This window comes from Falco rusticolus, chromosome 16 (genome assembly GCF_015220075.1).
Source record: "Falco rusticolus isolate bFalRus1 chromosome 16, bFalRus1.pri, whole genome shotgun sequence".
Taxonomy (NCBI): domain Eukaryota; kingdom Metazoa; phylum Chordata; class Aves; order Falconiformes; family Falconidae; genus Falco; species Falco rusticolus.
The window spans coordinates 290,619-358,760 of NC_051202.1; the positions used below are offsets into that span (position 1 = coordinate 290,619).

Genomic DNA, 68,142 nt, shown 5'->3' on the forward strand with positions numbered 1-68,142 from the left:
GAAGCTTTGTGCTTCCCATTTATCACTATTGTTTTCTGCATCCAGCCTATGTGAAAGGGTGGGGTTCTAGAAACAGGCATCCTATCTGCGATGCAGGGAGACTGAGAATTTCTTTCTGTCTATAGGAAGGCTATAGACCTGTGCTGTATAACTAAGCATATCTGCCCTGCAAAGCACAGGGTCCCTCTTCCCTCCCCTCAATATGTCAAGCTTAAACCTTTGAAACATACTATTTTCATGCTCTGCAGGGACTTTTACAGGAGGATTAAGGTACTTCTTCAGTGTATTACAGAGAAAGAAACATTATTCCCTTTAAAATAAAAGTATTGGGGGAAAAAATGCTTACAAGTGCACTACAACTAAGTATCATGTTTCCTAGCATAGTATAAGTGCTCTTGCTGGCAGGCTCCTGTTCTTTATAGTGCTCTTGAACCTGTGCTAAGTCCTGCTGAATTCAGTCTGAATTGGATATTCAGTTGAAGATAGTGTCCGGCTGATGATACATCTTCTGGTAAGGCAGCAAACACTGCAAAACAGGTGAACTTTGGTCTCCTTTTTACACTCACGTGAAAAACTAAGTGGGGAATATCTGGCACTGGGAAGTATAGCAGAGCTCACGGCATACTTTTTATGATGTACTGGGTGTAGCCTTGGGATCACAACTGTGATGGTCCTTAGACATCTTTCCAAACTCTTTTCTACATTAGGGTCTTGCAGGTTAAGTTCTAGTTACCCAGAGCAATGCAGAGCTCTCTGGTCTTCCCTCTGTCAGGAGGCTCATCCTGTGCCTCAATCTGCCAGGCAGGGTGATGAGGAAGGAAGCTTCTGACATTCTCTAAGGGACTTGGAGACTATGAGAAAGCAAAGTGGAATTTATTATTACAGTATATTAGATCTTCGCAAACCTGTAAAACAGGGTGGGGGGTTCAGCTTAATAGAACGCTTCTTGTGGCCAAAATAGAATTGCTAATGATTCTGAGATTAAAATAAATAAATAAAAAATTCTTATCAAATACGAGCTGTAAATGGTTTCCCATACCCAGAATCCATTTGCTCCGGTAGCTGTCTGACTGTAGGCCATACAGCGTAAGGATGTCCAAAGTAGCTCTGCTCTTTGAAATATAGATATTTTACCTAATGTTGGCTTTTTTCTGCTTTTTCCATTACCTCTAGATACTTGCATGAAGAAAATGTGGTTTGCTGTTTTAGGAACTCAAATATTAGAAATGTCACACTCCTAAAAAAATAAAGAAAAATCCCTTCAACATTTCGTCTTTAGACTTTCTAACCTCTTGGCCACCTATCCTCTTTCTCCTTGCTTGACTTTGTCCTAGTTAATATTCCAACAGGTGTTTCCATTTTCAGTGGAATTTTTTTAGGCCGATGTCTCAAGAGGCCTTCTGCATAATAATGCTGTATTCATTATGTGGCAGCATTACTGGGAGAGAACTTTATTTTCTTAACCCCACCATTTCCCCTTCTTCAGTGAGTTCAGGGGGTGGAGGAGGGAGCGAGTTGTGATTTTCACCATCTTCTGCTACTTTGTCTTTCGGTAAGACCGCCGCATGGTACCATTTCACATAAACCCTGTCCGGAGGGTGATGAGGATTAGGGGAGGGAGAAGTGAGGCAAAAAGTCTCTTCTCTTCCACAGTTTGCAAGGCATCTCAGCTTCTCATTCATATTTTGCTTTCCTGTTGAGAGACCAATGGGAATGACAGAGTTAAAGATAATGAAATTAAAGCTTGTAGGCAAAAAAAAAAAAAGATTCATCCCTTTGTGCCCCCTGGTGCGTTCTGATATCGCTAGAAATTTACTGTGGTGACATTTTGGTTTGAGGGTTAACAGGAGCTGCTCGTTAATTCCTACAGCAATCTGAAAGATGTGTTGAGGTGACTTCTCTGCCTCTTGTGAAATTCACCCCTTTCTACCTCTGGATGATGCTGAGCCATCACTGCCGGAGTGCGATGACGTTATATGTGAACGTAAAGCTAAAGAGCAAATATTTTTTTTCAAGGTTTTACCAAGTTTGATACTTTTTAAAATGAAGGATAGAAGGGTTTAAGAACTATGTGCCAAAGCTTCTCCTCAGTCGGGTTTCACACTGCATGAAATGCTGGTCTGTACTACCGTTGCACTCTCTGTAGCAGTAACTATGAGTTTGGTTCATTTCCAATCAAAAAAAAAAATGAACCAGGAGGGAAATAGAAGACTAACAATACAACAGTGTAAGATTCTCACGTTATTCAAGGATTAGTTGGTTATGATTTGTCCCAAACTGACCAAAGTAAATGGCATTCCCACCAATGCAAATCAGTGAAATTCGTTGCCATGGGACATCACCAAATCCAAGGGCTTAGATGGTTTCAAGAGAAAAATGTGGCATTTGGAGGAATATCCAGAGATGCAACAGTATATGTATATGCAGATTTGGAGACTGATGCATACCTTCATGTTACGGTACGTGAACCTGACCTAGGAAGTTTCCAAGTTGCTTATTTCATAACTGCGTTAGTAACTGACGGACCAGCCTGTAGAGCTTCATGTCCAGAATACAGAGGAGGAATAATTCTCTCAGCCCTGTAGATTTCGAGTTTATACATGTATAATAAGTAAATACTTGTCTGTAGAATAGTAACCAATCTGCACCCATCAAGAATATGGGAAAAAGGAGAAGACCTGCAAATTAAATTTTAAGGTTAGCTTGAAACCATCTTGTTTGCCCTGGGTTCACTTCCATTACCCACTCAATTTTGAGACCCTTAAGGTGCATGTCACTTGCCTTTCTTTCTCTGCTACCTCTGATAACTATCTGTAAGACCGAGTGAGCAGCTTTTTTATTTTTCTACCCCTTTACTGATACTTTGATAGTAAACTTTGGAGCAGAGGCTGAATTTAGCTGTGCGTATACCCACCAGAACAGAACACTACTCTTGTAACCGCGACTGGTGATGCTCTGCTATTATCTGCTGTTCTGCATGCTGTGGGTGGATGGATTGCACAAAGGCAAGCTGAATTTCTTCTCCTTTGGTAGCAGTGATCACGCTCCTTTTGTGGAACAAAGGGGTGTCCCCTAATGGGTGCCCTCACCTCAATATGTTAGTCTTGATGGAGATGCACAATTCCCTGTCTGACAGGTGAGATAATACCTGCTAGGGGTTAGGAGATCTTGAAGGAAGAAAACTGAGTTTTGCTGCTGTCTGCAAAGATTTTTTTCATTTATTTATTTTTCTTGGTAAAGTGGCCAACAAGGAAGTCCTGGCATTCTGGGTGTTGAGCATTGATTATTGGGAAAAGATGCTTAGATAACCCTTCCAACCTGAGTACCTAAATCAGGACCATATGTGCCAATACTTTCTTGTATACTATAGATGTAAAATATCACATAATTATATATTATGCCTGGCAGAGAGCATAAGGAAAGAGGGATGTGAGTGCTGAAGCAATATAGGTTCTTCTCTTATAAGTCCATTAAAAATTGAGTGCACAGTAATGTTGTGCTATTCTTAGTACAGATAACTTTTAAAAAGGTTAAGACCAATAAATTTGCTTGCTGTTGCAGAGCTGCTAATTCTAGCATGGAATGGGGTAGGTGACCTCAATATGATGCTACAAATTATTGGAAATAAGACAATTGCAATTCTTGGAACCTCTAATATTGATTGTGTAAGTAAATCATCTATTAAATGGCAATCTAATTTGAAAGGCATACATTGAACTGAACAAATAAGTGAACTGATCATATTCAGATGTTTTTTAAAAAATGCAACCCTTCAGCTTGGTTGATTGGGTTCTTATAAACAAATGTGGAAGTGGAAGATGAGATTACCATATGTACTTAAGGCTTTTTTCTTATATACTGTGTTAGCCAGACATTAAAGACGGGGTCCTCCGAGAGACTGTAGCAATTATTGTTGCTATAATTTTTCCAACACAGTCAAAACTATCTTTACAGTGGAACTTCCTTTTCCAGGTTACTAATACATTAAATTATTAAATAAATAAAAAACAAACCAAAAATAATTCAAACAGATTAGATTTATTCTAGTTGTTTACTTGAGCAATGGCAGTTATAATTGACGTTCTTACCAAGCTCATAGTAAAATCCTAGTTTACTGGTACATTATTTTGGTGTTTGACTCTCTGTCTCTTTAGAAAGATACTTCTTGTTTGGTCATCCCTGTAAATACATGTCAAGTACCCTTTTAAATTTGATGGGCTCACTGAAGTATGTTTTGGGAGCATCTAAACTGTAGACTGTGGGATACTCGGAATCCTGACTGCAACTTATCCTGTTTGATATATAGAAGTACTTTATAAGTTTACATGGCTCATGTGTATGGTAACATTATAGAAATTTGTCACAAGTATAAATATTTTAATAGTTAAAAATATTGACCAAGATAAATACCCCTGTGTCACAAAATCTTCATTTCAAGAGTAATATGTTCTTTTTTCTTTAAGGTGGGCTTTGCGGTATGCAGCTATTACAAATGTTTTTCAATATTTTAAATAATGAATAAATATTATTACCTACTGATCCCATCCTTTATGTTTACATTGCATAATTACTACCCATTCCTGATGCTTCATAATAATTGACTTTATATTGATAAATAGATTAGCTAATACGGTAAATGATTATTCCCCAGTAAATGAATCGGTAAGCTTTTGACTTCAAGTGTCCTTAACAATAAATGCATGGATTCAGGACAGCTTATGCATTTTACATTCAGCAGCCCTTGAATAAACACCCAGAAATCAGGAAGCAGCACCCAGATTTGCTCCTCCTTCTCCATTGCATGTACTAGCCACTTGTTCTGCTCCTCCTGAATTTGCTCCTGTGTTCCTTGGTTCCTAAAACCACTGCTGTACTGACAGCACGGACTGGCTTTTCTGGAAGACTCTGGAGCTGTTTAAACCCTTTCGAAGGTCTAAAGGTGGGGACAGATCAGAATGAACTTCTGGGTGAATGCTCTATCCTCTGCATCACTGTGTAAAATGTAGGTGTCACTACCCACCTTTCTGGCAGTTTGTTTTCCCCAAAAGAGAGTAGCTATATCTACTTAAACTTTTTTGTGTGTGGGGTTTTTTTTGGGGGGTAGGGGGGCAGCAACAGCCTAGCCAATTACCATAGGATTAGCTCATACAGGGAAATCGGCACAAATGCATCTAGTGTCTGGATCCTACAACAGATCTTGAGCTTATTAGACCCATTTCAGTCAATTCTGGACACTGGCTTGCTGCAGAACCGAAATGCTGGAACTTTCAGATAGAAAAAGGGGATTGAGGCTCCCCCCTGGAATAGCTGGCTACTAATCAAGGCAATTTTGGATCCATGTTACAGACTTCGGTACCTGAAGACCCCCTAAGTCTTTTCTGGGTCTGACCCAATCTGCCGAAGGAGTTGACAGTCAAAATGATTTATGGGAGTAAATTCTAGACCATATGTTGAGTGAAATCTTGGCTCCATTGAAGTGAGTTGTGGGGGAGGCAGGGACACCGGCCTGGATTTCATGGCATCAGTTTTACAGCTGCTGTCTGCATGTGGGAAGGGCAATGGGATATAGAACAAATAACTTTTCTGCTGGCAAGGAGAACGGAGCAAGCTCTGAGCTTAATTCCACTGTTCATTAAGTCAGTAGTAAAATCACCGTTTTAAGGGAACTGAGGATTGAACCTAGGAACGACAATATGATTTCCTGAGTCTGTCGCGCAATTTGGGTCATTTATAAGTCATTTATAACTAAAATAAGTCATTTAAAGTCCCATCACTTTCTTTCCTCTTTTGCAGTTGCTTTGTTAACTATAGTGCTGTCTAGATGATGTATGGGACCTCAAATATCAACACACATTATATAATGCATAAATATGCTATTCCAGCCTCATTACAGCACCAGGATTAGAAAGCAAAAAAAAAAAAAAAGGGGGGGGGGAAGCTAAAATTAATGCAGCAAAATTGGAACCAGCCCTTAAATGGATAGGAATTGTAACCTGACATTACAGTTCTATAGCATAGCATTCAGTTTGCTGGGTGCCTGCAGTTGCTTTATATTAGGGTCCAAATCCTGGAAATGTTTCAGCATGTGCTTATCTTTAAGCACGATATATAATTCCCATGGCTACTCTTTCTGGCCTGTGACTCCATTAGGGTGAAACTGTAGCTGAACTCTGAATTCCCTAGACTTCTGCTGCTTTGCATTTTTCAATGCTTCCCGCTCCCAGCATTGGTATTAGGTACATATGTAAGATTATGAAGATTCTTACCGGTGCTGTGGGCAGATATCTCTGCTCAGCTTCAGAGGATGGAGAAACTTCTCATCGTTCCTTAAAAGTATGACTTATTTCCTGGAGCAGGTACATAGCTACAGGATTGCATCTGGAGATCTTTGACTGGTAACCACAGTGCTGGTAATTTTTCCCTTTGCAGAAATGCAGTACATGTAAGGCAAGTAAACTTCTAAAGGTATCAAGGAACTTACATGCCAAGAGGAATTTCAACTGATGTTAACATTTGGGAATTTTTATCAAAAAATGTTTCACTAGCTAGTGCAATTTTATATATTTAACAAGGCTGATGGCTGCTTTGTCTAAAGCAAACAGGATGTTTCGTTGGTTTCTTTTTCCTTGAAACATTGATGTTTTTCTCAATTATCTTTTTTTCTTGCTGTATTTTCATCATACTTTAGATCAGCTATCTCTTTCAATACTCAGTACTGCTAAGTCAATAGAAATATGATGTCTTGGTATGACATCACAATGTTATAATTCAGCTATTGCTTTGGGATTTTTCTCAGCATGCTTAAGTGAAAATGCAAGAAAAGGCTATTTTGGGTCTGAAAGGTGAATGCAGGTTTGAATGCCAGTGAAGCAGACATGTTGATGACAAAACAGGACTGGAAGGTACACAACAGTTTGTCATCTGCTTTGCAGCACAACACTGGCTGTCAAGGACCTCAGTAAGAATACTGAGCTTATGTGTCTGTGGTAACCTATTAAGTTCACCTTGGTGATCAGATTCAAGATATCTCTGAGTACACTAGACTGCAAAAGCCTGGTTATTTATGGTCAGGTGAAGGAAGATTGTAGAAAGTAGGATGGTTCCAGAAGCTTTTGGATATTGACATAGAGAACTAGCCTGCATGGACAGAGCTAGGAACTGCTCTGTCCTCCAAAGGTAAAGGTACTGCATATGCTAATTTATCCTAGCTTTGTGTGAGATCTTTTTTAATGCACAGCGTGAGAGAGTATGAGAGTAAAGCAATCCAGAATGGGCAGATGGTATGGAGGAAATAGTTGCCTACAGCTGCTGGGAGCGGCAAATAACAAAGCAATAGCAGCCAAAACACAGGCAGATCCAACCATGGGACAGGGAAAGCGGAGACCTGGAGTTTGGGCAAAAGAGTGAGAGGTGGGAACAAGTTCAGCTTTCAACATTTGGTCAGTGACAGGTCTGTCTGTGAGCTGAATTATCATCTTGTTGATTTTTATGATCCCTCTGCACTGTGTCTCAGAAAAATCAGTAAAGAATTAAAAACTGAACTGTTATATTCTAAATTTTGACAGAATAAGTTGACTTAGACCTTATTTCTCTAACCAGCTAAACAAGATTGACTCTTAAGAAGTGTTTCTGTGACTCCAGGTTTTGGTACAAGCTGTTGACTCTCATCCAGAGCAGAACAACTCTGTTCTTCACTGTCAACAGAGCTGTTGTCAAGAAAGATTTAGGAACAAATGAGCTTGAACCTTAATCTCTCCACAGAGGTACAGTAGAAAGCATACTTGCTCGCATTTCTCCAGTGCCCACCCATTGTGTAGTCCTTGAGCAAATTAACCTTTTAGAAAACAAAGCCTGCAGTTCTGATATAATCAATGTTTTCTGGGTGCAGACACACATGAAATCAAGACCCATGTGGAATGGCTCTATGAAATTTAACAATAATAAAACCAGTAATGGAAAAACTTGTTGGTGAACCTAGAGTGCTTACTAGACAATAAGGTTATTTCTTTTCTTGGGTTTTTATTTAGCTATCTTCTAGAAGTCTATAGCAAGACTTTGACTGTATTAAATTACACAAAATGGGTAAATTCTTAGACAAGTGATCATTACCTGTGAAGACTGGAACTCTTCTGTAATTTGGGGGAAAGGGAAGATCTATAGAACTCCTGTTGTATCATAAAGCCGTTCAAAAGGTTTCACATCTGTGTTTATAAAGATGAAAAGTTCACCATGCAGGGAAACTCAATTAATGCACAGGTCAGATATGATACATTTTTCATTATGGTGCTGCACTTAACCCTGACTTGGTGGTAATGTGGAATTCCTAATACTTTGGTCTACTGAGCAGGCATAGTTAAATTTGCTCACGGGTAAGAAAAAAAAACCCCATATGATGCCTAAGGAAGCAATGTCTATTTTGAAAAAAACTGAAGCAAAATATGTCAGAGTTTGTTTGGAGGGGAGATTATGCAATTAACTGCAAGTATGAGCCAAAGCCTTGTGAAAGCCAGCTGCTTCAAAACTTCTGGGACTGGATCCCCTTCTTCTTGCCTATACCAAATGTGATGGATATTTGAATCTCCTCACCTTGCTGCATTCTTTATCTGGAAATGGAGCTGGTTTTCCTCAAAAGCTTTGAGTACTTTTGGGAATGCAATGGGCTTGTACACTTTACCATTAGCTCCAGCAAGCGCAAAACAACTCCATCTCAAATTTACAAGGTCCTGTTTTCTCATTCAGCCAGGGGGTGGAGGTGGTGTCCTGTTTTATTCAATTAGATTTTGGAGGTGTGCATTATTTTGGAATGCTTATTTTTTGAGACTCTAGATCATCCTCTGTGATGGGATTGTGAAAACATCTTACCTCAGAGAAACCAGAACATGGATGACTTTAAATCTGTGAAAACTTAAGAACTGAAATCATATGTGTTGGTTATTTCTCTCTTTTAACAGCTGGGGAGCTGGTAGTCAGAGAGGAACTGATGGGAGCTGGATACTTATGACAATGAGAGAACCCCATTTTCTAATGGCATTATTCTATTCATTCTCCATTACGTTATGTGTTTTTCTCTGCCTCTTCAGTTATTCCAGATAACACTGCGGTCCCGAATGTGGTCTCAAGATAGCTCCCTATGTCATACAAGAAGTTTAGGACTCAGCCTGAAGAGAGAGTTGATGCTCTTTGATCTAAGAGCAGGGTTTTCAAAACAGAATTATCCCTTCCTTGAGCCCTTTAAAAACTGTGTTTTGTAATCAGTAAGAGGTGGATTTATGATGTGAAAGACTAAACAATCTGTACCTCTCCTTTATCACCAGCATCACACTCTCCTGCATTCCTCCTCTGCTCCTCTTACTGTGATCATCCTGGCTGCTCTTAGTCCTAGTGCACATGCAATATCATGAGGGCAATGTGACCCATCTGGCGGTAGACCTGGCAAAATGGATACGCAACTCTTCTGGATTTACTCCCACTGCAACTCCACATCCCACTAAAAGGCAAAACAATTAATTAAAAAAATACTTTGCTGCTCTAATAGGATTCATTTGATGTGTGGCAAAACTCAGGAAGAATTTTGAAAACCAAGATTATTTGGTTTGGTTTTCATAGAGCATAAGTAGTTTATTTAAAAATCCCTCTCATTTGAGGAAAACCAGTCTTTCAGGTAATGAACATCCTGCATATAAAACATTATTTCTTGGTTTTACAAGTTCTGGGGGGAAAGACTCTCTGGTTCTATAAGAAACTGAGTAGGATTACATAGTTTTTTGATTTAATCTCCGCATGTGTTAATTCTGCGGTGTGTTAGTTTTTGTTAGTTTCAATATCTTCTGATCAAGCCAAAGGAATTTCGTATTCTATGTAGTGTTGCTTGGTACTAGTCAGACTACCAAAAAAGATCTGCCCTCTTAAAACAGAAATAGCACTCTTACAGAATGGAACTTCTGGGCATCACCCTCACTGCTGCTGTTCTTTTTTCTCTGCTCTGCAGTATCATAAACCACCTTTTGAAAGACTTCTTTTATGAGATCATTTTTGGACAACATAGAAACAGTAAGGTATCAACACCTGCATTTTTAATTTCTAGAAATTATTGGTGCCAGGTGGGAAAAGAGTGGGAGATTGAGTCCTTGCAACAACCTTTGCAACTGGATCTTTACAGCGAGCAAGAGAGACAGCGAAAAATAGTCAACATTATTTCAGCACAGTGGGGAAGAAGGGATGAAAGCTCTGCAAATGAATTCATTGTGACAACCTTTGTGAAGAATCTGAGTGTTTGATCTTTTAAAAGATTTAATAATTCTTTTGATAGATTAAAGAATAAACTGGGTGGGAGGAGGAAAGGAAGTTTCTTTCCTCGATTCTGTCAAAATAGTAAATAGAGCAAATAGCTAAACTTAGTAAGCTTATCCCCACACCACCTTTTTTTGGGTGTTGGATGCATGTCACGTTACAGTCTGAGCACAAGATAAACACTTGGAAATATGACCCTTCGGATAAAGATTGTGGACAACAATCTAATGCGCTTATGTCCAGTGGAAATTGATCTAAAAAGCAAAGTAATTGAACGCTTGGAAATCGGTGTTTCCACTGTGTAATGATTTATGAAGTCCTACGCGTCTCCAAAAAGCCAGACCTTCGATCACAGTGTTGGTTTTGCTTTTTTTCCTGCTTTACCCATATATTCTGTCACTTGCTGAGGCCTTCAGGTATCTGAGTGATGCAGGGTTTTCCCTGGCAAACATCTTCAAATGGCCTGCAACTTGTGAAGCCAGGCTCTGAAGGTCTTTGCACTGACACTGGTAAACTATATATTAGTATATTTTGGGGGTTCTTTTAGCTTTAAAAACTTTGCCTCTGAGATCCTGTTTTTAAACCTAACTCAGACTTGTGATTCTGTGTTGCAAAAAATAAACTCCTGTTGACATTTTTTGAGGTATTGCTTAAAAAACCCACAAACAACAAAACAAAACCCCTCAAAAATTTAAAATGGGTAGATTTTTCTGTTAAAGGACCTAGTACTACTGTCTTTAAAACAAGGAAATTAATTGCAGAAAAAGGTGTTCTAGGGGAATCAAACCTCTCCTTTGAAACAGTACTGATTCCTAAAAATTAACAGAATTTTTGGTTTAGGCTGGCCATTAGGTTACCTTTAGTTAACAAACAGAAGACAGTTTTGACTGGTAACAGCTGTCATATGTATAAGTGGGAAGGGGTAGGAAGACTGTATAATCATTTCCTGATCAAATGCTGCCCAGCCTTTCGTATGATAAGACCCCAGGGTCCTACAGAGCGAGCCAGAAACTCATCTGGACCAGAGCTGAACAGGAAGGGCACTCAATATAGGTATCTATTTCAAATGACTCCATGTAATGAAGATTAATTAGACCTTATTTACCGATCTGACGTTAAATACACATATCCAAGGTCTCGGGCTTCCTCACACTACCAAAGAGCTTCCATGGAAAGCCAAGAAGAATAAACAGTGGTAAGCAGAAGAAAGAGGATCAACTCCTCTGCAAAGTTACTTTAAAAATGTACCAGTAATTACTTTGCTTATCCACATGCAAGTATAAAATGTCATAACACGTACTTCCAGCAAAAAGTAATGCAGGAATAAGTTTATACGTCTGTTTGCACTAACGTAGCTGGCTTCTCCAACCACGTTATACATAATCTTCTTTTCAGTGGCTGAGGGCGTTGCTTCTCCTTTATTTCAAGCACACTATTATCGGATACAATCAGTTTCCTAGAAAAACAACAAATTCGGGTACCTACTTTTAATTTTTTCAAGTTTAGTCTAGACTATGAGATAGAAAAGTTACCATTGCAAAACTCTGAAGTCCCATCAAAACCTTTCTGATCTGCTTTCCCCTGAGACATCGCTCAATTGGTGTACAGCTCAAATAAAGTTTGCAGTGATCCTGTACTTTGATCATACAGTTTCAGGCCTAGGATCTAAGCTAATCTTTCAAACAGCACCAATGGGGAGTAAGATGCCAATGCAGCATGTACTCAAATTGAGGATGTCGGAAAGTGATGGGAATGACTTGCTTGTAATTTTTCCAGCTGAAGGATGCATTTGAGTAGCTGGCAGAATGAGAGACTACATCTGATGCAATCAGTAGCATAGGCCATTGCAAAGGCAGACTAGGGGGTTGACTTAATAAAATACTTACTGGGTACAGACTGTCCCCAGTTGCTACTTTAGAAAAAACAGGCAGTTACTATCAGTACAAAGAAAACTTAGGCCATGAGTGGGAAAGGAGCTGATCCCTGGCTCCTCATGGAGTGTCTCCAGCACCTTTGGGCATGCAAAATCCTTGTAGTGTCTTATTGTCGAGGCTGCTGACTGCTCTCATTAACTTCAAGTGGAATCGAGTGCTCAGCACAATGGAAAATCAAGCCCTTCACTTTTTAAAGTGATCTTTTGGGTTTCATATTTATTTGCAAAACAGGGTAATATAACCTGAGAAAATGTTTTTCTCCTTGCACAGAGTTTTAGGTAGACACATATAGGAAACGCATGTTCTTCTAGCACAATAGCAACTTATGAATAAAATCATACTTGTATTTGCATTAACACGGCTGGCTTCTCCAACCAGTTTTACATAATCTCCTTTTCAATGGGTAAGGGTGTCATTTCCCCTTCATTTCATACAACTGTGCTTTGAAAATGTAGGGAGGAAGTATTTAAAGAAAGTCCGCATTTTATGAAAGGGAAAATTGCCGGCATTCCTTTGTGTGTCTCAGTAGGATTTGGATAGATTACTCATACTTAAAAAGGAAGGGAGCTTTTGCTTTCTCTCCCCCTTTTTTAAAAACTTGCATTAACATGATGTATTGACATATTACAAAATCCAAGGAATGCTGGAGACCAAATCAACCGCGACTCTGTCCACAAGTTGCAACAAATTCTTAAAACATCGTCACCTTCTGAAATAAAATTGTCACGTTTTGGATACAGGCAACTTTTATAAGGACTAAAGCTTCACATATTCAATAGGGACAACAGCATGCTCTCTCGCTTTCTCTTGCTTTCTCTTTAAAAATTTATTTTCCTTTTTCTTACCCACCCCCCCACCCCCCCATCATCCTATAAGCTTGGTACGAAAGCAGCACACTTTAACAATTTTCATAAATCAAGCAACTGGAATAGATTTTAATACAGAATTGTATTACTGCAAGAATGCAAGGCACGCAGGCTCTAAGCACTAACATTTCTATTAGTTGAATGGAAGCCAATGCTTTAGCTGTAAGCATGTTAAAGGAAAGTAATTCTCCGCTATGTTTCTGGGGTCTCTGATGTCAAAAATCCTCCCTGTAAGTAACTCGCAGCTTTTTCAAAGTTGTCCTTGTCTCATGGGTGTTACAACTGGTCAGTCACAGTTTGAAGAGTGTGTTTTACTCTTCATGGTCAGATATGAAAGTCTATTGAACTATTGTTCTCTCTGACATTCTTTGATTAAAAAAGTCATGTAGAAGTAGAACATCAAGCTTCAATGCTGTAAGGAGCTATTAGCTTAATAGTACATTTCCATAAAGGCTTCCTATGCTTTCTAGGGCGTATGTTTATATTTGCTGATAGCTCTTTGTCAGTTCGACACTTGTTAATCAACCATTGATGATAATTGTCATTCTTGCAAAGAACACTTCCTCCTATGAGGTCATAAAGACATTTTATACACTTAAATGCACTGTGTGCATATGTGTGTATGAATCTACGTGTCTGTTTATATTTACAAAAGATGTTTATGCTGACACTACTTTTTTGGTATATTCGATATTTCTCTTCTTCCTTCCCATTTTTTTTATTTAGCAAATACTTTCCATTGCTAAACCATTAACAAAATTTTAAAGGTAGAGGTGAATTTGCTGCTTAAAACTGAGGAAAAAATGTAAGGAAATGTTAAAGGTGCTTTTGTAAAAAACTGATAAACATTCAACAGTCTTTCTCATCTTTTTTCTTAAAAAGAGAAGGGGTTTTGTGACATCAGTTGATGACATTTTCATCTAAATCCATTTTTTTTATCTCATTTGAAAAGCACTTAGCTCAACAGGACTCTGTACTTTCACTGAGATTTCTAGGTATTATGTCAAGCGTCCCAACTTAAGCATGGGCAAAAGATAACACTATTTACCATTCTCTCCCTCAAAAAAGAAGGCAAATACATTAAGACATCTGACACTGAAGGTGTCAGCCTTCAAGCTGAATTTGAAGGTATCTCATTTCATATTTCGGCACTGAATTTTATTTTATTTTTCTTTTGACATTCCACAAGTTTTTGATGTCTTAGACTAGCCATAGTCTACATCTCTGAAAATTAATCAGATTTTGAATTGTCTTTCAAGGCACCACTTTACTAATGATAGTACCTGAACATGTGGATTCCTCAATTTGCAGTTTGGGTTCCCAACATCAGGCATTTACCTTCAGAGACCAAAGGATTCAAAAAATTTATTTCCATTTGCATGTGCCATTCTTTGGAGAACAGAGCCCTATTCTACACATAGCAACATGTATCTGTTGTCACAGGGCAAAAAGATGGCTTGGGCATTGCAGATTGCTTTTCTGCTGGAAGGGAATACTCTTACATTCTCAGTTTAATTGCCCTATTTAGACTGGTGTACCAGTCTTGGAGCAAGAGTGGTCAAATAATATGCAGGATAATCCCTTCTTATAGGAATTTCAACCTAACCTCAGTGACTGGTACCCAGGGACTGATTCTGGCTCAAGAACTGACCTCAATCAGAGTGCAGGGCATATACAGAAAGCAAATTATCTCACTGTTTCCACAGTTTTCTCCCGAAGGACTACAGAACCTTGCATAAACAAAACTAATTATAACACCAAAAAAAAATCATAAAACCTTTGCTTGCAGGCTAACAAAAAAGAACCTGGAAGAGTGTATGTCACAGTGCCATCTACTGACGCCAGTCACAAAAATATAGGAAAAATACCCAGTTACAGTAACAAAATAAATAAATAAGGCCAGGAGTCTTGGAAGGATTATAGTCCTATGTTTAAAGGAAGGACATGACTGCTAATTAATCTGACAAAAGAGAAAGCCTCACCTGCTGATGCGCTGTTCATCACACCAATATTAGAATTCTCTTCAGTGCAATATGTTTGGTTATTGTAGCTCTTGGAAAGAGACTGTTGCATCGGAGGAATGGCTGACCGTAACTCTTAGTGCCAGCTCCCATATTTCTGTTTTGTCTTGATGAACGCTTTATACTGTAGGAGAATTACAGCCTACTAGGCAAGCAATTTGAAAACATAAAGGAATTCCATAAAGGAATGCAATTGTGAAATAAAATCTGTTCAGTCTAATGTGCAATAACTTTATCTGGCACAGAAAGTGAGCAGTAAGTTGGAGGCAAGTAGGAGCAACATGTAATCCAGTTGACATAAATGAAAAGATGATACTGGCAGAAAATTGGGCTGCATATGAATATAAAGGCTGTTGAATAACAGGGGTGGAAAATGACATGCTTAACAGTGGTAAGGTGAAGACAAAAGAAGTTCAGGAAACATTCGTATGAGAGTAGCCAAGTACAAGTCAATAAGGACTGAAATTCCTTGCTCCTAGAAGCAGAGTAGAATGCTGAAGCCTACAGTCTTAGCTGTGTTAAGGGTTGCCAAATGGTAGAGTGTCAAAACAATTAGAGTTTATTCTCTCGTTGCTAACATGCAAGCTAAAGTGGCAGCTGAGATGTTCTGCAAAAGCATTACTAAGCAAGAAGATGTATCATGTTCTGTATCACTTTCAGTAATTCCAAGGTAAGAATAAAATGAAGAATGAGAAGGGAGTGATTGGGAATTGAAAGGCAGGCAAAAAAAAAACCAAGTCAAGAGGTAAGCAGACTGCAGAATGTTGATTGGGAAGAAAAAATAACCACATATTCTTAAGCCTTATGTCAAGTATAAGAATTCAGAAGGAGGATAAAAGTGAGCACCTGAACTGTATTTGCTAAGATAGGTTGTGGCAGGGGGAGCTGACATCCCGAGGGAGGCTAAGAGGTGAAAGTAATCTTCACAAAGTAGAAGTAGAAGAAATATTAGAGTGGTTACAAGAGAGCAAGCAGGAGATGTTTAGATTTATGAGTTCTTTTGGATAGCAGCCATGGTTTGTCTTTATTTCCTAGTAACTGGTTCTTGGTTTGAGCTTCATCAGGTCATCAGATTAGTGCCATCAGCTCTAAAAGGTTTTCAGTGCTTTTTTTGGATCATCTAGCAGGCAAGGAACTAACATGTGGAGTGCAAACATGATCTGCTTTTTTCTTTTTTTTTTTTTTTTGGGGGGGGGGCGCATGTCTTTATCATAAAAGCAGTGGAAATAAGTAAAAATAGAGAGGGGATTTCATTATGGCACCATCTGTCTCCTTGCCGTTAATATTTTTCTCAACTTTTTGAAAATTGGATTTAAGGATGCGTGTTGTAGTTCAGAACTTTGCTGCTGCTATCGAGGGATGGTTTCAGGAGGGAGACCTAATCCATGATAAAAGCTGTCCATCCGCTACAGCAGAAAGCAGATGTTTCACGGAAGTCAACTGGATGACATTGATCTTTAAAGTAACACACACAACAGAGTCTTTCCTTGGATTGGGGCCAACAAATGAATTCTAATTTATTGCTCTTCCTGGGTCTTGGTTAAGCCTCATGCAAGGCATTTCTCCTGATACTCCTAATCTCTCACTCTTTTCTTCCTTGCATTACTTCATTTAAAGTCAGTTAATGAGAGTCCAGACTCATCTTGAACAATCTACTTTTATGCAACACCTAGCGCCATGGAGTAGTCAGCTGGGCAAGCACCTACTGAACACTGGTGAGCCCTGGCAAGTGCTTTGCTATCACATTGCAATGTATTTTTCAGCTGATGCAGATATAAAATAGCAATTTCATTTTTCTTTTTTTTTAATTTAGCAGAAGAAAGTAAAGGAAGCTTCTGGTTTTTACTCGTAGATCCTGATGAGAAATAAAGCAGTTTAAACTCAATCGACCTTAATCATGCAGGTAATACTTAGAACTTTAGTTTACCTCCTGTTGAGCTGCTGGAGCTGGGGGGCAAAGCAGCTTTTGGTTACTAAAACCCCTCGTGGTATTGAATTCTAACCAAGTACATCCAGACCTGCCAGCCAGAAATGCTAAAAGGAGGAAAACTGCTGAATCAAAAGAAAATCAGGACTGGGAGGATGGTAGGGAATATGAGAGTAGTGCTCGGTGGGTTGACTTAATAGACTTATTGCTGTTTTGTATTTGCAGATCATCTGGGAGTAGACTTAGAGTTTGGGGGGGGGTTATTATTACTGGGTTTTGTTCCTAAATTATTTAGCAAATGTTTTATGAGAGCAACTTCCAGCAAATAGATTAGTTATCACCAGCCATTTGCTGTTCTTGAGTAAGTTTTGCTGTTCTGAGCTGAATTTGTGAGATGCCAAAAGCTTTTGAAACACCCCAGGCTGTGGTCTGAGTAAATGGGAGTTCGTGGTGTGCTGTGCCTCTTGGGTTCAAATCCTATTTGCATGGTGTGGAGTGGCCACTTAAATCACGTGGGTTTCTTTCTGCTACCTAACTGAGTGACTCTCAAGGGCCTTTCAAATCGTTCACGTGAACGCTCCTGCCACAAGTACTCTGGCAAATAGAGTAGCCCTGGCACTTTCTCCTTGTCTGCAAACCCAGCTGTATGACCTCATGGGCTGGTAGCACATGCTGTGCCAGTGGGAGGTGACAGTATGAGAAGGTGGTATAGCCTGTGGCCAGGCGCCAGCAGAAGGAGGTCACAGCCTCTGGTCTCTTGCCCCTATCTGAACTGCAAAACGTCTTTCCTGTGGGTCTGCAACATGGCTCCTCAGTGCCTCCCTGGTACAGGCCATCAGTCGGTCACTGGCAGTGAGCTCGGGAACAATCTGGGAAGTGAGCGCTGCCTTAAATACCAGTGTTCTGCTTCCCTGCCCAGATGGAGTGACCCTGGGTCGGCAGGATGGACAAAGGGCTCTGCCTTTGCAGCTATTGCTTGCTGTGATGGAGCATCTCCTCACTGTGGTGTGGTGGCAGAGTCGCCTGCCAGATTTAGCATGCAGTCATTTCTAACTTTTCAAGCAGAGATGGTCTTTGACCCAAGTGTAATCATTTCGGGGGGGGGGGGGGGGCAGTGTGTGGGAACTCCAAGCGGATGCTCATTTCACTGTCCACTTCCTTGTACCTATTGGGGCTCCAATCCAAACCTAATTTAGTCACATCTTTGACTTTGAGACAATGAGCATATTCTCAGCTTGCTTGTTTTTGTAAAAACCACCAGTCTGCTTCCTGAGAAGTAGGGTGGCATTATTAGGAAACGCAGGAGATACACCACACTGGCCTTGCACAGGAATGTGTCTGCTGAGCATGGCTTGCTACAGTATGCTGTGTAGTCACCAGTTAATTAACAGATTTATTTAGAAATATAGTCTAGCCATGGCTGCCTGCTTTTCCAAAAGATCCTGTGTATGTCATTTCTCTACCATACTCAGCAGAGTATGTTTGCTGAAGTTGCTGTTGCATATGCTTAAGCAATAAAACATTTACAGCCATTTCAGAAATTGTTGCAGTAGGCAATTTTCCTCATTATTTTTACCATTGTAGATGGGATTTCATGAGGTGTGAAGGCATGCAGAGTCATACCTTATACTATCCCTGATCCTGCTTGTAACACCAACCCTTTAAGGAAAAATGCATTGAAATGAAAAAGGGATGCTTAAGGGAAGATAGAACAAGAAGCCTGATGTGCAACAAAAGCAGTGACTCTGTACAGCTCCACATCCAGCAATGTGGTGACTTCTGCTCTTGCTCTGCACTGTTATATTGATTGTCTTGTATCAATCTACCTATTACTGAAGTATAATCTGCCAGTCTGCTTGGAGATGTTTTAAAGGGCATGTTACCATCAAAATACACTTTACTGCAGAATGAAGAGTCATGATTCTGTAGGTGTCATAACTGCCATCGACACAACCAGTGGAAGTGCCATTCTTCCACTGAAAGCCAAAAGCAAGCTCTTCACTACCAATGTGCCTCAGAATAAGTAGAATTCAGTGTACTTGTCACCTAACAGTTTGGAAGATTATTTGCTCAAATTTCACTTTTCCAGTTACATAGGTATTTCTCCTTCACTCCACCATAGAAAATTGTGCTTTAGATGTGTATCTGGTGACAGTGTACTTTCACAGACTTGCCAGCTTGCAGCTGAGAAGAGTATGATGTGCCAGGGCACTCTTCACTCCCTCCTCCCCAAGACTTTAAAATACCTTTGGGACCCTGCAGGAAGAAATGGGCTATAAAAATATAACAATAATGACTTCTTCCTGACACCTTCAACTAAAGAATCTCTAAGCATGTTTCAGATATCAAAGAGCAAGAAACACATTGTAGTATTGTCCCCTGGGTACAGGTGGGAAATGGAGGCCCAAAAAGGTAGAAAGAATTGTACAAGGCTAAATGTAAAGCCAGTAGCATATCAGGAGACAGAACCCAAATCTGGCCCTCGAGTCTGACCCTTGCAGGAGTTGTCCCCATCTTGCCTTCTGTATTGGGATATTTTTTTAATAAAAATACATACGCAAACACTTAATATCTGGTAAATACTTTGATATGTCTGTCTTGCAGAAAGAAGGCTTCTCTTCCATTTTAGAAAAGCTACAGTGATGCTTACACATCTGCAAACTAGAATATAACTACCTACCACTGCAACAAACGGCAGAATGCTCTGTCCCGTCCTATCGGTCATAGGGCTGTATCTCTACTTGACTCTCCTGTAAATATTAAGACACATGATAGATAGTGATAGGTCAATGCAGAGGAGATCTGAAATTATTCCTTTCATATTCCAAAACAATCAGCCTTTGTTATTTCTCGCAATTCCATATTTCCCCCAGTTTATGGGGTAGATAAGGCTTGAATTTTGAAGAACGACATCATGAATTGCTTTTCTTATTGATCTAGCTTTTAATGTGCAAACAATGAAAACAATAAAACTTGCATTTAAAAACAAACATTTCTAACACAGGAGCTACATTAAAATGACACAACTTGCTTTTGTGGGCTGAATTTAACAGAACACCCATGAGGTTCCACTTAAAAACAACAAGCCAACAAAAATCAAATTGCATTGTTTTACTAGCAAACAAAATGGTGAACATGCCTTGGGCTACGTTTTCAGCATGTTTTCTTGGAAGATCAAAGCTTAAACCCCATTAACCCTTCAAATGTCAGTCTAGTGAATTCATTTCTTTACCTCTGGGCTTCTAATACTCCCTTTAACGTGAACCAAACTCTTTGCCTACATCTGATCCTTTTCCTCCTCCTCCAAATGCAGTTAGTGCTTCACTTGTCTCCCCCACCAGCATCTCTACGGAAGCGCCACCTTTTAAGTGGGTAGAGTTCAAACAGACGGTTATCCATCCCACATTACTTTCCCATTTTACTAACTTGGAGATCTGGATAGAAGCCAGAACTAAAATAATATTTTTTATTTTATTCTTTTTTTACCATTCACTGTGACACTGCATACCCCGCTGGCGAATGGCTGAATAAGACTCAGTTCGTTGGACAGCAGACCCATTTTTAGAGCAAGTTGGGATCTTGGTTTGACCCCACCATGTTAATGATCTCCTCTAGACATCAGGTACATTGGTACTTCCAAGTGTCTGGCAGTTGGTTGCTCATAGTGAAGGAAAGCTGATCTGTGTTGATGTTTTTCACAATTACTGTCACCTGTTCCAATAACCGCTGGTCATCTCATGTCCCTCCTACTCACACGAGTAAGCGCACACAGGATGCTTCCTCCTGAGGGTTAGCTGTTTTCTTGGGGACAATAAACTAATATCTTTACAGAAGCGTGCCTGTTTTGATGTGGCCAGCCAGATCCTAATCTGATGTTACCCTTATTTCAGTGCTCTGCTGGGACCCTGTTTTGTGTTTAAATACAGAATCTTCCAAGTAGTTATTAATTCCAAATATCTGTGTGTCCATATGCATTGTGTAATGTCGGGAAGATTAGGAAGATAGAACAGATGCACCCTTCTGGTATTGGTTTGTCCTTATGGGGAAGCGTGGAAAGATTTAGATGCACTGGAGAGCAGCAGCATTCTCTTCCTGAGTGCCTGGGAGCTGTAGGCTTATCCATCCCAGCCCGTGATGATACCGATAGTCCAGTCTGGTTCCTCAGAGTGTTTGGAAGCTTGCCAGAAGGCAGTGGTCAAAAGGGAGTATTTTCTTGTGTGTTCAGAATTAAATTTCTTAAAAATAATTAAAAAAAAAAAAAAGAGGGCAGGGAGGTGGGGGAAGCAGCCTGCATGAATTTAGTTCCAACCAGCTCTGCATTCATTAACTTAAGCTGTGCAAGAAGGTGAATGTGTCCCAGCTCATACAGAAGCAAACTGTACTTTCTGGCTGTGCTACCCTTCTTGGGCCTCCTGTCGACATGCCAGAGTTGACTCTTAAAATGATTCAGTTACAGTACCAGCCCCACAGCTGTCTACAGCTGTATGCCTCCCAGCTCCACACCGCTGGCTTTTCACACAGAAATGGCCCCTTTTAAAAGCGTTCGCTCGAACAGATTGCTTCAGTCTAACAATGTGTAAAACGTGGTACTTCAGACAGGCTTTCCTTTTTATTGTGTGGTCTTTTTTTGGAGTCTTTTATACCCCTAGATGAGAAGAACTATTGCCAAATAACTCAGCAGTGTTTGTTTTTTTCACCTGAGTGCTTCACAAGGAGGGTTTCTGCCTCCCCCGCTGCCCCTTCCCCTTCAGAAATGCCTCATCCTAGCTCCAGTTCCTTCTAAGAAAAAATGAAAACCAACCCCGCTGTCCTTTCTTTTTGAATTATTGCAATGCAAAGCCCCAAAAGGCCAAGTATACAAATCAGACTATAGCCCCAAGGGATGTCTCCTCCTAAACACCTGCAGGGAAACCATCCTGCGGGGTGGCTTGTTTGTCACTGCAGCACCAGTTTGTCACTGGTGCAGCACCAGGCGCGTTCCTGACCACAGACTGTGGCAGTCCCTGGATCTGTGAAACAAGCTATAAGCACAGAATAAATCCTCCCTTTTCACCCTTAATGTAGATATTTCACAAGAGCGCCCTAAATCTGTGGGAAGTGAGTGACAATAATATTATTATTTTATTTTAGTGACTACCTGAAGTGTGCTTGCTGCTGCACAGACTAGGGTTAAAGGAGAGTCTCTTCCTTGGGAGCATTTGCAGTCAGAGCAGAAGGTGCAGAAGTTTGTCATCTTCCCTCCTACTTTTACTCGACTATAAATCTGTGTGGAGGAAAATATTTTATGATGGGCGGGCAAAAAAAAGTGTTTTCCAATGTCTTTATTTCTGGTAGTTTGGGGATATCTAGGGATGGTGGGGGTTGTTATTGCATACAGGAAGGCTGTTATTGCTTCCCCTTCAGTACAAACTAGGTCATGTCTCTCCCCTTGATTTCTCATTTTTCTGCTGGGATGAGGAAATGAAGAGAAAGGAGGGAAACAAACAAAAAAAAGCAGCACGTTTTTCCCTTTGTCTGTCACTCAAAACTTGTGCATGTGTTCTGGGGGACAGGGAGAGGGGAAATTAAAAATTATCTCTAGACAGTTGATTATTCCTTATCAGACATCACTTGAGAGGAGCTGTGAAACGGATTGCCTTTGCCACCCTCTGCCAATAGTTTTCTCTCTCCAGTTCAGTAGGTCTTGCAGAGACTTGTTCTGAAATGCATGCATACTGCGGCGATACCTGCCAAGAGGTTGCCTTTTCTGTTGTGCTGCAATTTTTCTAGGGATTTCATGGACGTGGAGAGTTATAGTAATGCTGTGCTGGAAACCCAGATTCCAGGGAGAATTTCCCTACACAATGGATTGCATTTAAAGAGGCTTGCTCCAAACAGAGTGCGGTGACTGAGTCCAATTTCCAATGTGAAGTGAGGTGTGATTTTTAATTTAGTTTTTATGAATTCTTTTTTCCTAATCCCATCATCATTATTCTGTTCTAAGGCCTTTGCCAAATGCTGGCATTTGGTATTGATTTGAAATACAGCTAACTCTCTTGGTGCCAGCTTGCATGAAATAAAGGCTGACCTGGGTACTGGGTAACTGTGTCCAGAGCTGGTAGGACAATGACAGGGCTTTCACTGGTCCCTAGATGCTTTAAATCTGCTCTCTCCTCTGAATCGAGCTGCTTTTCAATTAGCTGGAAATTCACCCATTTTATACTAGCTGTAGAGATGATGGCAGTAGTTTCTACAGCAGAGAATTTAGATGAATTTAGTTTCCATCTGAGGGCAATGGGGCTGCTGGCGTGACGTAGCGCAGCAGCCTCACCTCCTTATCGGGTGTTGGCAGTGCCACTGGAGGGGGTGCGGGGTTCCCACCCCTCCGGTGCTCCCATGAGGTCAGGGCTGAAGCACGCCAGACTCTTTTCTCTGCCATACGGCAAATGGAGACGCTGAGGTTGGTGAAGCTGAAACTTTTCACCGGCCCTATGTTCTCACAAGCCGTTTTTGTAAAGGAAAGCTAATATCTTGGCTCTTTCCTTTGGGAAGTGTTGTGGGATACCCAGGAAGCAAAGGCATCAAATAAGTAGGACCTTCTGGGATCAGAAAGCATCCTGGAGGCATTAGATATGGATGGTATTTGATACAAGAACTGAGGTTTTCCTGTTTTATTGATTTAACCTATTTGTGGTTGTACACACACAATGGGCTACATTATGAGTGCCATGTGGATCTCTGCTCCTGCCAATAAACCCAGAAACCCCCTGTGAGTGAGCTGAAGGGCAGATGTTTCCCACCCAAATGCTCATTCCTCTAAGGGTGAGAGAGGGAGAGGCTGCTCCCCAGGACCTCTGCAGCAGAAGGCACAGAGGTGCACATTTCTGCATATTTGTTCACATTTGACCCTTCCGTAGCAGCAGATAACTTGCTTCCTGTGCAGTCTGCTCACATTCCCAGCAGAAATAATGCTTGCAGGCTGAGGAGTGTCAGAGGAGAACGGCTGCTCTCAGCTGGAGCATGGTGAGGGGTCTGTAGCATGAACACACCTGTACTTTAGGACCATTCTTTTGCAGCATATCAGAATAATTTACTGATCGTTTGTGCTTGTGGTGATGCTTCTTTGATAAAAATGCTTTTGGAGAGGGTGAGATCTTATGCTCAAGTTTTTAAAAAGGGATGCCTAGCTTTAGACTGACACCCAGAATGGGCACACGCTAAGGGTGGCAGGGAAGACAGTGGGCAGAAGATGTGAACGCCAAGCTCTCAGTGTCTCAAACTGAGCCCCTCATGAGTGAAGCTCAAAGATCAAGAGAGAGTTAACTCAAAACCAGAAAGTGCTGTGCTGCTGCAACTGATTGGGAGATGCTGTTTGTCTTTCCATGTGTAGCTCCTTTCAACAGAAATCTTGACTCACTCAGGCACAGTCCCATCAAAGATGCATTTCAGGAAGATAAGAGAACTGTGAAAAATCCAGGCACTACACATGTTGGTCACTTGCTATATAAATGAGGTACAACCTCGGGGTGCCAAGGTGGTAACGAGTGTTTCACTCAGAAAAGCGTAGCAGTGGCAACACTAATAGCTGTTTCCTTAGGTGCTAGAGGGAGACAGCTTGGACACAAGGTATAGGCTGGTATTTGCTCTGCTCAAATGGAGGTTTGTACTCTGTTCAGACAGCAATGTAGGTGTGAGAAACGGGATTGTGCTCTTCTGCAAGACTGCAGCAAAGTATCCTTCTTCACCCTACATAGAAGCAGAAAAGGGAATGCTTAGTCTATAGATGTTAAGCTGCTAAAATTTCTATGATGGGATTTTTTTCATGTAAGCTCTTACCTTCCTGAGAAAAGCCTTTGATTTTGAAAAAAATAGTTATTTACTCTGTTTCGGATCAAGATGGAGCATTCCAGTGAAGCTGAGACATGTTTCCCATCCTCTTAAAAATTAAATGCTTCGATTTTCCATTTGAAAATTACTTTTCATTTCCATTTTTGTACAATAAAAATACTTTTTTGTTTGTTTGTTTTTAAAAAGTCAAAATTGAAATTAAGCACTTTGGGTTTTATTAAAGTGAAACCATTCTGTGGAGGAAATATTTTGTGGTGGGAACAGAGAGGATCTTTAGGAATTCTCAGTATTTTAGTCGTCCTGATTTTTAAAAAGCATTAACATCAACAAAATGTGGAAAAATCAGAATTGCCCACAGAAGAGTTTCTAGATTACAACCGGTCCCAATAAGCAGATCAGTGGAAAGATTAGCTGTATATGCTCTTGCACAGCACATACCAGAATATTTTACAGTTGGGACTGAAAGTCTGTGTTTAAGTAGCAATAATTTACACAAAGAATTGACAGATTGGAATGCACCTGGTTCAAGCTGCTTGTTACTAATATCGTTCCAAGTTTTCTCTGGTGGAAGCCAGCTAGGATACTTAATGGGTGCATACAGTCATACCTAGGGCTGCCGTACTTAGATATGCCCTCAAATCAGACTCACGCTATCAGCTCCCAGGGCTAAATCTCTGAGGGACAGCTGAATTTCGGAGGTTCCCAGCACAGAGGGCTCTGCATCTCGCATGCGAGTGCACAAATTTGTGCACCAAACCGGTCCCTTTAAGGGGACTTCAAGCAGGACCCAGAAAATCAGAACCACCCCAAATCAGTAGTTGCTTTTAAAAATTGAGGCCAAGCTACTTAGCTGCACTGCTGGCAATATTGTTTAAAAACAATGGGGCTCAATTAGATGAGAATTATTTTAACACTGCGGAAGGCTGCCAAGTCATTTTCTTCTCCTTTATTGATTTTTTCCGTTGCCAGTAAATATATATGCAGCAGCAGAATGAAAGAAGTAGCATTAGATAGGGGAAAAGTTAAGTGTTAAAAAGGAGACTGTAACAAGATATGTCCTTTCAACCTCTGGGAAGGAGGAGGACATTTTAAGACAGAAGGAAGCAAGGGATTCATGGAGGCATTTCACAGGGTTAGATGTGGTAGCAGACAGCCCAATATTATTTTCCTTCCAGTGCTTGCCTGATCCTTTACTTAGATTGGCTCCTGTTTCTTCCCCTTATTGTGTAGTCCCTGCGTGAGCTGGTCTCTATGTAAAGACATTCCACCTACATTCCTTTGCCACCGGGTGAGAGGAGGGGGGAGTGCAATTATGTGGGCTAGCAAGACACAAAAGGCTCTGCTCCAGAGCTAAAGCTTATAAACTTGTGTTAACTTTCTCCCTTAAAAAAATAAAAATAAAAGGTGGAAAAAGAAGGGGGAAAAAAAAAAAAAAGAAAAAGGAAAAAAATAAAGAGGATGTTGCTGACAAGGGTCTGGTTTGTTCCCCTCCTTTCCTACCATGCTAAAAATGAAGGCTTTTGAGCTGCAGCTATCTCACCTATCAATATTTCCCTTCCCAGCACTCCATAGATGACTACAGAAGAAATACTTTTTAATATTTTGGCAATAACAGTGTTTCTCTCTGGCTTTTTTCATGTGTGTCTTCTCTGTACTAATGGGTAAGGTGGGAGCAGATCTAAATGTTCATTAAATAAAGGTAAAATAAGTGATTAATTCTGTGGGGGTACTTGTGTCATACGTCTGTTGGAGTCTAATGGGGGACATTATAGCATCTATCCAACTACTTTCCAGGCTTCAGCTGTGACCCTGCCTTTCTCCATCTTCACCAGCATCCTCGAGAGTCATGTCACTATACTGTTTGTAAAAGCTAGGCATATTCCACTATATGTACCACTGGAAGGAAACTTGCTCTAGAAGATGATGTGGCAGAAGTTGTCTATAAAAGTGCAGTGAGACACAAAAAGTCAGAGTCTATCAAATTCTCCGGCCAAGTAAGCTGGAGCATGGAATAAATTGTTTAGAAGTTCACATAAACTGGACCTTTTCCAGGTGAACATCTTCAAGGATGTTATCAGTGCAGGATTTGTTATCAGCGTTATTATACTTCTCAGCAGCGAACTTCATTAGCTATGCTTTTTCCATGTGCAGTGCTTTCTAAATGTTACTGTCCTGCTTACCATATTGATTTCTGTGCCCCTGCACTCTTTCTTCCCATTTTGTCTAATAAGCAAATTTCATTACCTGACTTCACAATTTTTCCTCTGGGCCATTAGAATTGCTTGACTGTATTCCTGGCAGAGCCCTTAATTAGAGATGGATCAGAACTGATGCCATTAAACTGATCCATTAACCACACTCTTCCTGTGACTCGAAATGCAGGTGGTTCAGATAAAACATGACCTGGATCCAGATCACCGTTGAATTCATTGTGCAAAGCCTCAGACCTCCTCAGATTGCCAAATATGAAGAATAAAAGTTAAACAAAGCCAGTCACCCCGTGGACCTTTCACAGATTCTGCTGAAGTGGTCCTGACATAGGAGGCATCTCGGGTTTTATTCTGCAACCAAAGCATTTCTGATGTATGAATGATTTCATTTCTCCTTATTGCACTTTTTGGAAGACTAGGTCCTTACTTCAGCTAAATAAAAATGTTATCGTTTTCCTTTATTCACATAAAAATCTTCTGAGACACAGACTTTCTTCTTTTAGCACAGACGTACTAAGAGTGCATGCACATTCCCTGAGCTGTGTGCTCTTCCCACATCTCCAGCTGTCTCTGAGTAAGGGTCAGTCACTGTGCATGCTCTGGCACGCTGCTTAGAAGAAAACAGGCAAGCTTAGCCTAGCAGGACCAAGCAGTCCTGCTGTGTTATGCTTCCAACTCAGTGTCCCAGCCTTTCTGAGCCCCTGGCTGCCTGGATGTGTTAACCTATAACTATCCCTTTAACCCCAGGGGCTCTAGTTTCTGAGACAGTAGAGCATCAAACCAGGGAGCCAGGTTCAGTATATGAAATTTACTAACTGTATTCACTTTGCTTTTAACCAAATACCCTTGGGAGCTCTCTGAAAGCTAGTCTAATTTTTAAATCTCCTTACAAAACCCAGTTAGGTCAGAATCCACAAGGTAAGATAGACCTTTTGGCTTTCTGTAGCCCTGTCACATGCTGCCTTGTCCAGCAGCCTGGACACTTGCTTGAAGAAATTATTTTCTTTAAGATTCATTTTCCTCTGTTTCTCTGTGTATTTTATTCAGGTTTCAAACATCTCCATCAGCTAGAGTGTGTTGAGATGGTCAGTGTGTGCTCCTGCTTGTAGGAGCCTCTTGTCTTGGTAGCCTGTGGTCTCTTTTTAGAGCTAGAGCATAGCCAGAGGTGGATGTAGATAAGCTGAAGATGATGATCTCAAAAGCAATGCTCTGAATTAAGCGGATGGTTGCTATGCCATGGGGCTGCTGTGTTCTCTAAGAAAAGTTACAGTATTGAGTCCTGACATAGAATGGGGTTTTCCAACCAAAAAAAGTCTACAAAGACATACCCTTAGGTGGCTGTGGTTGTAAAAAACAAAAAAAAAACCACCAAAAAACCCCCCAACAAAACAAAAAACAACCAAACCTTGAAGTCATGTAGGATTTCATCTCATACCTCTTGCAGCATCCATTTCCCCACAAACAAACCAAACAAAACCAAACAGCCTCCCTCACCCCAAATCCCTGAATGTATAGCATTGAACTCTGCATTGTTCTGGTGCTTATATTTATTTACATAGGTATTACAATAAAAAAATATATTTGATTCTCCCCTTTCTTCCCTGGAATGGTTGCCCCAGGGTTTCCCCAAGGATGGCTCAGCACATATCTCACACCATCCATCTTTCCGGAAAGTTACTCCCACCTCTCCTCCAGCCAGAGAGGGTTAATTTGGCCTTTCTCTGGACCTAGCAAGGGAAGCACCTGCTAGCAGGGTGGGGTGTTCCCTTGCACAGCTTGTCAGAGGCAGGTTATTATTATTATGATTTTGTAAAATAACACGTTTCTTCGTCTGCATCCTACCCCGCAACCTTCAATAGGGTGTCGCCGGTCTCCCAGCCCTTGCTGCCAATTTTGCTGCTTTCCCTGTTTGCAGAAACCTTAATGCTCTGTTTGAATTGGCCTGCAGAATAACTATTTGAGAAGGGCAAGAGACTGAACAAAAATGGGAGGCTTCCCCTCGTCCCCCCTCTCATCCCCCCCAAAAGAAGTGTAATTTGCCTTTAAAGGCTCTTAAACAGCAAACACGTTCTGTCTGATCCTCCTTAATAAAGTATCCCAGCAGTGCTACAGTGCCTTATTTGAGGTCTGTGCAGTCTCATTAAATTTGATGTGTCACAGAGGGCTTGGACATGTGAAAGGGAGGCTGCAGGAACCAGGATTGAAGTTTGCCAGATTTGCTAAGGAAAAATGATTCATTACGGCTTTTCAAAATGGACGCCCTTCAGGCTCCCTGCTCCATTGATTGTGTGCGCAGACAAGGGAGAGATGGGCGAAGGGGCCACCGCAGCCTGCAGATTTAACCCTTATTAATAGATGGATAAATTAAGGATTCGGTTTGATCTCTTAAGATGTGTGCTCATACTTCTGTGCTCTGAGTAAAGAAAGGAAAGGTTATTAAAGATTTAAGATCTGGTTTCAGCTGAAAACTTGGTGCTCACTTTTCCTGCTGCTGTGCTGCTGTAGGGCAGGGAGGAGGGCAGCAGCTCAAGGGTTTGCCTTCCTATGCTCCAGCCATGCCAAGCCCTCCATGTTCAAACCAGTGTCCCACTTCCCCAGTGACTTGGAAAGGGGAGAGTAGTTGGCAAGAAGCATGTTTGGGACATCCCTTTGATGTAGCTCCAACGTCATCAGGTTTGAGACCTGAACCTGCCGGCACTACAGAGCTCAAGGGCCATTGTGCAAGGACCACTTTGGTGGGGCTGTCTCCTCCTTCTTTCCATGCAGGAAGATTGCATGAGGATCTAGTTTCATGGACTTGTGCCTTGTTTAGGGGCAGGTAGTTGGTAGATATGCTGATCACGTATGCTGCAGTCTGGGGCAAAAGATGCTGTCAATGCATTGGAATCTGTGTCAGAGCTTGAACCCTGGTCAGCTCTTGCAGTCAACTCAGTGTAGCTGAGTGGCTCCGTCCCTGAAGCCCCCCTCAGCTACATGCCCTGTGCCTTGCTGGGAGGAGAGCCATGCTGCCCTGCTGGCTGGCTGTTCTTGGGGGCTTCTCTCCTGCAGTCACTTACGCTGTGCTAGTACTGGGTGAGCTGGAGGAGAAAGGTGTCGTACGAACAGTACCAGAGCAGAGCAATGCCACTGCCCTGGCAGGCTGCAGCTCCTTGGAAAACAAGGCAGAAGCAGGTTAAGCTGGACACCAAAAAGTGATGGTCGCAGACTTAGCGAGCATATCTGGAGACAGTGTCCTGGGTCAACGGCTCCAGGCAGCAGCAGGAGTCAATGAAGTGAGAGATGTTTCACAACATTAGCACACACTGCCTTGCGATGAGAGCGGTGATACAGCCAGGTTTGTGGGTATGAAAAGGTGTTAATCCTGGGCAAAAGGCTGCCATAGTGAGCTGATGAGCAATGGGCTCGCGCATTTACTTCCTCTCCTTTCTCTCTCTCTCTGTCCATGAGCCTATAGCATAAAGTTCACAATACAGCCAAATTTCAGTTCAAGACACCGGGGGGAAAAATGTCAAGAAAACGCATCTGAGGGATTCATGTCCATTTCTTTGGATAGCAACAAAAAGATGGGAGAAAACCAGCAAGGGGGATTTCCTGATGCTGCAAAGATTTCTCCTGATTTGTGGCATCTGAGTTAGGGGGCCAAAAAGAAAAACATTTGTGCTTTTAAAAAGGTTGTAGATCATCCTCTGAATGCTCACCATTTACATTTTAAGTGAAATAGGATGTCAAACCATTTTGCTTTATGTTTATTTTCAAATACTGTACGCTTTACTGTCCACTTTCTCTAGTGCCTGTGCCATTTAAATCATATTGTATATAGCCAAAGATGCAGGGAATATAAATCTCACATGGTGTATGTATACACCAATTATTCTTGGGAAATGCAGCCTGCCAGCTAGAATTTGCGGTACCTGAGAAACATGCATACAGTGGGCTACGCTATTTCTGCAAAGCTTTAGGCGTGATTCTTACCCAGCATAGATTTAAGAGTAAATCCACTGAGTTCAGTGGTGCGACACAGGTATAAAATGCATGTAAATGAGATCTTTTAATTTTAGAGAGAAAATTTCAGCTGTAGACGCATGCAGATGCTGTGTGATAAATGCAGTCTCTCAACTGCATATTTAAACAAAGCATTAAAGCATTCACACTTCCTGTTAGAGAAGTATTTTATTTCTTTTCCTTTATTTATACAGTGTGGCAGAAAGAGCGGAGATAAATTTCATCAGCTTCTTACTGCCTGCCTCATCACCAGCAGAGACACACAGGAACAAGATGAAACATTGTTCAAATAAAATGTAAATTTAACTTGCATGCCTTGTCCAGTAAAACACTGTGAGACTTGGCAAGGACTAACACAGTGCAATATGGAGAGCTAGACAGGGCCACAGGAGGGACAGACCTGGTTGTGGTCCAGAACTAAATGAAGTGAAGTAGCAGGGGTATCGGTATACAGGCTATGGGCTCAGCTCCATCCTTAAGGTCCACGCTCGAAGCATGTGTATCCATTCCCTGAGTCCTGGCCCTAACAAAATTTGGTTTGTGTTGGAGTTGTGCCTCATTTTTGCTTCGCTCAGCCTTTAACAAGGTGAGAGCTCCACTAAGGCTTTTGTAGTGGCGGTGCTATGCGAGAAGTGCTCTCTGCCATACGCTCTCTGGCCTTTGATAAGGTGTATCTTTTCAGCTTTTCACCAAACCAGAGGGTTTGCCTCTACTCTGAGATGCCTACAGTTATGAATATCATGGGGCCGTCATTTCTGTTGAGACAACTCTGCCTTTGGTGAAATTGCTGAGCAGGTGACAAAGGAGTTAGGGATGGAGATGTGGTCAGCGTGACCGCCCAAGCCTCCGTTCTGCAGGAACGCATGCCAAACCCAGCAATGCTGGTGATGCAGATAGGGCAGGATCTGTGCCAAGTTTGTACTTTCTGGACTGAGGAGCTCTGTGTGTTCTTAGGAAAAATATTTCTGTACCAGCAGCGTAATGAGAGGTTTGGATCGCCTTGCCTTGAAAATAAAGAGACCGTCCTCCTCTGCCCTTAAGTAGCACTGCTTCCCTCATCTCAGTGAAACTACATGTTTACATCCCCTCGGCTTCGGGCACTAGGGAGTGCAGAGCAAGGTTCCCCAATCCCAGTGGCACCCCAAGTGAAATGGGCCAGGCTGCGGGGCAGTGTCTGTGCCTGCAAAGCTGCACCTGCGCTGGAGCCGTCCCAGCTGCTGTACGAGCCCAGATAAATCCGGGGAGAGGAATCCAAGTCATCGGGAATTTGATTTGCAGCTACTGCTCTACCTTAATTTGTGTATGTTTTTCTCACAATGAAGCTGAAAACTCAGCTAAGAGACAGTGCTAGATCTTCCCTGAGCTGCCCTTCAGCTTAATTAAAAGATATTCTCCCCAATAGCTTCCAGCACAAATCCCATTTACCAGGCTTTCTCATGGGCAAAGAAAGGCTGAAATTCAAGCTATAAGGCTAAATAGATCCACATTGTGCTGTTAAAAAAAAAAAAAAGAAGAAAAAAAAAAAAAAAAACCAGCACCAAACCACATCACAATTCAGTTAGCTGCTTTAAAAGCTGCCTTGCTTATTGCCATTGTTATAAAACCTAATAAATCATGAGATTACTTTCTCAGGGTCCTAAAAGCTATCCTGCGGGTGGAGAGATTTAGACAGCAGATGAAATCAGGATGTTTGCTCAGCACACGTTCAAATCAATGGGCACAAGCAAACACCTCTCGGAGAGCACCCCACCCCAAGCCCTGAGTGGTGTGGCTCACACACGAGGGATTTGCACAGGCTGGGGGGTGCTGGTAGGAGGGAAGGCTTGCAAAGCCTCTGAAGCATTTAGGGAGTTTACAGGGCTCTGCTGCTTCGTAGCTGACATCTTCGGTTGCTGAAGAGGCTTTGCTTTGCAGTCACCCAGACCCCATGATACTTCTGAAATTTGAACACAGGCACCCTGTATAGTATTCTGCCTTGTGTTTTATAAAGGATATTCCTCAGGGTTTTAGTATCAATAGGTCTGACAGCCCTCAGGATTGAAGCTGGAGTAGAAAAGATTGTTGTGGTGTTTCTGCATTAGACTCAGCCTGTCCACTGTATTCCAGACCCCCTGTGACTGAGGAGCTACTACTTAACCGCTATACAGGGTCACATGCCTAAAGAAATTGTGGGTGTAATATCATCCAAATATCTGCCTATGTTAGAGGTGATATTTTGATAAACAACTGATGGAATAAAACTGAAAAGTATGTACGCACACCAGGATAATTTGTGAAGCCCCTATTATAAAAATCTTGTTCTTTAGGAAAACTAGTAGGTTTTCTTAAATGTTTTAATTTAAGAGTCCTGTTGATTTAATCTGTAACGTTCTGCAGGCAATGAGTTTGACCTAATGCCCATGTTTTGCCTATAGAAAATAAGCTGTATTAAACTACAGCTTAACCTGCCTCCACCTAGCAGTAAAACATGATTTTCAGAGCAGGTTTCTACTGCAGACAGCATGGTGCGGTGGATGGGGCACTGGCGGGACAGTCAGAAAGCATGAGAGCTCTTCCCAGTTCTGCCACTGGCCTGTTGGGAGGCTGGGGTGAGTCTTTTAATCTATTTCTCTTTGCTTTCATCTATTTAGATCGCAAGGGCTTTGAGGATGAAATGGGCTGTGTGTGCATGTACAGTGCTGAGCACAACAGGGTCCTGCCCCATGCTGGGACCGACACACTAAGCCCCAGTGTAAAAGAAATGAACCCAGAATGAATTCGCACAACTCCCTTTCTGTCAGCAGCACTGCACCAGCTGACACCAGCCGAGCACCTGGTCCTAAATTTAGCTTTAGACCTGACACACTCTTCAAGTCGAACTGGGACAATCCTGTTCTGGGCGAGCAGATAGGAGCAATTCAGAGATAACCTATTCCAGGTCTTTCTCATTACAATTCTCCTCATGCAAGATTATCTTTGATTTTTCCATAGCTTCTCCACACTGGCAGCCAGAGGCTTTGTTTAAAACACATCCATCATTATCACTGTAATGTATTATTATTATTATTATAACTTATTCATTCATACAGCATTTTTCCACAACAACCTAGGAATCAAAGTGTTTTACACTTAGCAGTCTGAAAACAATCTGAAAGAAGAATTTCTGGGGGAAGGGAGAGAGTTTAAAACTACCAAAGTAAATCTGTGAAACTGATTCGAGGTTCACAGTGAAAACTCCAGGTCTAAGCAGAAAGACAAATAACGGTGAGGAGCTGTGGGTAGCTGAAAAGGAAACTACAATGTTGTGTAACATTAGATGAAAGAGAATTTAGAAGAGACTTTGCCTCATCTTTACCTTGAAGGATGTTCTCCAGCTAGCTTTGATACACAGTACCTCATCTCTAAAGCAGGAATCCAGATCTTGGTTCAGCATATGGACATCTGGGAGCTAAGGTATAGATTTAGCTAGACATAATTAATAAGGATCGAGGCTGATGCCTTAGTAGAACAGCAGTGATACTGACATTTGAAACTCTCCAGGTCTATGTTTTTCTCTGCAACTATCTAAAAAAAAACCCAAAACAAACAAAAAAACCACATAACCCCAAAACAGAAACAGAGAAATCTACCAAAAGAAGGACTTGGAACTGTGTGAGGTCTGTGTAAACATCTGTTAAAAGCAGGAGGTGAAACCCAAATTAAACCCTAATTATGCCCCAGTCCCTTCTCAAAGAGTAAAACTGTCTCACGTTTGCATCACTCCAATCAAAGACAGCAAGAGACCTTGAAAGGGATTGTAGTGACATCTTGATTTTAGTTCTATCCAGACTAGAGAACCCTGAAGCCTTCAATAATTCATTGTTTTCTCCTCTTAATTTCCTTTCCTGCTATGAACATGCCCCATGCCGTGTATTTCATGCTCAAGGTTTTGCTGAAGGTGATTCTGTTTGTGCAGCTTTTAGATGCAGCTTCTTGTCTTTTTAATTTTAATGCATCATTTTAAGGATGTCTCCTGAAAACCTTGATGTCTGCTTTGTGGAGTATCAGGAAGGCATGAAAAGATATGACTAAGGAAGATTATGATATCAGTCTGGTTAAGTGCAAATGCATTTATAAAATGCATTGGCTTCTCACCAAGAGGAAGTGACAGATCATCTTTGGCAATTTTATTAATGCATCTTTTCTGTTTTGTTCTATATATCCCCATTATTTTTTAGAAACAGATGAGGACCAGCATTATTTTTCTAAACCTTTCCTGTCTTCTCTCAAAGAATCTTGTATGGATTTGGAAACTTGTATCCCAGATCAAAATGATCTTTCTTCTTTATTTATATATCTGAAATCATTGTCTGAATATGTGCCCACTGGTTATTTGCATAGTTCAACTTCAGCCTGATTCCCCTGTGAGATTAAAGTATAACAGCCAATCTCTTGGCATACATTAGCAGGACTATTACCTGTCTAGGAGTTCACCTAGATGTCTTTTGAGAGCTGCCACGTTTGCAACTAGAAAATAAGGTAGAGAGCCACAGTGGCCAAGAATTTCCTGAGCACCTTCCTAACCAATGTTCCTGACAGCCAAGAACCAGCGTCTCTGTCACCACCATCTCCCTGATGCATTGCCATCCCTTAGGGTAACCTCCAAGGTAAACAGGAATGACTGGCCTATAAAGTCTGTCTTTTTGGATGCTTGCTTGCTTGAAACAGTTTTATCCTTTTTTTTCTGCCCTGACTTCCTTCCACCACAAGTTGAGCGCCTTTTCTGGTGGGACGGGAGGCAGTTTATCCTACATAAGTCTAGTTTGAAAGGTATGTCTATGGAACATGGTGTCCATTTGTCCAACAATGCAGAATGAACCAAAGCATCATTACGTTCTGAAGGCCATGTGGTGGTTTTGCCACAGGAAGAGACATAGGGCTAATTACAGTATCAGGGAAATGCTGAGAGACTAGTCAAATACAAAATATTCAATTCATTTAATATTCCTGATGAATAGGCAAATTACTCTAATCACATTAGTTATTCTATTCAATTATTAGCTAAGAGTGATTAGTAGTGAATAGCTGTAACAGGATCTTCCAGGTGCAAAAATTAGGCATCTATAGTTTCATGATGTTTATTTTCAGCTGAAGATAATTGTCTCTTTAGTTCATCTCAGACATACATACACACTGACACACGCAGATACACTCTCTTTTGTCCAGGCATGGGGAAAAAAGGTAGCGGAAAACAGCGTTGGCCCACAGGTGTGGAGAGATAAGGACAATTCACTACAGAATTTAACAGGATTTATTTCAGTACGGTTGGGAAGAGATTTCTCAAAGATTATACCAAGTGAATGCAATGGGATTTAGATCTCTGGTTCCCACAGAACGCGCAGATAATGCCATTTCAAGCACTGGGCTCTACTACATTCATGCTTGATTTGATTGCACAACTGTGAGTTGTTGCTTGGCTTTACCTGTAGCACAAATATGACATAGGTGCCTTGTGTGACAGTGGCACTGCCATGCTGCTCTGTTTTCACCGATCCTCACTAGCTGCCAGATACTCTCATGCGTTGTTCTCATGCGCTAAACACGTATGCTGCCTGTGTGCAAAACTGTGGTGGCTAATTTACAAATAACATAAAAGTCTAAAACTTCTCCTTTATTAGCAGCTATATCATTGCACATAGATGATTCCAATACATAAGGAAAAGAAACTGAATCAGCTGCAAGATCAGAGTTTGGATTGCAAGCAAGGTATTTCGCTTATTTCGCCAAGTAGAAAATCAATGGGCAATAGTATTTGGACAGTAAATTGACAATAGTATTTACTTCCATATTGCACACAGCATTACCAAGTTGCGCTAATTTAATGTTCTCATGCACTTTCAGGATGTTATGCTAAGCAAAGTCTGAGCTGTCATTACATTTTTATGAAGTCAAAGCAGTTTCTAACAGCTTAGAAAAAAGGAATTTTAAAAAATTGATCTAATATCTCATTTTTCTAAGAGAATCTGTTCCTCTGGATTTCCCTGAGCTGTCAGCTTTCATTGATATGATCTGATTGATGCTGCTTGCCACATTAAGAAACATTGGAAGCTAATCTGTTTTAATCCCATTCTCTGTTTTTAATATAATACTCTTGAAGGGAACTGAAGGTTATTACTTGTTTAGATACCTTAAATATTGTGTCAAAACATTGTCCTGAAAGGTTCAAATCCAGCCTTTGCCACAAGGCTGGGGGGGAAGAAAACCTCCAAACCACCAATGTTGAGACCATTTGGAATGATCTAATCCATGCTTCAAATCCCTTTGTTCTCCTGTTCCCTTGCAGTGTTGGAGAGTTTGAGCTGAATGCTATTTATTAGATTGTTAGAGGGTGTGCTGGCTGCTAAGTCTCATTTCAAAGATTTTCTTCTGTAGGCTGTTTTGGGATGCTGCATTTTTCAAATGCATTGATTTGCTCCCAGTTTGGATAAAACCTGCCATTATACAAGTCATTTTCCATGGCAAGGACTAAGAATCCATCACCGCACTGCAGGGAACACTCCATTATAGTAAACTGATACCTTTATTTCTGGGGGAGAAAGCTATGGTTTTCTGGGACAGGAATTGGGGGGATTGGAAAAAAAAGTCCTCAGCTAATGAGAGTTGTACATTATCTTAGAAGAATCATTTATCTCTATGCCAGTTGTTTAGCTGGGTTTGCCAGGCTTGAAAATTTAGATTTATTGGTGCCAGAAATAGGAATGGAAACATTTAATGGTCTTTATCTCTACAGAGGTGATGAGGAAAAGCAAAGGAAAGTCAGGAGGTGGCTGCAAGGATGGTCAAATTGTGCATCAATGACTTTTTTCTTTTTATCTTTTTTTTTTTTTAAGAATAAATTCTGATTGCTGGAAGAAAAGATGATTTTTAGGAATATGCAAGATGTAAGATGCTGGATATGCTACAGGCAAAACTGGTCAGAATTCCAGCATTTCATCTGGGAATTGATGTCATGACCTTAAATTGCTGACAAAATATTACATTTGAATTTTAAGGTCGCACCTTTCCCTTTCTGACCGATATTGTAGCAGTTTGCTGTGGCCAGCTGGCCTGAATTGTGACGGTTCAAGCACTGCCATTTCATGAAGCACAGCTCTGACTTTCTTTTAGTCACCGGTTAGCATGTACTGCCTCCATCTTTGCTGCAGTGCACCCAGGGAATAACCAGAGCTGTTCTGCTGAGGAACTGGCTCTGTGCAGGAGCCGAAATGCTGCATCCCCTTGTTCAGAGAGCAGGGAAGGGCTGGGGACGCCACCACTGCCATGGCCAATAGCCCTGCTCCCACACACCAAGATGGAGATGGGGAGCTAACCTCGGCAGGGGGGCTTTTTTAGCAGAGAAGGGATACAGATCCAACCGGCATGTGTACAAGGGCCAGGGGCTGCGTGCGAGCATGATCACAACAACCAGCACCTTTGTCAGGGCTCAGTTTGTTTATCCCCAGTGGTAAATGTTCACCTGCAGAATCGCTCTGCAGCCCAGCACAGGAGGTGTTTTCTCCTCTGCTGCTGTTGCCAGACAAGGCGCCTCTCTGTTTCCGAAGGTGCTGGGCTCAAGATGGCTCCCATAGCATATGCACATTTGCTTGTGCTTGTGTTTCACTAGTGATGCTGTTGTTTACACTACATGTTAAACAGGGCTTGCACTGGCTTCGCAGGAGCAGATGTGAAGCATAATCTTGGATGCTTTCCCAGCCCTCGCTCAGAGCGTCCAAGTGCTCAGTATTTCCTGCACGAAGCAAGTCTAGTCTGACAATGCCAGCTGCACTAAATGTGCTCTCGGACTGAATGCTCAGTGTCTGGGTGGCTGATAGCTCTCATACAATACCAGCGTTTTCAGTCAGTCCCATTTCTAGCTCATTTGCTTCCTGCGCAGCCAAACCTTAAGCGTCGCGGTGCTACTTTTGTCACCTTGCCAAATCTCGGTGTTGCTCCTGCATGGAATACCCTCAAGCAGGATCATGATGTCGAAGACAGAGGTGGTGAAAATACGTCTGTCATGCCCGACACGCTCCCCGCACACCTGCTGCTGCACGTAGCGAAGCAGCTGCCACTGCTTTCCCCGGACCTGTGGTGGTCCAGCATGACCCCTCATGTTGCACCTGACCATGGCCTGTCCTCAGGGAGGTACAAACTGTGGTCCAAAGAAATGGGTTTTCTCCTGTCTGTTGCCTGCTTTTGATCATCTCTTTGGATTTAGAGCTAAAACACACACGTGCATTTACGGTTTATGTAGATCAAGCGGCAAAGCAGTGAATACTTAGTTCCTTCCTGCCAAGTTTTTCACTCACCATAGTACATAGTCCACTTAAGAGCTGCAATCTGGTTGCTTCATTTGCTTTCAAACTCGGTTCCCATTTGTTCCTCCAAGACATTTGGGTAAGTGGCAGCATCTGTCTTATGTTTGTGTTATTCACACTGAATTTCCAAATGGACATTTTCAAATGGGTGCAACATGCTACGCTGGCTTGAAAACCAGACCTCTCCAGGCTGCACTTGACTTATTAGATGTTAAATAGATGTTGGTGTGGGGCAAGATGGAAGACCTCCAGAGCAGCACCGGAGCCTCCGTGAGCGGGACGACCCCTGCTGGCGCTGCTGCCGCGAGGGGCGCGGGCAGGGCCGGAGAGCCGCGGCGGGGCAAGGCCGGAGGCCGCGGGCGGCCGCGGTGGGTCCGCGGCGGCGGCAAGGTGCCCATGCCGCCCGGGCTAGAACAATCGGAGGGTGTTTAACCCCGCGGCCCGGGCCCCGCCGCACGGCGCTGGCCCAGGGCCCTCTAGCGGCCCCGCCGCCGGGCGCTCGGCCTCCCGCCCCCGGCGCGCAGCCCGGGCCGCCGGCCCTACCTGCGCGGCAATGGCGGGCGGCCGGCCGGCGGGCGGGGCGGCACCTGCCGCGTCCTGCCCCGGGCAGCCGGAGCCCAGGCGCCCTGCGAGCGGGGCCGCGTCACGGCAGGCTTCCCAGCAGCCCGTTACAGGTTTGGGGGTACAGCAGCACCCGCCCTGCGCCCCCGTGCCAGCCCCTCCTTGCGAAAGGTGTTTCTCTCCCTGAGCTGACGCAGCTAAACCGCCCCGCGGCCCTGCTTTACGCTTTGTCCTCCAACGGCGTGACTGGTTACAGCGTTATGTTTTTCCTGCGGGGGGGAGGGGGGGGGGTTGACGTGGTCTCCAGTCTGGGGAGCCGGAGAGCCGGCCGGGGCCGGGGCTGCGAGCGGGCGGTGGGCACCGGGCGGGGGGAGCCGCAGCGGGCCGGGCCCCCGCGGCTGGGGCTGCTGCGGGGCCAGGGAACGGGGGGCAGCTCGTTTCGGTCTGGCTTTCCCCTGGCAGCTAATGTGACTTCTGTCCAAGCTTGCTGGTGGGAACCCATGTAAGCAAAGGAAACATCTCTGCTGTTTTATAATACGATAAACACCTGGGCTTACCTGCGTAGGATCTGTGCCTCAATTATTTCTACAGTTTTTTTGTGTTCCCCCAATCGCCTTTTTTTTTCATTCTTCAGATTTTCTGCACCAGCACTTTCTAGGGCCCCTTTTTCAGCCTGTTTGCAAATAAATTTGCCACCGTCCATCCCCTTTTTCCTTATACAATCAGTTTTTTGAAGCTGTCAGAGAAATTGCTCAGATGTTCCCCCCAGAAAATAGAAGCTTTAAGTTGTTCCCTGTTGGTTTTACTTCTTATCCCTTTCATTTGCAGTGGGGGGGAAATACAGGTAATTGCAGATGCCATACATCTCAAACTGTTTGTGGTGATAGTTACAATTACCTAAAATAATGGCAGAAAGATCTGTGGAGTTAATGTGCCGGGCGACATTAATACTTTAATTACATTGTAACAGTCTGTGTTTGTGACGTTGCCTGTGTTGGATCTTCTAAAATGGGCTAAATTTGCCATGCTGGACATAAGGAGGCATAAAAAGGTTTCTCACTCGTTTCAGATTGAGGCTCATCTGAACAGCTATTAGGAAAGACAAGGAGGAATATCACTTGCACCCATAGGGATCTACTTTCTTCTCAACGTAGCTGTGTGGCCCTCATCTCTCAAAAGCTTTAAATAGAGGCAACATTTTCATCTGCAAAACCATTTGCAGGTTGTCCAGCCTGTGCTACATAGACAGTCAATCTTCATCAGTGTTTCTCATCCAATTTGCAAGTAAAACCCTCTTCTGGGTTCCTCCGTCTCCATGGACGGCCACTGCTTCTCAGACAAAATGGCAGAAGCTGTTTTCTGCTAGTTTAAGGGAGGGGAGAACATCTGTAAATACTGGGTTCCCCTTCCCCAGAGGGGCAGAGCTGCCCGACTGTTGAACAGTGTCACTGTCCTCAGCAGTAAGTGCAAAGTGTTCCTCAGATCCAACCTCAGTAGACCTGGACAGGAATTTTTAGAGGTACTGTAACTGGGGTCAGATTCAGCCAAGTACTTGTGAAAAATCTTACACTGTTCAGGGTGGGCTTGGCCACTCTCTGGATGGAGCCAGGCAAAACCTCTAGGAAAGGGAGATAGGAAAGGGGTGCAGGTGCAGACAGAGATGGTGTTTTGCCTACGGTCACGCAGACAGCTCAGGAAACAGAACCGTGGCTCTGGCTTTTGCCAAGAGACCTCACTCCCTCACCAGCCAGACTGTGGGGAGAAAGACGTTGGGAGTGAAGGGCTGACAGAGTCTGACAGAAGCTTAGCACCCTGCTGGATCCAGCACTTTAAAATCTGCGATGAAAGATAAAATTCTCTGCACTATGATGGCAGCAAAGTCCCTGGTGCAGCCCTTTGTCTGAAAGATGCCAGTGAAGACTGTGCCAAGGTGCTTTTCCCTGACCATCTGCCTTATGAGCCCACATGCCAGGGTTGATGCAATCCAAAGCCTGATAGCACACAGTCCTGCTGGTTTATGAGAATCCATTTCGCAATTAAAACAAATATTTAGGATTTCTTCTAAATGAAGCGGCCAACTCCTTGGAAGGAAAGTCTGGCAGATCTGAACTGGATAAAGAGGCCTCCCTTGCTCTCCTGACAGATGCAAATAGCACTAAGTTTCGAAGGACTACAGAGGTCATATACGTCATTAAAAAAATCACACTGGACCTAAATAAAAAATAAAAAGGACTATAGAATCTCTAAAAATCCAGAGGGAAAGAATGCTGGCTGAGCTCCTGGGCAGAAGGTATGTCCTCTCCCTTAGGCACATCCCTCAGCTTAGATATCACAGTGATAGGCAAGGCATAAAAGGTAGAGGTTATCTGGTTACCAGGATGCTGACTTTTACTCCATATTTCCTTTACAATGTGCCACAGGGCACCTACTCTGCATCTGGGGAAAAACTCCATCCTGGCTCAGGCTGGGTCATTTTTGTACTTCGACCTGAGCTTTCAAGGGCAATATCTCTTGCAACAAGCTTGATGTTTCCTGAGCTTCCTTCTAGTGCCACCACCATGGTAAACAAATGCATATGCTTCCTGCAGTTCCTTGGCAGTCCTTTGAATGTCTCCTACATGGTAATGATGAGGTCTGGCATGCCACTGTGCAATCCAATGGTCTCACACCCCAACAGTGCTCAGCTGCAGGTCATATGTTCCCCTCTGAACCATATTTTCTGATGAAAATCTTTTTGGCTGCAGCCTCATAACCAGCTTGAGTTAAGTCAACAAGACAGAGGAAATTATTTGGCCAAGATGAAATGGCAAGTTGGTAGCAGACCTGGGACTGGAATGGGGTCTCTTAACTGAAGGGTAGTTCTTTATAGCCGTGGCTGATGAGCACAGTATGAACGCCAACCCATCCTATTAATGTCATGCACACCTTCATCTGCTCGTATGTTTCTGATGAGCAAAGAGAAGGAAGAAAACTAAATCTGCTATGCACATTGCAGTGTTGCACATTACAGAGGTAATCCTTAGGCTCCCCCATGGAAGTACCTCCAGGCTGTTGGACTTTCCTAGCCACGCAGTCAGGCATCTACCCTGTATCTGAGATATGTCAGCAGCTGTAAACCACGTCTTTTGTTTCACCTTGATCCAGAGAGGGAGGATGGACTTTAAGCAGTGAATGTTTTTGAGACTCCGAAACTTAATGTGATATGGTTTTGGCTACAGTTACTTAGTGCTATGTACTGGGCTACCTACTGAACAGGGGACGTGGTGAACTGCTCTGTCTCCCGGTGCTACTCTCACTTTTTAACGCTGTGCTGTAAAAGGAGTGGGGGACCTCCTTTTTTTCTGCTGGCAGGGTTCTGGCTATCATTCTCCGTGGATGGTTTCTAGACACACATTCCTTGTTTAGGAAGACCCTGTATTATGTGACACAGCAGCATGCGGCACTGGAAAAGGAAATAGAAAAAGCTTTTGAACACAAACTGGACTAGTGGTAGTAGAATGCAGGGGTTTGCAGACAGCTGTGCTCCTTTTCAGGAAGAAAGGTGATTAAATATGGGGGAGCAGTTGAAGTCAAAAATTCAGATCTGCATCTCTGTTTTCTGAAAAATGTTGGGCAGCAAGCCCCAGTGATTTATTCCATTTGTAGGGCAGTTACCAAAGTGGGTTCAAAGTGGTGAGGTTCCTTGGGTAGAGTGGGGCACTATGTGGATATTTTGCGTACCAAGAACAAGGAAACACTGTGGAAGCTGTTTGGGCTCCTTGCCTTGTTCTTGCATTGTGTCACTTCATGGTGCAGTAACTCCCACCCCCTAAGCCTCAGTTTCTCCTCTGGGAATATTAATGCTTATTGGTAAAGTGCTTTCAGGGCTTGTCCATGAATTTTTAAAACACAACAGAATTGCCAAAAAAATCTGTGGTTTCGTTCCAAGTCAATAATTTCCCACACCCTAAGGACCATGTCCTCAATCAAAACACATCTGTTGCAGTCAGTGAGGCTCCATCAGTTTATAACACCTATGTCAGAAGTTTATCTAAGCTGTTCCACCGATCTCTGTTTCCCAACGATCCTAATGGATATTCCATGAAACAGGCCTTTTGAATGGCCTGCGAGTTCTGGGCTCTTTCCCGGGATTCCCAAGCATAGATTGAATTCCTTATCTTGCTGCAAACTCCCCACAGGTCTGTGCACAAAACCAGCTTTTACGCTTCTGCTTGGGACTCATATGCACCATTTCCATTTGTAAGGCTTAACTGTTGCTGTGACTCAGCTGCAGCACACGAAATAACCGTACAGGGGCACAGCCTACTGTGATAACAGGGAGGTTTGATTGTGTGCCTGAGCACCCAGTGAAAGCAGCACGAAGGGACATTTTACACTGTCTTAAAAGTCCTTTTAGAAGAATGCCATAGGGTAAAAGATCCTTACAGTGTATGAGAATTAGGTTTAATCTCTCTGTGCCTCAGCTCTGCAACTGTGAAATGGGGATAACTGATATTTTTCACATGGCTTTGCCAGTTCAGGTCATAAGGACTTTCAGGGTAGGCATGTAGCATCTCTCTTGATGTTGTTGGGTGTCTGGCAGGACCATGCCCCAGCTCCACATGGTGTACTAGGGCATGACTGCAGTACAGCAAAGGGGTACAGAATTTGGCCAGTGCTGTGAGCTGCCCCACAGCCCCCAGGTCCCACTCTGTGCTTTGCTTCTCAGTCCTGGTTTGTTTATCTCTTGGGGGCCTTTCTGGTTTTAATCCCATTGTTCCTCACCTGGGAATTTAAGGCTATTATTTAATTTCCTTCCAGATTACAGCCCTTCCCCCTTGCCTCCCAAGTCTCCTGCTCCATTGCCAGCCCCAGGCCCTCAGAGAAGGCATTTTGCTTTTCTACCCCTCTGTGTGAGTCAGTTTTCCTTGGCTCTCACAGCATCTCCTCTTGTCAAGGCATTATCCAGTGGGGAGCCTGATTATTTAGATTCCTCCAGTTTCCCCTTTTAATATATCTCCTCTGTGTCCTGCAGCCTGACCCCTGCCAAAGGACCTGCCACGAGGGTTGTTTCTCCCAGTCTGAAGCCCTCCCCCAGCTTCCCTTTCATCTGTGTTTTCTAAGAGGTCTGTGCTTCAGGCAGCAAAGTCAGGGAAGGGGCCTCCGGGTCCACCGCAGGATCCCTCCCCCATCACCTGAGAAAAGGCAAAGGCAAAAACCAGTTCCAGGGCCAGTCCTGGCGGGTGGGGGGGGTGGGGGTGGAGGGGGTGGGGAATAGCTGAGCCCACGAGGGAAAATAAACCATTTAATCCCTTTTTTAATTTGCAGTATGGTTCCTAGCAGACTGTAGGCACTCTGGGCCAGATCCTGTGCTGTGCTCTGCAGCTTCCTTTTCGGGCAGCAGATGTGGGAGAAGTGGGGAGGGGGTCTCTACAAACCAGAAAGCAGATGGTATTAATTCAGTGCTGGCCCAGCCTGGGTGTGAGCTGCTGCGCTGGAGCCCAGCACCCGGGAGTGCAGCCTGGGCTGGTCCTTGACAGGTCCAGTATGCCCAGTGTCCAGAGGGACCAGTCTGAATCCCCACATGGGGACCTCGGGCAAGCCCCTCACTAGGTTCAACATAAGGAAGAGATGCTGAGTGATGTGATTTGATTCCCTACTCCATAGAAATAGTATTTAGCACTTCCCAGCCACCAGTCTCCAGGGGTTTTGCATAGCAAGGCATAAGCAGTACTGGTGTAGCACCGAGGTGGAAATGGAGATAGGCCACCCAGGGCTGCTGTGAGTCTGTGAACCTGGCAAGCCTCTGCAGGCGCAGCACCACAGAGAGCAAATTCACTTCAGTGAGATTCACATGTTGAAGGGCTCAGGGAGGCCTCTTTAACAGAGGGTGCACATCTGTACACCTTTCCTATTCAAGGTGGTACAACCATCATCTCATTGAATTTGTCACATTGCCCCCTGCTTTCACAAGCCACTCGGAGATTCCACAGGGAGCACTGACACCAGCTGCAGTTGTCAAGATACTTGGAGCAAATCCCCCTGTGACCTGTATGATGGAGAGCATATGCACAGCCCAGGGTCTGAGGGAAATCACCTCCCATATGAAGAACATAAACATGTATTCCTAGCTCTCTGCCAGCATTTTATTTGTGAATTTGCTAGAGAAGGAGGAGACCCTTGGAGGTCTCCAAGCTCTAGACCCAAAATAAATAAAACATTGCTAGCATATATTTAGCAAAACTAATGTTGAACACAGAAAAACAGAGAGGGAATGATGGAAAGATATAGCTACTAGAAGCTATTCTCGCCAGAGAGCAGGGCACTCTCTGAATGTTTAGGTGGGTGGTTCCCTGTTCGTGGCTTAGGCAATGTGTAAGGCACATGCAACCCGCCAGTGTTAGTCCTTGTATCGAAACCCGGCCCTACCAGAGTCCAGGCTGAAGGGCAGATAGAGGGAAAGAGGGTGTTGTCCACACAGCATTGCTTGTTAATCTTGAGATGGGCACATGCTCTCAAGTAAGTTCTCAAATATGACTCCAGACTGGTGCAAAACAGCAGCTCAGTGGCCCATGATGGTGTTAGGTCCTTCTTTAGTTCATACTTCTGGCACCCTTCTTTGCTGCATCATGCAAGAGAGATGGATGATTTGATCTTAGGAAATTGTTTTGTGGTCAGCAAAGCTATAGGAGCCAGAGCAGGTGGGAAAATGTCTCCCTTCCTGTCTAGGTATCACTCTATGAAACAGCCAACTGCAGTAACCTTGCGTGGGGACAAAGGTATTATTGTTCAGTGTGTGGCCCAGAAGGCCTGCAGCTTGATGTCAGTGCTAAGAACTACTGTTAACAACTCTGACTTGGTTTAGTTTTTCTTAATCCAGTCTTCCAAGAGTAAAATCCCACTCTTGCCGAGACCTACCTCCTTTGGAATCAGCCAGCACTGATGTAGTAATTGCCACGACTTGTCGTTCCCTGTCCCATCTATCACATAGCACAACATGACACCTCAGCCAGGGAAATTCAAAAAGAAGCGGTTTTCTGTCTGCTTCAATTTACCGATAAAGAGCAAGAAAGGCTTTGAAAGCAGGGCTTTAAATAACTATATTCTTGATGAAAACCTCCTTCATGAAATGTAACGGCACATTTCTCTTGGAGGACTGCTGTGCCAAAAATGTAGTTAAAAGTATTTCCCCCCTTCTCTACCACCATCCACCCTTCCCCTGCTGCACCAACAGTGCCATCAGTTTTTAGCTCAACTGAGGGTCAAGGGAGAGTCCTGAAACATTGCCCCCCACCTAGGGATGTGTCCCAGCATTCATCTAGGTCCAAGTATCTGAGCAGTCCCACTGACACACACCCACACCTCATCCTTCATAAGATGTAAAGGAAAAGTTATCGGTATTAAGCAACAGCTTTTCACTGGTATTTTCAAAGGGAGGGGCTAGGATCCATAAAAGAAAATGTTCATCCATAGCTAGGACTGTTTGAGCTAAAATCTTATAGATCCTTTGAAGTCCTGCAAGCCCAGGTATTTCTTTGAATTACTGATGTTAGTACCACTCAGCCAAAGTGAAGGTTTGGGCTGATATGACTGTGTTGCAGCTATGTAAGTTCCATGCCTCTGTTAAAATGCATCTGTATCATACCCAATATGCTACATTTTTAAACATTTGGTTCCAGGAGTACAACAGCACTGTCATATGGTTTCAAGTAAGCCTCGTGCTTCTCAGGCCAAAGGCTGTAGGCAACCAATATTACAGGAAGCAGAGATTTGACATCTGCATCAAAACTGCCATGCGGTTACCTTCAAGTTTAAAAACTCCCCTAACATTAACCTCACACTTGACATAGTTACCATCTTGCCCCTCTCCTACCTGTCTGAACAGTGCTGTAAATACAACTTTCTGGCTAATTGTCTCAGCCCCGCCACCACCACCATTTATTTATTTTTTAACCCCATAGTGAGCTTAGCCTGGGAATCCTTATCACAAAGCACGCAGCAGCCCTGGCCCATCTAGGATCTCTCTCTCTCCACCCCACCCTCCCACCCCCCACCATTACTTCTTGCTTTGCTAGAAGCGCATGTCTCATCATCTACCCCTCCTACCTCTGGCCAGACTCTGCACTGCAGAGTGTGGTGGGAGAAAAAACGTCCTACCAGCTCATGTGTTAGGAGAAGGAGAAAAAGAATTTCTCTCCATTGTTCTGCAGCACACAAGGTGTCTAACTTCAGATTTTTATTGTGGAATCTGTGGAGTTGCCTGCATCCCTTTTAATGTTACATCTATTTGGTATATAGTGAAGTGGGGAGAGCCCACAAGCAGGATGATTCAGGAAGGGGAAGGGCAGGAATGAATGAGAAGACAGGCTGAAGCCTCCACTGGTGTAAAAGGAACAAGGCATCCCTGGTTTGGGAAGATTTCTGTCATGTTGAGAATCTGGCCTGGTGAACAGCACAGCAGTGATTATTTTCCAACACACAGAGCACATATTAACTCAGAGTTCAAAATTATTTTCCTTGACATAGTGAGAAATGAGACCTAACATGGCGATCATACATAATACATGAAACAAGCAAAAAGACAGAAAGCAAACAAAAACAAGATCAAATGCACAGGATACACAGCGGTATAGGGCAACCCACCACTTGTGTACTGGTGCTAACAGCAATAGCAGTGGCTCCCCTGCACCTTTCAACACAGGATCCCCAAGTATCTTGTAGAAAACAAAACTTAAATCAATCAGCCTCCCAGCGCCCATTGGAAGGAAGGAGAGGGGGAAATGTTTGCTCACCTCCACAAGGAGAAAAGCCGCCATCCCTAAGGGTAAACACAGCCACTGTGTAACCACACACAGCATGGCTGAACGGGTGTTTAAGCCAGGCACAGGAAGACTCTACTTGTGCTGCCTAATTCGGACTCCTGCAGTAGCTGTGGGGCACCTAGCTTGCTGCTGTAATCATTAAAGAGGGAAAGTTACAGAGTTGGTTTTAAGCCAGACTTTGTACTTTGGCCCTTTGGCAGAACAGTTTTCTCTCTACGGGCAGTGGCGTTTATAGTCAGGGATTGTAGGGCTCTGCCATGGATTCAGCTGCAGATACAGGGAGGGAGGTGCTGCTCCTTAGTGCATGGTCCTTCTTGACATTTTCTGAGCTGGCCTGCAGACAGTCAGCTTGATGGGGTTTGGGTGAGGATCTCTTTTCCCTGTCTCTGTGTTTGGGTTGGTGCCTCCCCTTTTCCTGGGTCAGTTTACCAAGAAATTATGAGTGATGGAGACCTGGTTAGCTCCATGTGACCATCAGCAACAGAGGTTTTGATGGTCTTCTGAGCATCCTGAGAGAAAGGTAGGTCTTCCTCAAACAGTCCAAGTAAAAGAATATGCCAGAGCTTCAGCTGTTAAAAGATGTTAGAGCTCTATTAACTTTAATGAACTGAGTCCCTAACAGATATTTCTGTCACTCTTGAATTGTATGTAAGCTGCAAGGGACGTGTGTGTTGGAAAACAAATTTGAGAAGTACAATCTTGAAATGGTGTTTAGCAAAATAAGGGAAGTCACAGTATTTCTTGAGCTTTCTTTGTTTAATCACTACATTGTGATTTTTCCCCAGCAGCATGTAACACATCCACCATCCCCCTACACACACACATGCACACACATACACTCTGCACCAGGGCAACTGCTCTGAATTTTATTGGAAAAATATAAAACGGCTTTGCATTCTTACCTTTATTTCAAGACCTCCTACAAGAAACAGGAAGGGTAAACATGAAAGATCTGTTTCCTTTAAATTGTGAGTGTGGGGGAGTTTTCCTGTAGTGAAAGGACTGTTTTGAAAAGCCCTAAATGCTTTTGAATTGAATACATAGAAGTAATGTACACACGGTTTGAATTTACAGTTCTGGGTCTCCTATCCCCCTCCATATGAATCCTATAAGTTAGACGTGTTGCTACAGTGATTCCCACCGGGAAAGTCTGGACCTAGACTAGGAACAGCTGTAGATCTACAGTCCACCAAAGTCGGCTTCTGAAACAGATATGAATTATTGGTTCAGTCAGATAAATATGGCTTTGCCTTTTCCCCATAGGCAACCACATATGGCACTTGGAAAGAATTAAAACCTTTACCCTTGGCCAGGTCTGGTTAAATAATGGCTCTTTCTTATATTTTCCCCCTCTCTCCATTTGCTCTCATTCATTCTTCTTTTAATTTTCCTTTCATGATCTTTTTGGCACCAGTATCCGAAATGTCACCTCCTCAAAGTGACCCTGAATTTTACAGTGTCACCTACAGGGCTGCAGGAGCACAGGCAGGCAGACATATGGGGAAAAATGTAGTTGTTCAGCGGGGATGGAGCTCTGAAAGGAGAAACAAAACCAGCTTTCTGCTTCTCAGTGTGGCCACACTGAGTCCAGAAAAGCCTCTGAGGCTGCAGCCGTGCTGTCAGCTGAATGCAGGCTGGCCCTGGAGCCCAAATTCGCCCACCATCCCAGGGGTGTACATGCAGGAAGGATGCTCTGGCACCCTTCTCAGGGGGCAGAGATTATGTCCTCTCCCACACCAGCAGTGCCAGTGGAAATATACAGGATTTTTAGTGTAGCTGTGTTATGGTTTGTGTTAAACTGCTCTAACAGCGAGGACCAGCAGTCTGAGGATGAAGCATCACGGCAAGATGCAGGATGTGAGAGTTCAGTTGCTGACTCTGCCATGAGCAGCATCGCTCTGAGCCAGAGCTGTGCGTGGCTGGGCACTGAGCCGAACCTGCTCTCCCAGCCTCTCCTCTCCCTTCATAGGTCTCTGTGCTGCTGGTGTACGTGTGTCAGCATCTGCCCCTCCGAATCCAGGGCATGCAAGCGCAGAACAGTATCCCTTAGAGGAGGATTCAACCTCATAGCTAATAAATGCTCTTACCTGCATCTCTTGGAGTCCCTGATATCCTTTCCTCTCTCTCTGCTCCTTTTTTCTACCCTCATTCATTCATTCATTCATTCAGCCTCACAAGCTTGAGGAGACTGCCCTCAGCCAAGCCCTCCACTAGGTTTAACCCAGTTATGTTCCTAAAGCTATTTCATGGGCTTTAAAAATCTGGAATTAAGAAACCTGTAAGTTGCTGCTTTATCTCATTATCTCCTGTTTTGCATTTTAATGTGCCTGCTCTAAAAAAGACCTCATTGATATTCTGGTTCAGCATGTGTTTGTTTGTGTCTCTTGGGAAAATTGGGTACAGATATTATGAAGTCAAAAACACACACAGGAGAGTTTGCTGCATATTTTCCTTTCCTTTTTTCCTTCTTTGAAAGATTATGTGATTTTCTTCACTTTCCTGAATGGCAAGTGAATAGAAATGGCAGAATTTTGAGACAGCTCAGGACGTAGGATATAATCTACTGATCTTGGAGATAGATATCTGCCTCCAGCTCTGTGGCTGTAGCTCCTGGAGTCTTCCTCCCTCTCTGCAAAAGGACCCCAGGATTGTGGTCTGAAATGCAGGTCACTGTGCCTGGCATCCTCCTAGAGCTTCCTATTCATGCGGCATCTCTTCCTGAAGTCCTAAAAGTCACGGTGCTGACAGGGGCAATCCAAATAGTCAAAAGCAACTGACCCAAGGACAGTGTCAGACCAAAGGTGACCCCAAAGGCCAGTATTTCTTGCTGTGCAGCCAGCCCGGGAGGGTGGCACTGGGCAGGAGTATGCCCACCAGAGCACATAGGCTCCTAGGTGTGGGGCATGCACAGCAGCTTTGAACGGATGGGATGGCCCCAGATCGTCTGTGGGTGGTCCATGAAGTGGCTGTGTGGGCAGAGGGCAGGCATATTGCAGCATCACCCTGACTCCAACAGCAGGTCCTCAGCAGCTGTGCTTCTGGAAAGGTACGGGTGACTTAATTTGGATGGCTTGCTTTCCACTAGTCACTGCTCCAGCAAGAGCTTGCCAGAGCTTTTTTTCTCTCCCTTTTGAAGTGCAAAAGTAACTTTCTGCCCTTGTGCAGCCATTAAAGATCCCTCTGGTGCTCCTCTTGGATGGTCATTTAACTGCAATGGTCCTGACATGTTTCCACTGTGTAACTATTTGCCAGTTTCTGCTATAATCCTATGGTTTGGAGGTCGGTTTGGGGATGGAGAAACAACCCTCTGGAGGTAGCGACGCCTCTGCGCTGACTGAGAGGGAGTTTAAATAGCTACTTCAGACTAGACTTGAATTTTTTAGGGGAATAAATTAGATGAGGTATCCCCAGGTTGGCTGCCTGGGAATCAGTGTCAAGCAAATCTGTGAATAGATTTTAAAATGCAGTTGTTTTCAACATGCCCTCAAGAATCATAAATGTTAAAATACGTACTGTTAGCCTGGGACTCAGCATACAAGGACTTCTGATTGTACCTCCTGTTTTTTTAGCACTGTGTTTTGTACACGTGGCATCTTCATGTGGGAGGGAGACTACGTTAATAATGAAGGAGGCTCTGAGTATGTGTGGATCTGCCTCAGAACTGTGGCAGCTTTAGGGCTTACCCTAGGCAGGGGATGATCTGGTAAGCCCTGCCATCACACAGAAGCCTTGGGCTGGATAACTCAGCAGGGGCGTTTTCCCACCCAAAAGATGTTGTTATCTTTATTTAGTCATCTTTTGTGTACAGCACTGCGATGCTCTGGTGTAAGCAATGAATGCCATTCTGGTTCTGCAAGACCCCAGGTCCATCCATTGACAGCAGCAAGGCTCCAGGTGTCCCTTGCAGTCTCTTCTGCCGCTCTTTTAGTAGCTTTGAGCAACACCACAAACTCTTCTGGCAGCCTCCCCATTCCCCCTGAGTTTGCTTTATGTCAGCAGCAAAGAAAGGTATTTCTGAAGCGTTTATCTCTCAATTTCTAGAGTGCTTTGCCCCGTATGAATTGGAGCAGTGAGCAGCCCAGTGTCGCTAATGGCAAAAAGACTGCAGTGAAGCATTTTTCATCTTCATTGCTCTTCAGGGGCCCAACATGGGAGACTAAGCAGGGACTTCTCATACGCAGTTTGAACTCCGGGGCTGGACTGTGTGTGCGCAGTGCGTTCAGATCCCTGTGTGGCAGATAAACGTGCTTTCACCTGCACTTACAGTGCTTGTGGCACTACAGCCACCACCCCAAACCTCTCCCGGGAGGTGACAGTCTTGAACAGAAGCATGTCCCAGTGGTCAGGGTCCTTGCATGTGTCGCAGATCTCTGCACCAGCAGGCGCTGTCTCTGGCCTTGCACTGTGTCGCTTACCTTTGAAAGAACTTCAGACCTAGGGTGGTTCATTTTGCTGTCCTGCTTTCTGTACTCCCAAATGTGGGGCACGAGTGAGACCTGCTTTCTGAGGAAGCAGACTCATCAACTGCACAAAATTAGGCTCCTTTATGGCATCTCAGCTATTGAAATACAGGGCTCCCTCTCCCCGTGGCAGCATCTCCCTGCAGCAGTGACTTTCCCTGCATTGCCAGCCAGCACGGTACCGATGCGCCTGCGGAGGGTCAGTGGAACGTGGCCCTGCTGCAGGCAGGCAGTGAGCACCTGTAAGTCTCGCAGCACCTCGCTGGCCCACAGCCCATGCCTGGGAGCACGCTTTGAGCCGGTCTCTGACAGCAGCCGACCTACAGCTGCTGCAACGCTTCTCAGCACACCCTTCCAAGAAACACGGAACTATGTGAGGCACCATTGTAATCTAACTTTTCATTGCCGCTGTTTCTACTTCTTAGGCATGCATTTATTTAAGTGTCGTAGGTGCTTTTTTATTTTTTTAAATGATCTTTTTATTTTCTTTAAGTTTTCTGATATTTCCAGTGGGACTATTGAAGCCACTGCCTTTCTTTTTCACCTTGTGCTGCTGACCACCCTGACACAGTAGCCCCTGTCAAAACTGCAGAGAGCAGGAGCAGCTTTCAGAGGATGGCTGTGCAAGGGAAGAAATGGCACCATTGCCAGATGCTCCAGCGAGCAAACAGTTTTGGAGCCCTGTGATTTCCCCCTGCTGTATAGCAGAGGCTGCTGCTGTACAGAGGGCTCCCGACAGCACCGCAGCCATGCACTTAACTGACTTTAAAAGGGGCCAAGGTGAAGTAACCCTTCTTTCTTTATTTTTTTAAATACCCTGTGGTGCCGAACTGAAATTACAGCCAGCTTCTATTTTCAGAGGCCTCGGTAAGAGAATGTTTTTATCTGGAGATACAATGACTGTCGCCCTGTAGCCTGCAGTTCCCATGCTGGTGCTGCCAGGACCCATGAATGCGTGCTTTATGAGCTGCTCTCGCAGGTGTTCGGGGGGCATGTAATCACTAATGAATAGTAGGGAGACATAGAAACTCGAGGCAGGCTCTGGCACAGGGAGCTAGGCCAGGCTTTTTTCACTCTGTGAGAAAGGGGGTTGAAAAAGTGCAGTGCCTTTCCTCCGCTCCTTTGCATACTTGACTGCAGACAGCTCTCCCAGCCTCTGCTGGACTTGCTAGTTACCCGCTCCATTTATACTGACACAGATGTAAATTTGGCCGTAGAATTCAACATGCTTTTTTTTTGCTTTTTTCTTTTTTTTTAACCTTTCTCAGGGAGCTACTGCCTGTAGAAATCCTGAGCTGGAGCGGGCAATGCTCCCATCAACGTGAAGTTTGCAGGAGCAGGTCTTTAGGATTTGGCTCAGGATTTTGCACTTTATGCCCCTTGCTGTCTTCATGCCAGGGCTCATGCATAAAATGTCAGGAACAGTGACTGCAGGGCAAGCGCAGTCCTTGGCATAATTTGGACTGTGTGCGTTATGGACGGGGCCTATTATGATAATGATGATTAATTCACCATTAAGCCTGTCTGATACTTCCACTTCTACAACTCTATGACAATCATAAAAGCTTGCCCAGTAACATATAGGCACAAAGGGAGGTGGACTGAGTTGCACGGGCAGTTTGAATTTTGGCATACTGGACTTTCAGATACTTGACTTTGCAGCCAAATAATGTGTCCTTAACAAAGTTCTGTGTCACGTCTGAAAAAAAATGTAGTAAAACCAACCCCAAGCAGGGTATATTTTAAAAGAGGAAAAACTCTGTAATTTTCTGAAGCTTCCACTTTCAACTGGTCTAACACAACAGCTCAGCAAAAGAGGGGAAGTCAGTCCAGTTTATTTTCTGATTCCCAGAGCCAGAGTCAAGTGATTTAAGCCTTCTTGACTTCCAGGACAGTGCAGAGGTGACAGACACCCAGCAGTCGCACCATGTTTGCTCAGGGCTTGAGCCCCGATGGCCAACCCCTCGCACCCCAATACACTGCCTCTCGCTTGAGCTTTGGTCTGTGAGGGAAAAATGGCTTTCCAAGCCGGGAATGCCAGTGTGCCGACACGAGTCTTCTGGCTTGGAGAACCTGGCCTCCAACTCACCTGTAGCTACTGCAGGTGGGGTGGACGTGGCCGCTGGCTCCTGATGGCAGAACTGCTGGGTCACAGCGTGCCTGGAAAATTCAGGTGGAGAACCTGAATGTGAAGCCAACTACCTGCTAAAGTGTTAGGATTTCCCTCTGGGAAAACTCACAATGATTTCTGATTATTATTATTGTTATTATTTATTATTTAAACATTCCCTGGAAGAGAATAGCCCCCAGGTTACAATTACTTTTATCGGTTGGTGTCAGGTTAACAGTTATCTATAAGCAATTAATCCTTACACTTAAAAAATAACATTATTTTGGAAAATATTAATATTCAGGGTGTGCAGCCTAAGCCAGTGTTTTTATTTGTGGCTTATATTTTTCATTGCCTTTCTTTTGCACCTCAAGGATACATTTATGATCTCACTCATGGTATTCACTTCTGAGGTGATGTAATGCCCTGAGAAAAAGCAGATCTTACATTACTTTGCCCCCAAAGCCATTAAGAGTGCTTGTGGAAACAGGGAAATGAGTACAGTTCTTGAATATTGGCTGTATTTATCAGGAATTTGCCATTTTTTTGCTTTATATCTGCAGTACCAATATATTCAAAGGCCTAATATTGGGGTAGCACATGTTTTGTTTAGCAATAAAGGGAGAATGAAGGACTCCCTACCCTCTTGGAAGTAGTATCCCTGAAGCATTGTCCTTTACATAAAAATCTAGGATGCTGTCGAACATGCCAGAGAAAATAAAACCTTCATCGCTTTGCACGTGTTTGCAAGTAGGGCTTTACCCTCCAGAGGAGGAAGCAGAAATGCTGAGGTGATCTGCTGGTAAATGAGGATAATTACTGATGAAGAAGGATAACACCTTGCTCTTGCAGGATACCTTTCACGCTAGGCTCTTAGTACTGGGATGCTGGTGTTGCATCTCCTCTATGGCTGAGGGAAACAGGGGCAGGAGAGATGCTCAGGATCATCTGTAGGCTTAGTGGCATACTAGGAAAGAAAATCATCACCTCCTGAGTGCCAGAACATGCTTTAACCCACAGGAAATGCAGCTTTTTGGTTTGAACACGGCTCTCCAGCTGGTAATGCCATGCTCTGCAAGCACTTTGCAATCAGCAAGGCAGCACCTGTAAAATAGGAAGTACCCTGATTTACATGAGGGAAAATGAATCACGCAAGGAGATCACCACACCTTGCTGCAGCTCTCCAGAAGTCAGGCATCACTTTGAGGCAACAGACAAGGCTCAGCTCAGGAGCAAGGAGACAGACACTTGTGGTAGGCAAGTTATCCCAGCCAAGATCCTGGTGGGTTGCATCACCCTCCAGAAATGTCCGTCTCCACTGAGGGCTCTGTTTGGAGGCCGGGTGTGGATGGCAATGCTGGAAGAGGGGGCTAAGGCACTGTTTGGGGGTGCCTCTGGGACATGATGGGTTCTGGAGCTCACACACAAGATGTGGTTATAGCTAGGGTGGGTTGACCAAGGCCAGACATAGGAATTGTAGGAGACACACAAGGATCTAAATTCAGGGTACTGAAGTCTCAGTGAGGACACAGCTACCCCTCTGTCTTGACATGGAAGCGATATTACTCTGTAGTTTGTCATAATCTTGGCTTCTCAGTATCTCATTTCTGGAAAAGAAAAAAAAAAAATATTAAAAGCCCAACGAGCAAAGACAGCCAACCTTTTGTTCAGGGAAGAACAGATTTCCCCAACCTGAATGGTGGCACCAAGTCTTTGCTAAAATGTGAATTTATTACTTCGCATTTGTTTTCCAGAAATCTTTTGCTTATCTGGAAAAGGTGATTGTGTATTATACCCCCAACCCCACCCCACCCCACCCTGCACCTTTTTATCTTTGGCAGGCTAAACAACTCCAATTACTTTCTAGCTTTCCTTGTACGTCATTTTCCCAGGATGTGAGCGCCCTTTCTGAGCTCCTCCAGAGGGTCTCCACCTATCTGCAAGCTCAGAACCTTGAGCTAGATCTAGTGCTGTAGCTGAATCCTCACCAGTTAGCAGGTGAGCAAAAATGTTCTTCCATGTACCCGGCAGGCTCCGTCCCACCAGGCGTACCCACCCCAGCGCCGTATTACTGACTCGCCTTCAGCTTGTTATCCACTCTGCCTGCCGGGTCTTTTTCTGCGAAGCCTGGGGTTTATTTATGCTTTGAATATTCCTGCCTGTGTCCAATATCTAGTACTTATATCCCTATTGGACTTCATCCAGTTATTTCAGACAATTTCTCAATTTATCCAGATCATTTTGAAGGCTAATTCTGCCCTTAACATACTGGCGGTCTCTCCCAGCTCTGTGTTGTCCACAAATTTAATAAACATACTCTCTGTCAAGGTCATTATGGAAAATGTAGGATAGAAATAAGAGCATGACAACTTCTTAAGTTTGACACCCACCATGCAAAAACTTCCCCAAATCATGCTGGTTATAGCATCAGGGGAATGTAACTTCTGCCCAGAAAATCACAGGCTAGCAGCTCTCCCAAATACTTCCAGTTCTGCTTTATTGTCAGATCTATATTTCACTTAAAAAAAACAAAAAAAAAAAAAAAGAGAGAGAGACCTCCCCCATATGACTGAAGTATTTTGAGATTTTTAAATAGCACCTTTCCATTTACAAGTATGGGACTGCATAATGTACTTAAGATGACATTTTCATTCATAAAGATTTCAGGATCCACCACAACTCTCACTAGCGTATTTTACTATCTCCAAAGTGGGGTATGGCAGCCATTTTAATGATGCATAATTTAAATTTGCACATTATTCACTCAAGTCGTGGGTTTATAATTTTGTGGAGTTACAAAGTTCTTGTTCTGTAATCAGTTGCTTCCTAACTTGAAGTCATCTCCAATTACAAACTGCTTCTCTAACCATTCAAATACGGCAGCATAATATCATGATTGATGCTATAGAGAAAACTCTGGTACAGTTTGCATGCTATCAAATATAATCCTGGTGCAGGGTGGGTGACTGAAGCATGGGGTAAATGCAGTTGATTAGATATTTTGTCTCATTCAGGATCCTTTTCTGTGAGCACTATATGACTAATGCATATTGCATGAGGGGCCTGTTCCAAAGTCCATTGAAACAAACAGAAAGACTCCCAGTTTCCCTCAGCGTACTTGGATCAGGGCAAAAACACTGTCAGGCAGACAACAGAGATGTTGCGTTTCGGTTTGTGGAGACTGTCTCTTCTAATGACAAAACCAAATGTTTTGTCTGTGATGTATAAAGCTATTAATGACAGTGATTCCTTTGAGAGCCCGATGATTTGCAAATATTGAATGTATTTACATTTTACAGAGGAACGGCAGGGTTGGAGGTATGGAGAATTAAATGGGATGGCCAGGTCCTTAGAGAAGAGCTAGAGCCTTGCCCTCTGCAACAGCCTGAATACGCAGGGATACTTATCCTAGCAGCATTGCAGCGAGAATATGGCTGTGATCACATTCCTTGCTTCTAGCATCATTCCTGCTAGGGAAATGGATGCTTTTTCCTCTGTACATCCAGTGCATGAGTTCAGGCAGGTTGCTGTTTGTCCAGCAAAAGACATGGTAGGGGAGACCTCAGGCTACACCAAACGGCAGTGTGCTCAGGAAGAGAGCAGGGAAAATTAAGTTGTTACCATTTTCCAGGTCTCTTCACTATCTGAAGTGCCATGGCAGGAACAGTCCCAGCCTGTGGCTGGTCCTCAGTACAAGTCTCATCCCCTGCTCCCGTCCCAGCAGGGCTGCATCCTCAGCTGGTCTGAGTGGGGCTGGGACCCAGGAATTCCTCCTAGAGTCCCAGATGATGGAGGTGCGAGGGCAAGTAATTGCAAAGCTGAGTTTATTTTTCTCTGTGTTTTTCAACTATGTCCGAGGGGTTTTCTGGTTTCCTTTGAAAAACTGTCTTTACCTTGCTTCTGTTTATTTGTTGCCAGTGGCAAGTACCAGGCTGGCTGCTGCTGCTGCTGCCCTGCTCTGCCGGGCTAAGCCAAGGCAGAACGGGCGCGGGCTGCCGGGGGTGGGGGAGGATCAGTAACGGTGTGCGGGCATTTCAAGCCCACAGGTGGGACAGACGTAGGGGCACTGTTGCCCAGCCAGGCGGAGAGTCCCTTACCCCTACGACCATCTCGTTTTGCTTTAGCACCCGCAGCCCAAGACCTAGGGAAGCAGCTGAAGAGGGGAGGGAGGGATCCATGCCGGGAGCCAGGGGCTGGAGAAGCGCAGGGAGCCTGCGACGGGGCGCCTGAGGCTGGCAGCCAGGTCTGTGACCCCAGCCGCCTTCCCGCCGCCTGTGACAAACTGGATTTAGATGGGTTCCTGCCTCTGCTAAATGTTCACGTTTGTATGTGCGACATTTCTCCTTCTCGTGCCCCTTCTTCTTCCTCCTCTGGCCTTATATAGTCACGGGAGGCATGGCTTCAGGGAGCAAGGGCAGCTTGCCAGAGCCTCCGACCTCCCCTGCCAACCCGATTGCTCTCAGGAGCTGAAAATTTAGTCAGACCTGCGGCTCTAATATAACTATTTGCTGCATCATGAGACGTTGTTTGTGTTTAAACACGGGAAAATAAATAAAGTGGTGCACACCTAGAGCATAATTCAGATCTGTAGCTGGAGGTATAGCCACCCCCTTGCATCCCTCGCCGCCCTTGCAGCCCTCACCGGTGAGCAATAAATGAAACTTTGTTCCCCCCCGAAAGGCATGTGGTTTTTTTCCCGTTTGCTGGTCTCTAGCAGTGCTCGAGACCTCCAAGAGGTCTGGGCGCAGATTGCAGTGACTTCCAACCTCGGCTCCAGCTCTTTGTGCCAGTATGGCTTTATCTGCGGCTTTTCTTCTTTTTCTTCTCCTGCTTTCTTTAAAAAGCCATAAAACAGCAAGTACTATTCAGTGATTAAGATTATTTGGGTTCACTTGGGTCCTGGCATGGTGCTAATAAAAAAAAAAGTTAAAGGATTTGTTCTCTCTCATTTGCAGAAGAAACCATCTCACTATGGGAATGAACAATTAACAACATTTAAATGAGCTGAACTTGGTCCCTTTCTTCCATTGTCTTTGTGCCTTTTGAATCATCTGGAATTGGATTTTCTCTGCTGTATATTTTCCGGTGTGCTAAAATGTTTTACATAAACTGTGGACCAATCCTGAGATGTAACCCCCTCATCCCTGTGGTCCACAATGCCTTGAAAAATTATGAAATGTTGTGGGTAATCACCTGGTTCTGTTGTACAATTACAATCTTTGCTGATCACGATTTTTTCCCTGCCATTTTTTTCCCCCCGAAGGAAATACAGTACAAAGATGGGGAGGGCGTTCTCTCCGATTCCGTATCTGCAGGCATTTCTGCCTTCATTAATTAAAAATGATAGCAAGGAAGGCAAGCAAAAGGTTTTGATCTTTACATCGAGAAAACAGTATGCAGCCTCTGCTAAAACCTTTTAGCAAGCGATTTAAGTGCACCTTTCACACAGTGCAATCTCAGTGGGCTGTTTATGTCTTAAAATATTGCCTCCCTTCCCCAGCAGCATGGTGGGATGCGATGCATTTGGCCAGATACAGGGTAAAACGATTGGGAAGATACCTCATGGGTTTTTGTCTGTCTCGCAGGTGCTGCCTCAGGTATTCCCACCGGTTTATTTTACCCGGAGCGCAAAGCGGTCCTTGAGCGTGGGCAGCCGGCAGGCTGCAGAGAGTGTTTGGGCTGGGCAAGCTGGGTTTGTCTCAGCTGCAGCGCAGCGGGAAAGGCAATGTGGTGGCATTGTGCTTGGCTGGGGGGAGTGAGCTGGGGAGAGGATTTAAACGCGTTTTCTGCAAACTATTAACCTACATATGGGGCCGGGAAGCCGAGGAAAGTGCAGCCGACAGTCAGCGTGGTGTGTCTTTAAGAATCGAGACTGAAACACCTTAAATGAACTCTGCAGCAGACAGCTGAAAAAAGCGCCCTGGCCCCACTGCCGCCCGCTTCTTCATGATGTCATTTTTTCAGGTGTCAGTTTGCTGGAGCAAGATTGGAACAGGCCTTGTTGCTAGGACATGAATGGAAAAGTGGCTGTCGATTGGCTGGCGGGGATTTCCCAGCCAGCCAATCGTGGGGGAGCAGTCGGCATAGAAATGAGAAGCAGAAAAGCTGCTGGCTGGGACAATTAATGTGTTTGCAGTGTCAGAGCAAATTGTGGTGCAAAGTACTGTGCGGGTACAATTAAACCAAAAATCTTCCCCTGTGTAGGCTGGTGATGCTGCCCTAATGGACCAGCCCTGGGTCTGAGGCAATTAGCAGCCATGCTGCCTTCTGTTTGAGTTAGCAGCGCAGGGTGGCTAGCACAGAAAGAGGACGTTTTGCACTTGCATGGCGCAGGGGTTTACATAACACTTTTATTACCTTTAGCCTGCAGAAACAGAATAGGTAGAATTCATTTCCTCTAATTTTTGCAATTATTGTAATATAAGTCCGTCATGCAAAGAGAAAACAGTACCAGTGTACTGCAGCACCTCCATGTAGGAGCAAGGAGAGAGGAGAAAGCAGCTCGTGGGAAAGGTTGGGCTCCTACCCTGCGTGGTTCTGGAATAAGCACTGCAGCAGCGACGGCAAAAAGCCAGCAGGAGCCTGCTCTCTGCAAAGGTCTTTGAGTAGAAAGTATCGCTTTATAAAGTGTAATTGAGTATGATTCTGTTATTTCAGACCCTGGCTATAAAAAGCATTCCTACTTAAGTTGTTAGTAGTGCCTGGCTGACAGAGGAATAGCCAAGTAAGCAGATTTGCCTGCCTGTCATCCTTAACTGTTTGCTATCGCCACACTCCTGCAACGCTGCCGTAGAGGTGGTTTTCTTACATAACCACCCGGCTTTTCCACAGCCATCCCCCTTCCCACAGGAGTGAGGCATCTCCTGGGTCATCGCATCCATTCCCTCACTTGCTGGCAGCCACTGTGAGCAGTCTGTCTCGGAGAGGGATGGAGCTCCCTCTCCAACCTCCATGGGGCTGGTGCCTCTTCTTTTCTTCTCTCTCCACCGTTACTTTCACTGGAGAGTCATCCCAGCCTGTCCCCGTTCTGTCAGGAGTGCAGACCCACCACTGGGATGTACCTATTGCCTCCCATGGCTCTGCAGTGGCATGCAATTCCCCCTCTGTGGCCACTGCCGAGATGCTTTTGCAGAGCTGTACATGCGCCAGGGTGGCCCACGGGGACAGTGGTTCCACTAACATAATTACAAGTGGCATGTATGGGACAAGGTGGCTGCAATGCTGTTGGGGGCCAAAAGTGGAGAGTTGCTTTTCTGAATCCCTGTGGGGTGCAGGGTCAGGGAGGTAGCTCCTGTCCAGCTGGTGCCGTGAGGTGGGGAGCAGTGCTTCTCGGGGGCTCCACGCTCTGGTCTTGCCCACTGAAATGGGAGCAGGTACCATGTGTGTCAGCACTGGCTCATGGTATAAGCCTCCAGATGCTGAGAAGGCCTTGGGGCTGTAGGAGGGAAGGAGTACGTCCCATGATCTGCCCCTTTCCCCAGCACTGCTGCTGAGCTTACTGTGCAGCACACTTCCTCATGCGGCTGGGAGGATGGCTCGTTCTGCAACACAGGCAGAAGCCCCACCGGTTCTTGGACCAGATGTAAAATATACCAGCACAGAAGCATTGGGTCTAACCTATACCAATTCCAGTTTCCGAGCATATGCATTTGCGGCCCATGTCCGTAACGTAAGAAAAATACATATAAAAAACATTTCTCTGTGTAACCAGAGCTCATCCTTAAAGCAGCCAGTTAACCATTTCAGTTCCTCTGTCTTGCCAGAGCAGAAGCCGTTTTAGATGGGTTTATATCCTGGAGGGTGAAGCATACTGAGTATCCCATCCTTGTTGGTGTGCTCATGGATGCATATGGGCAGCCACAGGCTTGCTCTGCTTGGCTCTCCTGTACCAGCCGGGTCGTGCCTACTGTGTGTGCAGCCGTGTCCTGTCATCACATCCCTATCCATCACCTGTAGCCTGGCTGCCTCCGAGCAGAGCCCACAGGGCTGCGTGGCTTGAGGAAACTTTTGTTTGCAAGTTCACTGTGTTAAAATAAATGAATTTCCACGTATGAGGCTAGGAGGGGGCTGAGAAGAGGGAACACAGACACACAGACCAGAGCCCTGCTGCAGAATTAGGGCAAAAGTCTGGCCTTGTTTATACTCATGTAAATCAAGAGTAAACCCAGGCAATTTTGTCATTCTCTGCTCTGACGCATTACTGTAAATCCTACTTTCGTAACTCTGTCATTATTTATGAGTATTACCACAGTGCTATATGAGATCAGGGCAGAGTTATGCCTGGTCACGTGCGTGTATTAAGGTCGACAGCTTGTACATTTAAGTAAAGGAGACAAAGGCAGTCGATCATCTTCATTTTACAAATAGGGGCGTAGGATTACATGATCTACTGGAGAGTCTGCAGGAAGCCAGTGTCTGGTCTGGACAGGAAACGGTTTTCCTGTCCTGAAAAACTTTTCATAGTAGAGGGAAAAAAAAAAACCAAAAAAAAACCAACTCCTGTTTGACGTCTGGGTGAAGAGTTTCAAGGGCAGGAAAATGCGATCAGTAACTGCCCGATGCGAGTTCCAGATTTTGAACCCCTGGTCTGCAAGGAGCACAAGGACGTGCCCTTGGCAAATCACTCCTTGCTCAACAGCTTTCCCCTTGTTGGGGTGCTTATGGGTCCCCCAGCTGCCAGTGCAGTCAGGGATTTCTGCTATCCGTGATCAACAATAATCGCTTGAGCAAGATTGATTCATCCTCAGTACTTGAGGTTTTGTCTACTACATCATGTCCAGAGCACGGTGGAAAAGATGAATAATTTTGAACAGATCATCACCTACTAGGACAAAGGCATTTAAAAGAAAAAACAGGTTTCAGGATGAAAGGCTCTATGTTATATGTCTACAGTATCTATGCTATATGTGCACTGTATCACCTATTTAATCATCTTATGCGTAGGAAGGTGGCTTGGTTGAATCTTCCCATCCCCTGCTGACATTGCCCTTAGTCTTTGCTCACAAGCTGAGCTACTGAGAAGGATTGCCCTCATGACCACATTACCTGCTCCTCAGACTGGTGACTCGGTTGGTTGCTGTGTACTGGGGTATCTGTTGCTGCTATTCAAGGACCTCCTCCTGTTTTGTTTTGCCATGTTATTTTCCTATATTTAGCTGGAGGACTTAAATCATAGAGGACAAACGTAAATACCGTATAGTAGCCTGCCTTTCACTGACGAGGTCACGCATGCAGCGTTCACACAATCACTGCACCTCAGTAATCTCATGTTTCTGCATAACTCCACACCCCCATCTGACTTTTCCATCTCAAAAGACTGTATCTGCTAAAACCAGATCAGGTAAATGTAACGCCTTGGTATTGACCTAGGAGGAGAAAATTACTTTCTAATCTGTTGAAGACAGTGTTTTCTTCTCAAATCAGCTCGTCCCCTCCTCCTACCGTCATGCAGTGCAGTAGCCAGGAAAGATGAGGTCTCGGTCCACATATTGCAGAGGAGCAGCCTTTGTTAGACACAATGTGTGGATACCGCAAAATACTTGGGAGAACTGAGCAGGTATCTTTTAAAGGGGGGAAAAAAAAGGCAATTAATTAGACTAAATAAACATATATTAGAATTCAAAATATGCACAGCCAAAATGAAAGCCACATTCTGGTTCATTAAATCTGAAAAGACTTCACACTTTTTAAGCCTGTAATCATATTCACAGATGCATATCCCCTTCCCAACCTCCCCCCCTCCCGCAGATTTCACACCTTTGTAATGGCTATTGTAAAAGGGAGCTGCCGATCTGAGTCAGGCGAAGGTTTGCAGCACAGGCAGCCTGCTGCAGGGGATGGGCTGGGGGGAGTGGATGTACATGCGGCAGGAAAATGACTGTTTACTGTGGCATCTCTATCAGGTCCTCGCCGCAGAGTCTGTCATTACCAGGAGGACATGGGCTGGCGCAGTTCAGGTGCGTGAGGAGGAGGAGGAGGCACGAAACCTTGGCTCCTGCGCTCCTTCCCCACCCTGCTCCTGTGTCCTGTGTGACCGGGGGCCACTCGCTGAACCCCCTGCTTCCAGCCTTCTCTCCCTCCCCTGAAGGGTGGTATGTTACCAGGGAGCTAAGCTAAAGAACATATGGAAACATCGTGCGTGTATATATAGAAGAGGAGCAAAAAATGGATGCTCCTGGGGACAATAAACATTAGTGTATCGATGGGGGGTGGGGGGTGGGGGAGAATTTCAGCTATTTGCGCTGCTTTTGTGGATTTTTGTCAGTGGCTTTTCACTGCTGTTTGTAAAAATAAATATATATCTAATTTATTTGAATTAGTAAGTCTGTGAAACCCAGCAGTCGTTCTTTAAGTGAAACCTCTGGTTTATTCCAAAACAGCACAGTCAGAAAGAAAGATGGTATGTCTGCATGCCAGCGGATATTTGTAAGGAGACATTTTGGAAATCTTAAGTGATCAGTGTGAACATCTTCAAGGTGTTGGGGCTTGTTCTGGAATACCTTGGTGATTCAATGCTTTCTTCTGGCTTTAGATAAAATGAGATCAAAATTAAAACGTTTCTAGTATACAAAGTCTCACAAGCAGCTTTGTTCCACCATTTCCTTCTTTTAGGTTTGGTTTTGGTGGGGGTTTTTTTCTGATTTTTTTAAAGGAAAAAATATCTAGAAAGATTTCACTCTGCCCCAGTGTGTGTGTGTGTGTATTATTCAGCGAGGAGCCAGCTCCCTGGTCTGCAGCTCACTGTATTCTCCCTTTTCAAGAAAGAAATCCTGGGGAATTGGATGCAGTTACTCAGGAAAGTAAGAAAGCTCAGCGTAAGGTGACTTAGACAGAAACCTGGATATCGTGGTTTCTGTGCCTGGATATCTTGATCAGGTTAAGCTGATTAGAAAAGCTTCTCGGTTCATTCTTGGGCAAGCTGGAAAATGATCCCTGCTTTGTATAATGAAGTATGTTATCTATCCTGCCCTATAATAAATCGAGAGCAAAGTTGGAGGGGGATTGTCATCTGGTCTAAATTAGCATTGCTCCACTGATGTTGATGGCGCCTTGACAGTGCTCACCAGGTGAGGATGTGGCCCATTTAGGGAGTTCCCATGGGGTTACAAAAGCAGCTTTGAGGACCACAATTTCAGAGAAGGAAAGAAGCCAAGAAAGGAACAGGACAGCTTGCAGGGAGTCTTAAATGACATTAATTGAAATCTTATCACTTCCTTCATCTTAAGGTGAACCCAGGGCACAATAAAGAGCAATTATCTGCCATCTTCCTTCATCTGTCCCAAGTGCAGGGAGGGGAAGAGTATATCCATCACTCTTTCTGCTCTACCTTTTTTTTTTTTTTCAGTAGACAATACGATATATTTACAGACCTGTCACCCCTTCAAACCCCTCCTTTCACAGGAGAGCTGAACAAAAGCAGGTGAAAGCAATGGAGCTGGGAAAAGAGAGGGGATCTGGAAACTGGAACCAAGTAGAAATGGGGGCTTCAGCCCTCCGAGAAGTTATTAAAGGAACTTGAGTTACCACACGTCAGGGAAGCTGCCGCAGGAGGTTTTGCCACAGGCTGGAGGGGTGTGTGCTGGCGATTAGCAGAGCTGAGCGGAGGCCTGGTACTCTGCATCCTGGCACGGGTAGGCTGGGTGCAATGCTTGCTGGAAGTGGAGTGAGGCAGGGACTTGTTAACAGCTCATGGCAATTGCCACAGCATCCAGCATGGGGACCGCTGGCAATTTTTTCCCCCAGCTGCCCTTGTTGGGACATCTGGGACATGAAATGAAGCCCATGGCCCTGTTTAAAGCATTAGCAGGACCAGCAGTGATCGCCACCTACTCTTGGACAGACACACCAAGGAGATGCAGAAGCTGGATCACATCCTGGTAGGCCAGGAGGGAGGTGGGTTCAGGAGGGGAGCTTTGTCCTGTCCTCATACGTATCGTCTCTATTCTGCAAATGCATGGAAGACTGCAGTCCTGGGGCTCCTAACCTGGCACTCTTCCCCGGTTGATGCTAAAATCCCCACAGAAGGTTTCAAAAGCAACATGGGTATGCAGGGTCGTGCCTGGATTCCCTTTACCTAGTGTTTGAAAGCAACTGCTTGGGTACCTGAAGCGACTGAGGACGAATCAGCTCACTCTGCAAAATGTAACCCATACCTTTGTTTGGACAGCAGGGAGGCAATTTTATCAAGTCATAACAGGAAAATGTGACCAAAACCTTTGAGATGTCTTAGCTAGTGAAAAGAGGAGCAGAAGGATGTGGTGTGACCATAAGAGTCTAGAGAACTAGATTTCCTTGTTGTTGCCCACTTTCTTGTGATTCCTTGTGACCCTGGCCAGGATTTTTAATCTCTCTCTGCCTCAGTTTCTCTGCCAGTGAGCAAACAGAGCCCTACCTCCCAGAACATCTCAGATGCATTGGGTTTTGCGAAGTGCTTCGAGGTCTAGAGAGAGAAGGCTGCTGTGCATGTGGTTGATGGTTTGGAAAGCTGGGGTTGCACAGAGAAAAGCAGGGCTCACCAGCTCACTCTTGCATTGAAGAACATTCTGGGGTGTAAGTTCAAGCCCTGGGGAGGAGGGAGGAGTGGATGCGCTTTCCTGCAGGGTGCATAGCTTGATGGAGGGGCATGGACGGGCCATGAGCCGTGGGGCCCTTCCCCTCAGCCCCTGCCCAGGTGCTGCTCCCCGGGGAGAAGGGCTCGCACCCCCACCGCCCCCAGCAGCGCTTCCCCCGCAGAGCCGCTGGAGTCTGAGGGGAGTGGGAACGGGCACCAGCACCTGAAGCACTGAGTGCAGCCCATTGCGGGGAGCGGGGATGTGAGA

The 68,142-nt window shown here is 44.1% G+C and overlaps 1 long non-coding RNA gene across 1 annotated transcript; it reads right to left on the reverse strand.

Moving 5' to 3' along the window:
- Window positions 1–1,435: 1,435 nt before the first annotated feature.
- On the reverse strand, window positions 1,436–48,878 carry LOC119158245. The gene is made up of 2 exons (XR_005107814.1): window positions 48,725–48,878; window positions 1,436–1,693 (listed from the first exon to the last, which is right to left on the reverse strand). It is a non-coding gene; the product is annotated as an uncharacterized LOC119158245 (long non-coding RNA).
- Between the last annotated feature and the right edge of the window lie 19,264 nt (window positions 48,879–68,142).